Source organism: Grampus griseus (assembly GCF_964374135.1).
Source record: "Grampus griseus genome assembly, chromosome: 5".
NCBI classification, from domain to species: Eukaryota; Metazoa; Chordata; class Mammalia; order Artiodactyla; family Delphinidae; genus Grampus; species Grampus griseus.
In genome coordinates, this window is record NC_138998.1 from 62263896 (window position 1) to 62335984 (window position 72089).

The 72089-nt window shown below is 41.6% G+C and overlaps 2 protein-coding genes across 4 annotated transcripts; both read right to left on the reverse strand.

Annotated features, from left to right (window-relative positions):
• Positions 1–5130: 5130 nt before the first annotated feature.
• On the reverse strand, positions 5131–51244 carry LIPH (lipase H). 3 transcript variants are annotated; one of them, XM_082654681.1, is made up of 10 exons: positions 51096–51244; positions 35644–36011; positions 34321–34429; positions 29602–29703; positions 27433–27522; positions 24424–24591; positions 23100–23195; positions 21246–21357; positions 7804–7923; positions 5131–5963 (listed from the first exon to the last, which is right to left on the reverse strand). In XM_082654681.1, the coding sequence occupies exons 1-10, from the start codon at positions 51142–51144 to the stop codon at positions 5876–5878; spliced, it is 1302 nt and encodes a 433-aa protein (XP_082510807.1). In that variant the 5' UTR covers positions 51145–51244; the 3' UTR covers positions 5131–5875. The 3 variants fall into 3 exon arrangements, with proteins under 3 accessions (XP_082510807.1, XP_082510806.1, XP_082510808.1); XM_082654680.1 differs by having other exon boundaries at positions 7750–7923; XM_082654682.1 differs by lacking the exon at positions 27433–27522 and having other exon boundaries at positions 7750–7923.
• Positions 51245–59951: 8707 nt separating this feature from the next.
• LOC309822947 (DNA-directed RNA polymerases I, II, and III subunit RPABC4-like) lies at positions 59952–60139 on the reverse strand. The gene has a single exon (XM_082655047.1). It carries the CDS (start codon positions 60134–60136, stop codon positions 59960–59962), a length of 177 nt encoding a protein of 58 aa, XP_082511173.1. The 5' UTR covers positions 60137–60139; the 3' UTR covers positions 59952–59959.
• Positions 60140–72089: the final 11950 nt, after the last annotated feature.

Consider the following 72089-nt stretch of genomic DNA (forward strand, 5'->3'; position numbering starts at 1 on the left):
AAGCCCGTGCGCAGCAGTGAAGACCCAACGCAGCCAAAAATAAATAAAATAATTAAAAAAAAAATCAAACAAGTTGCAGTGTTAGACTATACTATGACTCATTTGTAAGAAGAAGAAAAAAGATATCCTTTTCAAAATACTGAAGCATTTATGAATGAAATGACTCAATGTCTGAGATTTGCATTAAAATAATGGGATGGGAGTGTAGTGAGTAGGGATATAAATAAAACAGGATTGGCCATTGAATTGATAATTGCTGAAGCTGGATGATAAGCACATGGAGGTGGATTTTATACCATTTCCCCTATTTCTGTGTATGTGTAAAATTTTCCATTTTACAATGCGGGGAAATGTTCTCAGCCTTCCAGTCTCATTTTCTCCCTTCAAGTCTCCCATTCCAGCTAAACATGCACCGTGTATGCACCGTGTTCGTTTGTGCCTCTAACACTCTTCTCTGGAAAACTTCTCTGCCTGAAAATCCCTACTCTTTCAGCAACACCCGGAGCAGTTGTCACCTCCTCTAAGAAGGCTTCTCCAGCTCCTACAGTCAGAAAGGTTGTGCCTTCTCTGTGCTCGGGGCTGCCTGTGGAGTGTCTGTATTCCAGTGATAGCAAATACTGTGCTCCAGTGTCATCATCCATCTCCTCAGGAGACAGTGAACACTTCTGTAAATGAGACAAGGTCTCACCGTCCTATGTCTATGCAAACCCTTAGCCCTGTGCTTGGCTTATTATTGGCAGTTAATAATAGTTTGTTAAATTAATGGACCGGGGGGCTTCCCTGGTGGCGCAGTGGTTGAGAGTCCCCCTGCCGATGCAGGGGGCAGGGGTTCGTGCCCCGGTCCGGGAAGTTCCCACATGCTGTGGAGTTGCTGGGCCCGTGAGCCATGGCCGCTGAGCCTGCGCGTCCGGAGCCTGTGGTCCGCAACGGGAGAGGCCACAACAGTGAGAGGCCCGCGTACCACAAAAAAAAAAAAAAAAAAAATATTAATGGACCGGGTCTACGGAGGAAATGGTTGGTTGTTTGGTGTGGAACGTGCTGATTTTGAGAAGTCAGAGGAGTACAGGGGAGAGAAAGTGAATGAATAACAATATTGAGCTTGTGCTAGAAGTGTGCAGAGCAGAGAACGAGAAGAAAAGCCCCTGCTCTCAAGGACTTCACTTTGCCTTTGGTTGGGGGAGAGGATGGAGAGAGTTATAATTATAGAGCACGTTGGTGCCGCAGAGGAAACAGACATGGCCAAGCTTCCAGAGGAGCAAGTGTCATCATCCCTCTTATGGATGAGTGGCTGAGCAGGTGTTCAGATGGAGTCACTGTGAGGGCTGATGAAGCCCACAGCTGTGAGTGCTGAGCAGGACTGAGCCCTCATCGGCCCCTCCCGAGCCCATGCTCTTTCTCTGCCCCACACTGCCTCTCAACAAGCAGGTGAAGATCCAGAGCTCGGGTTGAACATTCAGATTTAGAGGTCATCTGTCTAGAGGAGACAGTTGAAATGGGAGGAGGGAAGGGCTCTTAGGGAGACCATGAGAGGGAACGTAACAGCAGCTGACATTCACTGAGTCTAGGCACGCTTACCCCACAGGAAGACTTCTACATGCATGAATGCATTTATTATATAACAACCTTCATGAGGCAGGGGCTCCTAACAGCCCCCACTTTACAGTCCAGAGAATGGAAACTTTGGCAGAGTGAAGTCAGTCGACAGAGGTCACACCCCAGCAAACAGCAGAGCCTAACCACTTATCCTACCTGCCTTTTTCGGAGAGAAGACGGAGATCAGAAGCCTGGTAAGAAAATAGTGGAACTGGTGAAAGAGAACAAGATTTCATTCAGGGATGTTGGGTGAGAGATAGGGTGGTGGGGGAAGAGTGCACTGGGGGCCCAAGAAAGACTGTTAGAAAGGAACCAGTGCACAGTGTCAGAGTCCGTGGGAAAATCCAGGAAGGAGACCTGAGGGGCTATGGGACTCGGCCAACACCAAGTGACAAGGGACCTTTGACAGAGCTCTTCTGGGAGATGCAAACCTGATCGCCTACAGGCTCACTGCCCAAGCCCCTGCTTGCTGCCCCTGACTTACCCACCTTGCCTCCTGTTCTGATTCCTCCTGCTCAACCTGTCTGTTTCGGGGAAGGGGCCCTGCTCCCCACTCTCAGCCCGCCTCTCCCCAACCCTCCTGACCCCCAACCCAGCACCTGCAGAGCCAGCTCTAACCAGCCGGTGTACCGCCTGCAGGCTGTACAGCCTCCCCCGAGGCCACTCACTTGCAGCACATACCAGGCAGCCTGTAAAGGGCAGCGGCAACCCTCACCAGGGACACATGCTGGACTGGGGAACAGGTAGGGGCTAGTGGTGCAGGGGAGTGGGAGGGAAGAAAAGCCAGGAGGCTCTAGTGAGAGCAAATTAGCCAGCCGCTCCCCATGGGCCTTTATCATGGGGCTCGACCACGTTTCCTGGCTTAATTGGATCTACACGGAGCAATTGAAAGGAGTAGCTCTGATCAGACCACATGGCTTTGTTTCCCCATCCCCGCTCCAGCCACAACCAATGGGAACAGCATGGACACCTGCCCCAGGAGGAGGATCTGAGGGCTGGATCCTCTCCCTGAGCTTTGGGATTGGGCCATATAGTAAGCGAGTGGCCAAGGACCCAATGGTCCCAAGGACCCCAATGGTCCACAGCTGCCCTGTGGAGGGAGTGGAGTTGAGTCAGAGAGATACATGGCAGAGCACAAGGGTTAGTAAAGGCCTATGGACTCTCGTTGCTGAAGGTCCAGGGCATCCCCGTCCCTGCCCTTCCTGAGGTCTGATGGCTCAGCTCTCCCTGGGGTTCCACAAGTCTCCTCTCTCTGATAAAGTCCAGGTAAATATGAGTGGATTTCTGTTGCTGGCATCCCAGGTCAGGAATGAGAACATGGGGCAGGGGTCTGAGGGTGGGAGGTTCTACGTTTAGGTTTTGGGAATGAGTGTGTTGATGTCTAAAACAGAATGCAGGTGGCTCCCTCAAGTCCCTAAGGACAAATCCACTCCATTCTGTTCAATAGACATCTGTTGAGCACCTGCTTTGTGCCGGGCATTGTGTTAGGTGCCAGGGCAGCAAAGACAAATAAGCAGCAGCTGCTCTTGTGCTGCTTACAGTTTTGGAGGAGATACAGACGTGGAAACCTATTACAATATGGATTAATACAAGCAGCGATGGTAGCACATACAAAGTGGGTGGTGGAGGGGAGTCGTGGAAGAGCAAGCCCGGCTTGGAGTCACCCAGGGATGCCTGAGGGTCCTGGAGGGTTTTAGCTGAGGTGCAAAAACAGGAGCTGGGGAGAGCAAAATCTCCTAGGCTTCAGGACAGGTGGGCTTGCTAAAGGATGGTATTGGGACCACCTGGAAGTTGCGAAGAGGAGTGAAAGCAAAAGCCAAACTCTCTTTTTCCCAGGGAGCCTGGGAAGTGGGCAGTGGGCCTCCAGAGATAACAGAGACAAGAGTAACAGAGGTGCCTGGGAGAGAGGTCTAAGGCAGCGAAGGGTGGGCACCTCTAGGGAAATGGGCTGTGGCTGGGGGTGGAGGCCTGTTCTTTCCTCACAACCGAACATGGCTCCATAAGGCTCACAAGATAATGGGGAGCGTTCATTTAATCAGTATTTCCTGAGCACAGACTGCATTGTAGGTGCCACACTAGGCACACGGCCTCTGCCTGGCAGAGCAGCCTAGTGGAGAAGACAGACAGACAGTAATCAAATAATCATACACATAAATGTAAATAAACGCAGCTTAAACAGTGAACAGTGCTACGGAAGGACAGGTCCAGTGGGCTCTGTGGGCCAGGAAGACTCCCCTGGACCATGAGGTCCAGGGGAGTCAGGAATGAGGGCCAGGAAGACTCCCCTGGACCATCCAGCTAAGGTCCAAACATGGAGTGGGAGATATTGGTGAAGACAGGAGGGAACAGGGTAGGCTGCAGTTTCATTGCATCTTGGGTTGGGTATTTAGACAAATACACTGACAAAAGGAAGGGAAGAGAGGCAAGGGTAACAAGAGACAGAGAGGAAAGTTCCAGAGGCCTTGGGAGAAAGATTGTGAGAAGAGAGTGGCCACACCTGTAACTGCCTTCATTTCACCTGATCACTGTTACATGAAACACATTGAATTCACCTCCACTCCAGGCAACAAACTTCCTTCCTTTACTCCTTCATTTATCTATCTGTTCACCCACCCACCCACCCACTCCCCAGTGAGCCGGGCACCATGCTAGGAGACGCCAGCAGGAGAAGCTCAGAGACACCCACTGGCCTGAGGAGCTTATACATTGATAGAAATGCTATTCCTGGCATTTTCTTGATGTTGTTTTGATCCCCTGCTTACCAAGGAAGGCAAAGAGCACAAAGAAGTGACTGTGCTAATCAAAATATAGGACCAATAAAACTCTAAAAAAGAAATCAGGACCTATCAGCACCGGGATCTCTGTATCCACCACTGCTGAGGAAACGTGGGAAGGAGGAAGGCTGAAAAGATGTGCAAGTGGGCAGGAGCCTCGCTGAGCCTTACTCCTTTCAGAGTTCAGACATTCACTGCAGGCATCCCTCACTTAAGTGGAATAGACTCTGGATTTGCTATATAGGTATAAATCAAGTGTGCCATGCTGGATTACATTCACAGAGTTCCATCATTTTTGAAACAGAGAGTCTGTTTCTTTAAAATACGGCTCTCCACACAGAAAGCAGTAGGAGAGCAGTCACTTGGACGGGGAGGAGGTTAGTGAACCTATGACTCGGGAATCCCAGGAACCTTCCTGCAGTGGCCACGGCTGGGGGATGGGTGGTGTCCACCCCTCTGGCTCTGTCTCCACCCTGGGCATCTGACCTCAAGTGGTTCTGACCTCTCTGACCTTGGCCCTTGGGAGGGCCTCTTGACTTGGCTGCTGTTGTCATTTCAGATTCATGGATCGCACCTCTTCCTAGGGAAGCCTGAGAATTCCTCAAACTGGGAGCTTCGGGTGCGCCAAGAGCAGACCGGTTAGTGCTTTGAATTCACATGTTGGCAAAACAAGTTATTTAGCATCGCTCCAAAAGGTTAACATTAATTACCTCTAACAGGTGGGATTATGGATAGCATATTTTCAATTTGCATCCGTGCATTTTTGAAATTTCCTTCAACAAGTACAGATTACATTGGTGATAAAGAAAAACAAAACATTTCTTAAGTATTGCTTCAGATGAGGGTTGCATGTAAAGTGATGCTTCTTCACCTTACGTGAAAAACAAGCTCTGCTTTTTCTCTCCTGCCTCTCACTCTATCCCTTGTCCCTGTGAGCAAGGCTGCCCCACTGCTTCATCTGCTCTTCTTCCGTCATCCACTAGTCCCAGCAGCTGCCTTCTTGGTTGTTGGTCTGTCCCCACCTCCTCCTGCACTAGCCCCACTTTAAACAAGGCAGGAAGCCATTCCCCCTCTGTGCAGAGCCCGGAGGGATCTGGCACAGAGAACATGGGGTCGAGTCCAAAGTGATGTCTCTAGCCAGTCCTTCCCTTAAGATGCCTGCCTGGCCACTGTGATTGGCAGAAATGCCCAAGTGACAGGCAGCAGAACCAACAGTTCGGAACAAATGAGGCCCCAGGACACAGCCTAACAAGGCGCTGCGCCGTCAGGAGCCTGGCTATTTCTGACTTGCCCTATTTAGGGGCTCCCTTCCCAGGACTGTTTCATAATCCAGGATCACTTGATATTTTGCAATATGACATCCACAGGACACGATTTTAAAAAAACAAAACAAAAACCCTGGTTATTCCGTACTTTTTATGCCTTGAGGAGAAGGCGAGGTGAAGCTTTAAAAATCCTGTAGTTGTAGCATTCTTGATGTTACTGGTACCCGGGTGTCCTGACAACAGTTACATTTGCAACTCTGGGCAAATAATAGGTTGGAAGACTGTTTCAACATTTTCGATCAGTACAAGATCATAGCGACACAACTGGGGCCTGTGAAAATAAGATGAAATATGCTCGTCAATACAATAATAAAAATACCCCATTCTAGTAGAGTAAATTATATCATCTCTTTCAGATATAAAATTATTTAGCAATTATTTTTAATGTTCTAGGGAAATGCTTGTGCTAAATAAGCAAAGCCACATCAACAACAGCAAAAAACTCAGGGTGTAAAATTTTATTTACCATATAATTTCAACTAGGTTTAAAAGCAAATAGAAAGGGACTTCCCTAGTGGCACAGTGGTTAAGAATCCACCTGCCAGTGCAGGGGACATGGGTTCAAGCCCTGGTCCGGGAAGATCCCACATGCCGCGGAGTAACTAAGCCTGTGCGCCACTACTGAGCCTGCACTCTAGAGCCCGCAAGCCACAACTACTGAGCCCGTGCACCTAGAGCCCATGCTCCACAAGAGAAGCCACCACAATGAGAAGCCTGTGCACCACAACAAAGAGTAGCCTCCGCTCACGGCAACTAGACAAGGCCTGCGTGCAGCAACGAAGACCCAATGCAGCCATAAATAAATAAATGATTAAAAAAAAGTAGAAGATTAGAAAGAAATAACCAAAAATTTTAACAGTGGTTGCCTCTGGATAATGACATTATCCGTGGTATTCTTCTTCTTCCTCCTAACACTTTCTGTACTTTCCAGATTTTATAAAATGAATATGTATTCCTTTGATAATCAGGGAAAGAAGTATTTAAAAGTCCCAGTTTTAAGATGTAATAACTGGGCTTCCCTGGTGGCGCAGTGGTTGAGAGTCCGCCTGCCGATGCAGGAGACGCGGGTTCGTGCCCCAGTCCGGGAGGATCCCACGTGCCACGGAGCGGCTGGGCCCGTGAGCCATGGCCGCTGAGCCTGTGCGTACGGAGGCTGTGCTCCGCAACGGGAGAGGCCACAACAGTGAGAGGCCCTCGTATCATATAACAAAAAAAAAAAAAAAAGACCCAATGCAGCCAAAAATTAATTAATTAATTAATTAAAAAGAAAAAAGATGTAATGACTATCCTCTTAGGAAAAAAAAAAACTTGTATTATTAAATGTTTTGAGGTATCCTAAACCTTCAGGAAAAAGGAATTTATAAACATAAAGTAGTAACTGCTCACATCATTTCCTGTCTCTGTCCACAGATTGAACACTAGGAATATATGTAGGAATGGCATTACTCACAAAACACACATACCATCACAGCTTTGTTCTTTCTCCCTCTCTTTGTCTCTGCCTCTCTCTCTCTTTCTACACACACACATGCAGTTTATTTTTTCTGAACCAACTGAGAATAGGTTGTTTACCCCTTAATACTTCAGTGTGTATTTCCTAAGAACAAGCACAGTCTCAGTGCAGTTATCAAATTTAACATTGATATAGTAGTTGTATCCTGTATCAATGGAATAAAACATTCCAAATTATCTGTACCTTTTTTAATGCTAGGCTGTGTTTTATCAGTTTGCCAAATTATATGAGGGTTTCTTTTCTACAACAAATTATCAGCTTGCAAGCAGCGTGGGTAGAGTGATTAGGGAGGAATCGTGTAACTCTAAGCATATAACAACATTGTTTCTTTGGATTATTGGACTGTTTGTCTTTAAGTGCATACCAGTAAATTTTTCTTGGATTACTGGGCAACTTATTTTTATCAAGTCTAGTTTTGGAAAACCCCTCACTTCTTTCATTGTGATTGATGAAGTCCTGTTAAAACGTTAAGACCAAGCAGATTGGACAGGAACCAATAACATCTTTGGAAAACAGGGGTTTGTCAGACGTTGCCTCAGCTCACCTCTCTGGATGGGCAAGTGACCTTAACTTCATTCGGAGAATCCTGAGCTTGTACCTTGGGCCTGTTACAGATCCTGTAGAGAACACCAAGGAAATGGCTGCCACTTTATCCAGATCTTGATTGAATCTTGCAAGCAGACTCACTTGGTGGTATTTCTGAAATGTTGTGGGTTCACTGGAAGGGAGAAATAATATATTTTTAAGTGGATATGAATTACCAATGAAAGAAAACAGTTTTGAAGCCTACAAAATCACTCATCAGCAAGTAGCCATTTGACCCCATAGCCTGCACTAGCCAACTTTCATGGGCAAAGTCCGTTGGATTCCAAGGGACTGCGTAAGTGAAGCTGCTGACTGATGAGATGCTGTGACATTGGAAAGGTATGCGCTGCCTACTATAGGCCAGACAGCATCCTCATCTCTTGACACATTTCTCCAATCCCCGGAAAAATTCTGCAAGGTATTATTGTCTTCATTTTACAAACAAGGAAACAGATGCTTTCAAAGCTGAAGCTCACCCAGGTCACAGGGCTTCTCTGTAGCAGTGCAGTGATTAAAACCCAGTTCTGGCTGAGTTCAAATTTATGGTCTTTCCATTAAACTGCATTGCTAGATGCACAGGTATATTTTTAAGCCAGACTAGATACTAACTTATTTTTTTTTAATGCAAGCAGCCCTATAAGTTCTTTTTTTATTTATTTTTAAATATTTATTGACTTATTTGGCTGTGCTGGATCTTACTTGCGGCACGCAGGATCTTCATTGCTGCATGCGGGCTCTTAGTTGCGGCATGTGGGATCTAGTTCCCTGACCAGGGTTCGAACCTGGGCCCCCTGCATTGGGAGCGTGGAGTCTTAACCACTGGACCACGAGGGAAGTCCCTAGATACTAATTTAGAAGTTGTGCTTAAGCATATATTTTTTCAGTTCTGCCCTCAAGAGAAACCTTAAAACAGCTACAACCCAGGTTCCAATACTTTTTTTTCCAAGTGTGTGGAGATGTTTCCTACAATTGGAATCCCAAATTAAGCCTAAGGTGTATCCACTAGGGAGATTCACCTGGGTACTGTCCCTCTGGGGAGCTGCAAGAATAGGCTGTGGAGAAATGATTGCTCTAGGAATGAATCCTTAGTTTGGAGGTCGGGATGGGGTGAGGAGGTGCCTGTCACCCCAGCCTCACTGTGCAGAGCAGAAGTGCCACAAGTAAAACTAATCCAAAAGGTTGCCCAGATTTTGGTTTCTAAATACTATCTCCACAAAATGGAACTAGGGCTCCCTGGAGAAATGGTTGATTCCAGGGCTAGGGCAGGGAAAGTACAAAGTGATCCTGGAACAACATGTGTGCCAAAAGTAAGGAAACACTCAAAGAGTGATGGAGATGTTCAAAAGAATATAGAATCACACCCATTAGGGTGGCTACTGTGAAAAAAACAAAAACAGAAAACAAGTGTTGACAAGGATATTGAAAAATTGGGACCCTTGTACACTGTTGGTGGGAATGTACAATGGTACCGCCACTATGGTAAACAGTATGAAGGCTCCTCAAAAAATTTAAAATAGAACCACATGATCCAGCAATTCTACTTCTAGGTATATACTCAAAAGAATTGAAAGCAAGCTCTCCAAAAGATATTTGCACACCCATGTTCATAGCAGCATTATTACAATAGGCAAAAGGTAAAAGCAACCCAAATGTCCATCAATGGATGAACGGATTAAACAAATGTGATTTGTACCTACAATGGAATATTATTCAGCCTTAAAAAGAAAGGAAATCCTATCACATGCTACAACATGGATGAGCCTTGAGGACATTATGCTAAATGAAATAAACCAGTCACAAAAAGATAAATATTGTTTGATTCCACTGATATGACATATCTAAAGTAGTCAAATTCATAGAAATAGAAAGTAGAATGGTGGTTGCCAGGGAGTGGGGGAAGGGAGAAATGTATGTTGTTACTTAATGGGTATAGAGTTTCAGTTTTGCAAGATGAAAAAGTTCTGGAGGGACTTCCCTGGTGGTCCAGTGGTTAAGACTCCACACTCCCAATGCAGGGGGCCTGGGTTCGATCCCTGGTCAGGGAACTAGATCCCACATGCCACAGAGAAGATCCCGTGTGCCACAACTAAGACCTGGCGCAGCCAAATAAATATATAATTTTTTTTTTGAAGTTCTGGAGATCTGTTTCACAATAATGTGAATACACTTAATGCTACTGAATTGTACACTGGAAAATGATTAAAATGGTAAATCTTATGTTTTTATTACCACAATTAAAAATGCATTAAAAAAAGGCACTGGCCAGATTTGGGACAATTTGAATATCAAAATAAATAATGATAGTAACTGATTATAATTCCCCATTGATAAAATATAAAAATCTGGGAGTCTGAAAAAAAAAAATCTGGGAGTCTGTATTGATATATTTGGACATGAAACAAATAAATGAATAAATAAATGAGAAAAAATGCCTTTCCTAAATGTTGAATTAGAAAAATCACCATATGGCAGCCATCAGAGTAATAATTCAACCACAAAACATTAAAACCAGTGGGTAAAAGTTTGAGGAGTAATGGACCATTTACATGGTCTCAAAGTACCTACCCACAAAATACTAATTACAAAGGGAAAAATAGTAACCTTAAAGTGGAGAAACTTGGCAGAAATCACTTTAATTGCTTGATCCACATTAATGAAACAATCAAAATTGTGAGCCTCCTAATAGGATGCACTGAGACAAACATTACGTCACCTTTGTGGTGTCTTTGCCAAAGATGCATGATCTGAACCTAATCGTGAGGAAACATCAGGCAAACCCAAACTGAAGACATGCTAAAAATAATTGACCTGTAATCTTCAAAAGTGTCAAAGTCAAAAGAGTCGAGGAGGGCTTCCCTGGTGGCGCAGTGGTTGAGAGTCCGCCTGCCTATGCAGGGGACACGGGTTCGTGCCCCGGTCCGGGAAGATCCCACATGCCGCGGAGCGGCTGGGCCCGTGAGCCATGGCCGCTGAGCCTGCGCGTCCGGAGCCTGTGCTCCGCAACGGGAGAGGCCACAACAGTGAGAGGCCCGCGTACCGCAAAAAAAAAAAAAAAAAAGAGTCGCGGAAAGGCGGAAGAACTGTTCCAAAGTGAACACTGAAGAAGCAGGAAAACCAAATGCAGCCAGTGATCCTGAATTGAATCCCTTTGCTACAAAGGACATTATCAGGACAATCAGTAAAACTAGAATGGGGTCTCAGGATCAGACGGTAGTAATGTATCAATATTATTTCTCTTATTTTGATGGTCAATTGTAGTTATGTAGGAGAATATCCTTGTTTGTAGAAAATACACATTAAAATACTTAGGGTTGATGAGGCAGCATGTTGGAAATTACTGTAGAATGGTTCAGAAAAAGAAAAGGCTCTTAGTACTACTGCAACTTTTCTGTAAACTTTAATTTTCCACAATAAAGAGGAAAAAAAAAAAGCTAATAGGAAAGGAGTGGTTTAACCAAAGAGGCTTATTAGCAGCACCACTCTGGTCCTCTCTTGATCAGAGTGTAGCAAGAGAACAAGGGATCCCTTCCCACTTCTCCAAGGGCAGCTATGGAATCAGGAAAGGGCAGGGACTCCAGGAGAAGGTGATGCCACCTGCAGATGGCAGAACCCAGTGGGGGTACTAGGAAGGCGGGAGAAGAAAAAGGAGATCGGGAGCTGATCAGGGTTGTCCATGAGTAGAGGTAAGATGCTCTCTTCCTCCTAGAAGGATGTCTGGAAATACATGGGGAGGCACTAACCAAGCGTTGGGTTCATACAAGAGTAAATAGAGTGAGAGACAGTGAACTGTGAGTTCTGGCAGTATGGTGCACTAAATACCCTGAAAGCATTCATAATATGCTTTCATAATTGTGGATACAATTACAAACAACAAAAAACAAAACAAAAAACCTTTTAAATTGCACTGAACTAAGAAGAAAGGAAAGAATACTGAGAAACCCTCAAAATATGTGAAAGCAGAAATCCAAATAGATAGGAATCCTGAAATCACCTTTTGTTGGTCTTTTTTGAAACTTTGTAACCTTGAGCTTCAATTTTCATGGCCTTGCAGTGCAGTAGGACATGAAACAAAGTCTATGGACCCCTCAAGGTCGGGAGTTGAATAGGAGAATTCTGGGGGAAGAGTGAACTAAACATGAATTTGAAGTAAACAACCTTTTACCACCTCAGATGACAGAAAGTCCCCACCTCGAATCTTGGCGCTATGAGGAGCTAGGGGGCTGAGTGCCCTTCACATGGGTCAGCAGCTAAATTCAAACTACTTGTGGTCTGAGAAACCTCAAGTTTAAAAATTAAAGTGGTCTCAGATGGATGGTATCTCCAGGAACTTGACAGGCAAACGCAAAATCTTTCTGGAGAAATCTACTCCTCAGATCCTCAAAGAATTCCCGCACATAGTGAAATAATTATAATAATAATAAAGGCATTTGTAAGGGGGGTGGAGGGAAGCTGCGGGGTGCAGGCTTTATGGCTGCCAGCTGCGGGCGGGAGGACGGATCCTGGCGGGTGGGGCAGTGCAGCTGCCGGCTCCACACAGCGCCTGCGCAGCAGCTGCAGGGAAGGGGCACCTCCTGCCCGGGCTGGGTGCGAATGAGGAGGCCGGCAGGACTGAGTGCTGGGACATGGGACCACCAAAACGACCTTCCCAGCGGAGCCGCGTGCCCGGGGCACCCCTGCTCTGCAGGCGGGGAGCAGGCAGCCGCCTCCCCGCTGCACCAGACCCTGATGGGACCCAGATTGCTAACGGCAAAAAGAACTGGAAAAATGCAAAAGACTGGAACGATTAAAACCTACCAAAGACTCCTCAGAATTCTCAAAGAGCATACAAACGTGTGCTTACATGTAAAAAATGTGATGCGTGGACTACCACACTCAAGCAACCTGGCAAGCACTTGCCGGTGACTGTCACTCTCAGGTTTCACTGTGGAATTTCAAACTGCCTAGGGGTGTGAGAAAAGATTAAGGCACCAACCCCAAAAATAATGGCCCATAAAAGGAAAGAGAACAAAAGGAAGTCCACCACTGAGTACTTCTGTTCTAGGGAAGGGGGACATGTGGCCAGAAGAGCCTGACTTCCCATAATGTCCTCAGGAAGAGCCAGAATATCATCCTGATGCTGCAGCCCAAGAGTGTTTTGCTGTTTCAAATTGAAAATTGTCATGAGGAGGAAAAGTCCATTCTGGTGCTTGAGGGGACCTCTCAAACTGAAGGCTTGTGTTCAGCTGTCTGAATAACAACCAGTAAAAACTACAGGAACAAAATCTCTCAAGAAAGGGATTTTTAAAAGAGACACGACAGAGCTTCCCTGGTAGCGCAGTGGTTGAGAGTCCGCCTGCCAATGCAGGGGACACGGTTCGTGCCCCGGTCCAGGAAGATCCCACATGCCGCGGAGCGGCTGGGCCCGTGAGCCATGGCTGCTGAGCCTGCGCGTCCGGAGCTTGTGCTCCGCAACGGGAGAGGCCACAACAGTGAGAGGCCCGTGTACTGCAAAAAAAAAAAAAAAAAAAAAAAAAAGAGACACGACAGGGACTTCCCTGGTGGAGCAGTGGTTAAGAATCCGCCTGCCAGTTCAGGGGACATGGGTTCGATACCTGGTCCAAGAAGATCCCACATGCCGCAGAGTAACGAAGCCCATGCGCCACAACTACTGAGCCTGCGCTCTAGAGCCCGCAAGCCATAACTACTGAAGCCCACGCGCCTAGAGCCCATCCTCCGCAGCAAGAGAAGCCACCGCAATGAGAAGCCCGTGCACCACAGCAAAGAGTAGCCCCCACTCACCACAACTAGGGAAAGCCCGGGCGCAGCAATGAAGACCCAATGCAGCCAAAAATAAAATAAATAAAATAAATAAATTTTAAAAAGAAGAAATAGAAAAGAAAATCTGAACAGACCTATAATAAAGAGATTGAATTAGCAATTAAAAACAAAAAGCAAACCTACAAAGAAAAGCCCAGGCCAAGATGGCTTCATGGGTGAATTCTACCAAATATATATTTTTTTAATTTTTTATTTATTTATTTATTTATTTTTGGCTGCATTGGGTCTTTGTTGCTGCACGCGGGCTTTCTCTAGTTGCAACAAGCATGGGCTACTCTTCATTGGGGTGCGCGGGCTTCTCACTGTGGTGGCTTCTCTTGTGGCAGAGCATAGGCTCTAGGCACTCGGGCTTCAGTAGTTGTAGCTCGTGAACTCTATAGTGCGGGCTCAGTAGTTGTGGCACGCGGGCTTAGTTGCTCTGCAGCATGTGGGATCTTCCCAGACCAGGGCTCGAACCCGTGTCCCCAGCATTGGCAGGCGAATTGTTAACCACTGTGCCAGCAGGGAAGCCCCTCTACCAAATTTTTTTTTAACACTTTTTAATTAATTTATTTATTTATTTATGGCTGTGTTGGGACTTCCTTGCGGTACGCGGGCTTCTTATTGTCGTGGCTTCTCTTGTTGCGGAGCATGGGCTCTAGGCACGCAGGCTTCAGTAGTTGTGGCCCATGGGCTCAGTACTTGTGGCTCGCGGGCTCTAGAGCTCAGGCTCAGTAGTTGTGGCACAGGGGCTTAGTTGCTCTGCGGCATGTGGGATCTTCTGGGGCCAGGGCTCAAACCCATGTCCCTTGCATTGGCAGGTGGATTCTTAACCACTGCGCCACCAGGGAAGCCCCTCTACCAAATATTTAAAGAAGAATTAACACCAAATTCTTCACAAACTCCTCCAAAAAAAAAAAAAAAAATAGAAGAGGAGGAAACACTTCTCAACTCATTCTGTGACACCAGTATTATCCTGATATCAAAACCAGACATCACACACAAAAAGAAAACTAAAGATCAATATGTCTTATGAATATAAATTCAAAAAAGTCAAATAAAACTAGCAAACCAAATCCAGCAAAATATAAAAATGATTATATACCTTAACCAAGTGGGATTTATCCCAGAATGCAAAGTGGATTTAACATGCAAAAATCAATTATTTTAATACACCATATCAATAGAATTAAGGACAAAAACAAATGGTTATCTCAATACATGCAGAGAAAGCATTCGAGAAAATCCAATATCCCTTCAATATAAAAATACTCAAGAAACTAGGAATTGAAGGAAATTCCCTAACCTGATAAAAGGCATCTACAAAACAAAAAAGTTAATATGTACTTAATATTAAAAGATTGAATGTTTTCTCCCAAAGATGAGGAACAAGACAAGGCTGTCTCTTGCCACTTCTATTCAGCTTAGAAAGAAGTTCTAGCCAGGTCAGTTAGACAAGAAAAGGCGGGGGAAAAAAAGACATTCAGATTGGAAAGAAAGTAGTAAAACTATCTCTATTTGCAGATGACCTGATCTTGTACATAGAACATCTTACTGAGTCCTCTAATGAGTTAGCAAGGTTGCAGGATACAAGATCAGTCAGTTCTAATTCTGTACACCATCAATGAATAATCTAAAATGAAATTATGGAAAGAATTCAATTTACAGTAACATAAAAAAGAGTAAAATACTTGGATTAAATTTAACAAAAGTGCAAGACTTGTACACTGAAAACTATAAAACATCACTGAAAGAAGTTAAGTAAGACCTAAATAAATGAAAGATACCATGTCCATGTTCATGGATTGGAAGACTTACTATTGTTAATACAGCAGTACTCCCCAAATTGATTTGCAGATTCAAGACAACCCCTCTCAAAGTCCCAGCTGCCTCTTTTGTTTTTTCACAGAAATTGACAAACTGATCCTCAAATCTATATGGAAATTCAAGAGACCCAGAATAACAAAACAGTTCTGAAAAATACCAAAGTTGGGAGATTTATACTTCCTGATTTCAAATTTTGTTATAAAGCTACAGTAATGCTACAGTAAGCTATAAGACAATGTGGTACTTGCATAAAGATAAGATATATCAATCACTGGAATAGATTGAGAGTCCAGAAGTAAACTCTTACATTTATGGTGGATGGAATTTTTTTTTTGACCATGCTGTGCGGTTTGTGGGATCTTAGTTCCCGACCAGGGATTGAACCTGGGCCCTCGGCAGTGAGAGCACAGAGTCCTAACCACTGGACCACCTGGGCGTTCCCGGTCAATTGATTTAGACAAGGGTCTCAAGACAATTCATGGAGAAAGAAGAATTTTTTCAATAAATGATGCTGTGACAACTGGATGTTCACAGGCAAAGGAATGAAGTAGAAGCCCCTTACCTCACATCACATGCAAAAATTAACTCCAAATGGATGAAAGGCCTAAATGTGAGACCTAAAACGATAAAGGAGTTGTATCCAGAATATACACAGAACTCTTGCAGCTCAACAATAAAAAGATAATTAGCTTAGTTTAAAAATGGGTAAGGCACACAAAAACCTGCACCCAGATGTCTATAACAGCTTTATTCAAAACTACCAAGACTTGGAAGCAACCAAGATGTCTTTTGTAGGTGAGTGGATAAACTGTGATACATCAGACAATGGAACATTATTTAGTGCCAAAAGGAAATGAGCTGTCAAGCCATTAAAAAAAAAAAGAAAAGAAAAGGAGGAACTCTAAATGCTTATATTACTAAGTGAAAGAAGCCGATCTGAAAAGATTACATACTGTATGATTCCAATTACATGACATTCTGGAAAAGGCAAAACTATGAAAACAGTAAAAAAAAAAATCAGTGGTTGCCAGAGGTTGGCGGGAGGGAGGGATGAATAGATTTGAATAGGGAGGGAGCACAGATTTTTAGGGCAGTGAAACCATTCCGTGATCCTATAATGGTAGACATATGTCATTATACATTTGACAAAACTCAGAAAATGCACAACACCAACAGTGAACCCTAATGTAAACTATGGACTTAGGGTAATAATGACATATCAATGTAGATTCTTCAGTTGTAGCTAATGTACTACTCTGGTACCAGATTTTGGTACTGAGGGAGGCTGTGCCTATGTGGGGCAGGGAGTATGTGGGAAAGTTGTGTACTTTCTGCTCAATTTTGCTGTGAACTTAAAACTGCTCTAAAAAATAAAGTCTGTTTAAAAGGAAAAGAAATGGCTAAGGGATCTGAATAGACATTTCTCCAAAAAGCTCTACAAATGGTCTACAAGCATATGAAAGATACTCAGCATCATTAATCATTAGGAAATTACAAATCAAAACCACAGTGAGATATCATGTAATGCCCACATGAATGGCTGTAACAAAAGACAGACATGTATGAATGGATAATCAAAATGTGATATATACATACAATGGAATATTATTCAATCTTAAAAAGGAAAGAAATCCTGTTACATGCTATAACATGGACAAAACTTGAGGACATTATGCTAGGTGAAATAAGTCAATCACAAAAAGACAAATACTGTATGATTCTACTCATATGATGTATCTAAAGTAGTCAAATTCATAAAAACAGTAGAATAGTCGTTGCTAGGGGATGGGGGTGGGGGAAATGGGAATTGTTATTTAATAGATGTAGAGTTTCAGATTTTGCAAGATGAAAAGGTTCTGGAGAGCTGTTTCACAACAATGTGAATATACTTACGAATGAACTTACACTTAAACATGATTAAGTTGGTACACTTTATGGGGTTTTTTATCGTATGCTTCTTTATCATGATTAAAAAGAAAAAACAACTTTTAAAGACTGACAATAACAGTGTTGGCAAGGATGTGAAGAAACTGGCACTCTCATACATCGCTGGAGGGAATGTAAAATGGTGCAGTCCTTTTGGAAAACAACTTGGCAGGGAGTTCCTTAAAAAGGTTAAACACAAAGTCCTCTATGATCCAGAAATTCCATTCCTAGGTATATACCCAAGAGAAATGAAAGCATATGTCCACACAAAAACGTGTACATATATGTTCATAGTAGCATTATTCATAATAGCCAAAAAGTGGAAAAAACCCAAATATCCATCAACTGGTGAATGGATATTTAAAATGTGGTATGTGTGAGCACAGTGGTGCATCTGGGCCAGAGGTCAGTGGATCAAAATACAATGTAGGGCTTCCCTGGTGGCGCAGTGGTTGAGAGTCCGCCTGCCGACGCAGGGGACACGGGTTTGTGCCCCGGTCTGGGAGGATCCCACATGCCGCGGAGCGGCTGGGCCCGTGAGCCATGGCCGCTGAGCCTGCGTGTCCGGAGCCTGTGCTCTGCAACGGGAGAGGCCACAGCAGTGAGAGGCCCGCGTACAGCAAAAAAAAAAAAAAAAAAATACAATGTAGAATATTCATACGATGGAATATTGTTCAGCCATAAAAAGGAACGAAGTCCTGATGAATGCTACACATGGATGAATCTTGAAAACATGCAAATCCAAAAAAAAAGCCAGACACAAGGGCTTCCCTGGTGGTGCAGTGGTTAAGAATCCACCTGCCAATGCAGGGGACACAGGTTTGATCCCTGGTCCAGGAATATCCCACATGCTGCAGATTAACTAAGCCTGTGTGCCACAACTACTGAGCCTGCGCTCTAGAGCCCGTGAGCCACAACTACTGAGCCCACATGCCACAACTACTGAAGCCCACGTGTCTAGAGCCTGTGCTCCACGACAAGAGAAGCCACGACAATGAGAAGCCCGCGCACCTCAATGAAGAGTAGCCCCCGCTTGCTGCAACCAGAGAAAGACAACGTACAACAACGAAGACCCAACACAGCCAAAAATAAATAAATAAATAAAATTTTTAAAGAAAGTCAGACACAAAAGACCACATATTGTATGATTCCATTTATATGACATGCCCAGAATAGGTACATCCATAGAGACAGCAAATTAGTGGTTGGCAGGGGCTGGACAGGAGGGAGGAATGGGGAATTACTACTAACAAGTATGGGGTTTCTTTTTGAGATGACGAAAATGTTCTGAAATTAGATAGTACTGATGGTTTCACATTTTGTAAATATACTAAAACCCCCTGAATTATAAACTTTAAAAAGGTGAATTTTATGGTATGTGAATTATATCTCAATTTTTTTAAGGTTAAAAAAAAGAAATATATCTAAAACACATATACAGGGAGAGTCAACAGGCAGATAATATCCTTGAATGTGACTTCATTTGTAACCCATAGACTGGTAAGACTGAATAAGCTCAGGGTACATATTCTAATATTATTATTTCCATTTTCTTAAATCATAAAAATACTAAACACTAAAATGTTCAAGTTTACCTGGCAAAAAAGAGAAAAGTGTCCATAATCTTACCATGAAATAGAACAACTATTTCCTTTTCTCCCATATATTCTCTGATCAGTGATGACTTTTTCACAAACATGACTAAAATAGGAATGACTAAACATGACTAAAATAAAGATGTTAAGGTCTCTATCTTAATCAAGAAACAAGCCTCCAACTTTAGGAATTCCTACTTGGGAGAAATTCGCTATATGAAATTCAAATTTCTAAGACATATGCAGAGCAAATATGTAACCAATTATTGGCACGAATACCCAAATTTTGCTGAGTGAGTGCTCCTCATATAACTGCACAGTTTCCCCTGCTGTTGCTTAGACTCTCCAGATGAGGTCTCTGCCCACCTTCCTCATTGATGCTATAAACTACCTGAGGCTGGTTTCTCAAGATGCGGCCCCTTAGTGGTTCCCTCCCTGAAAATGCTGCCCCACTATGGGTTTCGGGACATCGGTGCTGAAGGGAGTGTGATATCGGCCAAACTGCTTGCCCTCTGTGAGCCTCAGTTTCCTCATTTATAAAATAGGGATGATAGGGGCTTCCCTGGTGGCACAGTGGATAAGAATCCGCCTGCCAATGCAGGGGACATGGGTTCGAGCCCTAGTCTAGGAAGATCCCACGTGCCGCGGACCAACTAAGCCCATGCACCACAACTACTGAGCCCGCGCTCTAGTGGCTGAGAGCCACAACTACTGAAGCCTGCGAGCCACAACTACTGAAGCCTGCGAGGCACAACTACTGAGCCCACGCGCCTAGAGCCCGTGCTCCACAACAAGAGAAGCCACCGCAATGAGAAGCCCACGCACCGCAACGAAGACACAACACAGCCACAAATAAAAATAAATAAAATTAATTAATTTAAAAAAATAGGGATAGTAATACTACTTCACAGGGTTTTAGTGAGAATTACATTAACCAATGTCTGTAATGTGCTTGGTTCAGTAAACAAAGGCTGTTATTATTATGATCCAAGGATGCATTTTAAAAAGTCACTTCCAGGGAATTCCCTGGCGGTCCAGTGGTTAGGACTCTGCGCTTTCACTGCTGAGGGCCCAGGTTCAATCCCTGGTCAGTGAACTAAGATCCCACAAGCCATGCGGTGCAGCCAAAAAAAAGTCACTTCCAAACCCCGCACCCACACCTTCCTTATTTATCTACACAGTGAGCCCAGAAGGCGATTGCCAGTTTCAGATGACCATCTACATGGTACTCTATGGATGAGGCCAAGAGACAACCCAAGTGTCTAGTAGATAATAGGACCCAGGAAACATCTCCTAAGTAAATGAATGAAAGGAGCCTCAAATTCCTTTGCTTACACTAAAGGGTTTGGGGGTTTTTTTCCCTTTTTCCTGATTATAAATGTAACATGAAAAAAATTATTCATTATTTTAAAACTATATATATACAACAGCACAGCAAATTGAAAAGTAAAGAGAAACTTTAAAAAGCACTCACATTCCTACCACCCAAGGGGCAATCTAACATGTTTTGTCATGTTTCTTTTTCATTATTTTTACAGTGTTGAGCTAATTTTATACTTTATATAATTTTATATCCTGCATTTTTTCACTTAGTACATTATAAGCATTTCATTTAATGTTTTATAAATAACTTCAGAGTTTGAGTACTATTTTATTATATGGAAACTAACAATTTCCCCATCATTGGATTTTTAGGGTGTTTCCAATTTTCTATTGCAAATTAGATTTTCTGAGTGTCAGAAATATATTTATGTATATATGTATATTATGAGCTCAGAAAAGAATAGAAACGTGTGTATGTGAGTGGGTGCCTTTGGGCATGGGATTGTTGGGATGGGGCAAGGTTTGTGCTTTTATGTTACATAATTCTTTACTGTTTAAATCATTTATAGCTAGCAGGGATGACTTTTGAAATTAAATGTTTATGCAAAGGAAGGAAGGAGGAGAGAAGAAAGGAGGGAGGGGGGAGGGAGAAAGAAGGAAGGAAGGAAAGAAGGAAGGAAGGAAGGAAGGAAAGAAGGAAGGAAGGAAGGAAGGAAAGAAGGAAGGAAGGAAAGGAGGAAAGGAGGAAGGGAGGGAGGGAAGGAAAGAAAGAAGGAAAAAAATTCCTGTACCAATTCCATTTGTAAAGAGCCTGAAAGATCAAGAGCCACAAGAAGTAACTAAGCGAAAAAAAAAAAAAAAAGTAACTTAGCAATATATCCCCAAAGACGCATACAGACCTATAATTAAAAAGTAGATATGTTTGGGATTTAATTTCTCTGAGCAAGAAAGGAAATAGCAAGCTGCAAAGAATCCCAGCCCAACTTACTGATTGATTTTGGATTCTGTGGTATTTCCAGCTTTGTCTCTCAATTTGATTGTAATGGATCCTCTTCTTATGTTCTTGTTCCAAGTTATAATATCCACAAAGTAATGATATACTACAAAACAGGGAGAGAACATGGTAAGAGAAGAATATTACCAACTTCTTTCCTGAAGGTTCAATTCGTAAAAACCCAACCTCCCTAATAACTGAGTCTCCTTTTCTCTTCCTCTAGTTTTTCTGCAAAGATCCAGGGCAGAATTTTCTAATATTTTTTTCTATTCTCTTTGGTAAAGATGACCTGAGTGATGGCAGGACTCAGTGGTATGCAGTTGCCATGTGTAGGCATCACTCTTGGATCAGTGTTTCCACCTTATCGACTGAAATCTCATGGCCTACCGGCAAGTATGATTGGTTCACTTCAATCCCTGCCCATTTTAGAATAAACCAAATAGGGGGCCATGTAGAGACCCTCCACAGCTGTCAAGGTCTTCTTCAATCTGGGCCATGTCCACCAGCCTACCCAGCCTCCCTCATCTCCTCCCCAGTCATGCCACACCACCTGCACTGCCATGCTCTCTCTTGCTTCTGGGCCTTTCCCCACCTTGGACACTCTTACTTTGCCCCCTTTGCCAATTCATCCTTCAGGTTCCAGCTGAATGCACTCCCTCCAGGAGGCCTTGACTGACCCTCAGACTAAGTCAGGTCTCTCTCAGAGCTCTTATCATGCTCTGGTATTCTCTCATCATTAGTTAACACACTCTATTTACAAAATGTAAGAAAAATGATAACCAAAAAGTGGTAAACATATGTGTACATCTGTACAAATATTGCCTGTATAACGTCTTATGGGGTTTTTAAAAAAGCTAAAATATACTACAACGGTAACTAGGAAGGGATGGTTATTCCTCTTTGTAATCCCAGCAGTAATAGCTATGGATATCCATTAATTCCTACTGAATAAACGAGAGCACGTAACGTATCCAGAGAACTATTCTTCCTCCCTACTCTCTGCTCCCGAAGGTCAAGGATGCTCTGGGAAGACGGGGATCCCACCATGATAGTCAGATTTGCTATCTCTTGGTCAGACTTGCAGAGAAGGGGAAAGAGGCTCAGGGAAATGACAGTCCCACTAGGGAATAAGGTCAGCCATGGGGTTGCCATTTCATGGCCCATTATTACTCAGGGGCTTGCCCCATTTGGATTGGGCAGACACCAAACCCTGGGCTGCCACTCATGATTCCAAAGAAGGAGGGAAACCTGGTGATGTGCAACCTCTTTTATAAGGGTTGCTCCCAAGAAAAGTGAAAAGGGGGCATAAGATTGTAAGATGTACATCTGCCCAGGAAAATTCCTACTTGCTTCCCGGGGCATCTGATCATCTCCTGCCCCATTTAGCTCCCATCTTGAATACCCAAACTCTCAATGTCTTTAGAAGGTCATTGTTTTAGTTTTGGAGCTGGAACTGGCCCATAGATGTGGCTGACACCTGATTTTTCCTAACCACAATTTCACGTCTCTTGGGGCTCAAGCAAATTTTCTGGAAGATCTTAGTGATTAGAATGGCCATCCAGTGAAGCTAACAACTATGATTTGTTGAGCTTTTAATCCTTATAACTCAGAAGATAGGCATGATTATCCCCCTTTTACCAAGCAGGACATTGAGACTCAGAGAAGTTAAATGTCTTGGTCACACAGCTATTATGTAGGAGAGTCAGGATTCAACCTAGGTCCTTCCAACTCCAAAGTCCATGCTTCACCATGGCCTTCATTTGCCAAGATGTAGCCAGGAAGCTGAGACTCAGCCATTCCAAAACTAGAAGAGCTGGGCAACAGCAAGCAAGCACATTCACCACTCACTGCAGAAGGGTTTCTCCTCAGCTGTGTCAAAGAACGCTTTAGTCATAGGAGGATCCCGCTCCCTTAAATAGTCTTTCCAATTATCAGCATAGTAGCCTATAAAATAAGTCAGAAAAGTGTAACATTAACATGTATTATATAAATGGAAAAGCAATGGAGGAGATAGTGAGAACAGCGGGTTTGACTGCCACCACCATCGAGACAATCCCCCACGTACCCACTTGCCAAAGGACCCTCCAGTGGCTTTTCCCCCTATCTATTGACATTACATCACCAGCCCTGGTCCTCAGTAGCAGGGGTGGGATTGTGGGGAGTGACACACACTGGGTAGATTAAAAATAGCACTGATATATTCCAGCAATTCATTTTCTAGATTATTTAAAACAGATTCAGGTTTATACCTAGAACAGCATCACTTTTGGAAAGCGATGTGCTTCCTTGAAGAACTGTGATTGGGCCCCTGAAGTGCAGAGAACTTGGAATTGCTGTGTCACTCTGTCAACAGGCAGGGAAATGTCCTCCTTCATCACGTGCCTACAGGAGTGAGGCTGAGGGCCATCCCTGGGGCCTCTCTCTCTCCTCTGTCCCCACTGCTAGGGAGTGGCCTCCACATTCTGACTTAATGATCTGGAGTGGAACCCAGGCATCAGTATTTTTTAAAAGCTCCGTAGATGATTCAAATGCACAGTCAAGTCTGAGAACCCCTTGTCTATAGCATGCCCTGATGTTAACTTGAGTCTTTCCTTTGGGTACAATCAGAGAATTCTCATGACCATCCAGTTGCAAAGTCTCCACCACCCAGAATATTTCCACTAATGCTTAGCAAATATCCAAGCAGTCTCCACGGTGTCTGTTACCCCAGCCCACCCCTGTATGTGTCCATGCACACAGCACCAGAGTGTGGCATGAGGGCATTTACAGACACAGTTTGTTAGAGGGGTCGCTTTGCCAAACCCTCCCCCAGCAGAGAGGTTGTTTGCCTGGAGAGAGTGCTCCTGTCCCCACAGGAGTAGACTACATAAGGTGACTGTGCCTGGGTGAGCTTGGAAAGTCTTCTGGAACCTTCTTTTTCTTGCTAGAATAAAGTATACAGGGAGGTGGCACTACCTTCTGGATGAAATCCTATATAGATTGCCTTTCTAACATTCTTTATTATTAGGAGACCCCAGAGTACTTCACAGAACAAATTGGCTAGAAAAAACTAAGTAAGTTTTTTAAAAACACAGGATTTTCAGGCCCATTTTTAGATGGTAAAATGGTACTAGGATTCTACCAGAAATTAGCTCTTTGTTCATCAGAGTGGGAAACTGCTTACTGGACTTACCCAGAAGTGGGCAGGACTCCGTCTGTGATATGCCACAGTTGACACACTTGCCGTTCCTATAATCCCGGTAGGAGTCACAGGGATACGCGGTGATGGTGCAGTTCTCTCTCAGCGAAGAAAGGTACAGGTACACGGACCTCTGGTGGTCACACTTAAAATACTGCATTCCTGGGTTGTAAAAGGAATGATCAAAGAGTAGAGCAGTTGTAGCATTTAGTAATAAATAGTGCCTCGCATATTGTTTATACACATAATTTATCATGTCCCCTACATCAGGCACTGTGCTAACAGCTTCAATGTACTTGATTCCATTTAATCCTTATAAAACCAATAGATCAGGATTCATGCTGACAAATGGCAGGAGACAAGAAGATAGGCATGATTACCCCCATTTTACCTAGCAGGACATTGAGACTCAGAGAGGTTAAAGGACTTGACCTTGTCCTTCCTTTGTCAGTGAAAGGAAGAGGAAATGTCAGTGGTAGTCAGAGATCCACCAGAGGTTTTCAGCAGAAGGCAAGCACATTTAAACCAGTAAATACATGAGAGAAAGACGGCATTGGGGAGCAGTTTGTAGAGGAAGATCCCCAGTGAGGGCAAGGAGAGGAGATAGTTGTGAAAAAGGATGGGGCGATGCTTCCACCTTGGGTCAGATGGGGAAATGAATGTAAAGACCAACTTTGTGATCTAAGGTTAGGATAGATAAAATGGCTCCTTCGGGTGGGACCTTGATCTAGGTACAAAAGTCAAATCTAGCTCAGCTCTAAGAGGTGAGGGTTTATAGCTGGGGCGGTATTTGGAATAGAAGCATGAGGAGTGACCATAGGGCGTCCGCAAGAGATGCGTATGAGGCTTTTCTGGCATTATTGGGGGCCATGGAGAAGTTAACAAGTTTGCCTGGACCTTGTACTTGATCAACAAGACTCCATGACTTCTCCAGAATGTGCCCAAGTAAAGATGGGGGCTGACATGGCAGAGACCTAAGGGCCTGGGGGTGCACAGGGCATTCATGAGAGCAGACAAGTGGCAGGGGCTCCATTTCTGCTCCAAAGGTGAAGGGTGAAGTGAGAGGAGCTGAACAATAGGAGGTGGCACTGGAAGCTGTAAGTGGGCAAGAAGAGGTGAGACACAAGCCTCAAGTTAATTCTTGGTGGGTGCCATGTGATGTGATGGTGAGAGAGGAAGCGGATGAGGCACAGAGGTGGCCATCAGAAGAGTTGGAGCTGATGAAGGACTTCAGTACAAAACATCAGAGAGGTTCATCAGAAGGTTGATGGGTCAGACGATGAAGTCATTCAGAAACAGGAACTGGGTCCCAAAGATGGGTAATCAAAGGAGGTAAGGATCTCAATAGCAGACAGTGAACCCCATGGAAAGAGGAGTTGTGATTGTGAGCTAGTAGTTTGGAGAGGCACTGGGAGCTGGAGTCAGATCAATGTTTCTTCTTTCTCCGGAGTCCACATATGCCCATAGAAGAGATCAGTGGAGGACATAAAGAAATAAACTGGGTGACAGAGGAGAAGCATGGGGCCAAGCTGGACTGGAGTAAAATCTGACAAGTCGACATTTAATTATTGTTCCTGGAACTTCCACTTGCAGAAACAATGAAGTTAATAATGCTACAGAGGATGTCCTTTGTAAGCAAAGCACATTATCTTTGGCTGCTCATGGATGTAGTTACATTACAGCACACAGGACAGGATTTGAATACACACCATTTATGGTACAATGTGATTGGCCCTACTTATGTCATTTCATCTGGATCATTTTCAAACACTACATCATTCCCATTGAGCCATATACAGCTACCATTTTGGAACAAGATCATCTTTTTCTAGAATTATTTCCATGATTGCTTAATTGTCTCTAACAATGGTGAAATACAGATTCAGAGCACTTGGCGGGGGCGTTGTTTTTTGTTTTATGTTAATTTTTGGCTGCATTGGGTTTTTGTTGCTGTGCACGGGCTTTCTCAAGTTGCGGCGAGCGGGGGCTACTCTTTGTTGTGGTGCGCGGGCTTCTCATTGCAGTGGCTTTTCTTGTTGCAGAGCCCGGGCTCTAGGCGCATGGACTTAAGCAGTTTTGGCACGCGAACTCAGTAGTTATGACACACGGGCTCAGTAGTTGTGGCTCACGGGCTTAGTTGCTCCGCAGCATGTGGGATCTTCCTGGACCAGGGCTCAAACCCGTGTCCCCTGCATTGGCAGGCGGATTCTTAACCACTGTGCCACCAGGGAAGCCCAGGGTGGGTTTTTTTAATTCTGTCCCCCACCACACTTTAATGTTGCCCTCCAACTACCCATTTTTGTTTTGTGAGTTTTTTCTCGTTATAAAACTAATACATGCTCATTTAGAAAATAAAAAATAATAGCAAATTATGATGCAAAAATTACCTAGAAATCCAACATCCAGAGATCACCACTAATAATTATTTGGAGCACTTATGTTTAGTGTTTTTCTCTGCACTTACACATGTACAAATATACATTTAAAAAACAAATTGGGATTATACTGTATAATTTGTGTATTTTTCATTTAACATCATATTGTAAGCATTTTCATTAATCTGACAATATGGTTTTTAAGAATTGCATTCCTTTGTGTAGGATGCACCATACTATTTAATAATTCTCCTATGTTGGACATTTAGATTATTTCTAAAAACTTAACTATTATAAACAATGCCATATTGAATATCTTCACTCTGATTTTTGTCTACATTTTCCATTATTTCTCTAGGAGAGATTTCCAAATGTGTAATTTCTAGGTCAAAGACACACCTTTTCAAGAGAGAGAGAGAATTCAAAATCGCTTTTAATCATATGGTTATTTTTTTTAAGTAGTATATTTGAGTAATAATGTTTAATTTATAATTTATATTTATACCACCTCTATCTTCTCAGGAAATTTGTTTTTGATTAAAAACGATTTCACATAGGATGATATCAGATTTTTAAAATACGCCTTTTTAAACCACTATTTTACAAAATATAAAGTATCTGCACTTACCTCCAAATATTGTTTTGGGGCAACCAGGTTGATCCAATCCTCCGTTTGGGTAGAAGTCTATGTTTCCTAATGGTTCCCTGTAGCCCAGTGCTAAAAGGCAATATACTAGGTTTTTATACTGCTTTGAACTTTTCCCATCTCACAGCTCATTTGCCTGTTTAGGATATAGGCAGAGATTGTCTCATTCTTGTCTTTGCTGCTGTTGTTGTCGTTAAACCTATTTAAATATTTTGTCCAAAGTTAGCCAGATAGTTAGTTAGAAAGCAGTGATTTCCAAGTAGGAGACTATGAAGCTGGTAACAGAATTTACTTCCCATATTTCTGAAACTGTAAGAGAGTTTGGTCACTCATTCACTGCATGGCTGATAAAATGATATGTTTCCTGTTTATATTTGGCTGGAACACTCATTGCTAGGTGCTTCCTGAGCCTCTAATTACATGTGTGTAAGTCTTTAATGAATAAGAAACAGGAAAAAATGAACCTTTACTTAGTAGGAGAAACCTTTAAAATTTGGGGATCTAGGATGGTTAAAAGATTGGAAACTCTTCTAGAAAATGGGGACCTAGAAAATTATAGATTTAATAATTGCTTATTCTCTTTAACCTTGTAACTCCAAAGTAATCAGTAAAATGCTTGATTAAAAGTTTATACAGGGGGGCTTCCCTGGTGGCGCAGTGGTTGAGGGTCCGCCTGCTGATGCAGGGGACGCGGGTTTGAGCCCTGGTCCGGGAAGATCCCCCATGCCACGGAGCGGCTGGGCCCATGAGCCATGGCCGCTGAACCTGCGCTTCCGGAGCCTGTGCTCCGCAATGGGAGAGGCCACAACAGTGAGAGGCCCGCGTACCACAAAAAAAAAAAAAAAAAAGATTATACAGGATCTTCCCTGGTGGTCCAGTGGTTAAGACTCCACGCTTCCACCGCAGGGGGCATTGGTTCAATCCCTGGCCAGGGAACTAAGATCCCACATGCCGTGTAGTGTGGCCAAAAAAAAAAAAAAAAAAAAAAGATTATACATATGTATGTATGTATATATATGTATAAACACATATATAGTATATCATTGCAATAATGATAATAGCTATTATATGTTCAGGAAACTACATGTGTCTGTGGGTGTGACACTAGGGGTTTTACACAGATTTCTTCTAATTTTCACAATGTCTGAAAAGTAGCCATTGGTAAATTCAGATGAAGTAAGTTACACATGAAGATTCTGGGGCTTGGAGGACTTATGGACCAAACATGATACCACCAGAAAGAACCAAACCTGGGATTTGAGTCCACACCTGCCTTGACTGCAAAGATATTTTTCCTTCAAAATTTGCCCTCTCCAAGAACAAAAAATAAATTACTCTGTGCCGTCAAACATTAAAATAACATTGAGGTACTGCACCTAAGTAAGGTAATACTTTGCAAACTGCATAGTAAGAACACAGCTATTTCACAGAGACACTTCTTCTAAGGCAAACAATTGCTGAATACCACACCAGAGTGCCCACAATAGGCAGTCAAGGGTGTTTCAGGTGGTTGTATCACAAAGGAGATGTACTATTAAGTGTCCACTATGGTCTGTCCCCTCAGCCCTCCCCCAAGTTCCTACTCCAGCTCTTCTCCCAAACATCTGGATATAAAGACCCATCTGTAACATCAGCCCAACCCCCAAGCCATGTACCCAATCCCAGAAATGAAATCAACACCATAAAAGATAGAAATAGCCAGGAAGATCCACAGAGAGCTAGAGACCTATAGGTGATTCAGAAATGCTCTGTGTGGAGAGATACAACACTTAAACATATCTTTCAGCTTAAGGAAATAATGACAAAGAACCAACAAAAACAGGGAATCATGCATCCAAACCCAGTTGTACTTATGGAAACATTTGTCCACATGGTATGCAAATCAGCCTGTCGTTGACTGGTCAAGATGATCACTTTAAAAATAACAGGAGACAATGGGAAATGCACCTCTACTCCATCAGGAGATCCTGGGTGCCTGCATTAAAGCAGCTTCCCTTCAGTATTCTTGTGGATTTGGAAACTTGCCCGGTAGGAAAAGAGGGAATCTAGAGGAACCTGATCCACCCCTGCATGACAATCCCCCTAGCGGGAGACTCTTTGGGAGTCTGGGGGTGAGGGTGTGGGTGGTCACTGACCCACAAGGAATGTTACCATCAATGTCAGAATGGATGACGTCAACGAACTGTGCATCACCGGGATCTAATCTGTCCTCTGGAGGTCTCCCATTGAATAAAGGGCCTGCAGGGTCCAGACCTGGAAGGAAAACAGAGTCGGCTTGGCAGCCCCACGCCATGAGTCACCTGCAACCGGGATTTGGCTCCCTCCCCACGAAGATGGCTCACAGGCTTCGGGGAATCCTTGGGTGGGCAAGCACTCACATTCCCCTCCTGCTGTGTCAGGCTCCTTTCCACAGCCCTGTATAGCCTTTTCCCACACTAAAGGTGGTGACCCTCACAGTGCCCCCTGAGAACTCATCCGGACTCCATCTGGAGGTGTACTATACCTTGTGCAGGGCTCCACGGCAGGGAGTGCACAGACATATGGGGACCAGGGACTGGAATAAACTGGTTCCTCAGGAAAAAAGCATCTAAGAGTGCATATGAAAAGCAGACACTGTACTTATCTTTATCTCATTTTAAATAATCCAGAAACTTCACTCAACTTTTCTTTCTTGTTATTAAAAAAGCTCCTTTATTGTTTCCATTTTTATTCCCATTTACCGGCTCACCTGGTCCACATCACAAAGGAGGAAAGGTAGCTATTGTCATTCCCATTTTACAGGTGAATGAACTGAGGTTCAGGGAGGTCAAGTGTCTTAGCCAGGGCCACAGCCTCACAATGCAACCACAGCCTCACAGTGCAACCACCTCTCTCTGTTGAGCTTTTGGTTTCATTGAACTGGGTTTGGCAAACTGAGTGGGAAAGTGTGAGACTCACTGGTCAGGCCAGGTATTAGACTAGGTATGGAAGAGGGAAATTAGGTGGGTGCCAGTTCCTGCAAAATTAACCCACCCCATAAAGGCCTGAACTGATTTCTTGCTCTTGGTCAATGGTAGCTGGACATTCCTCACCATTATTATGAAACATCTGTAAAAACAAGAGAGCAGCTCCTATGATGATGTAACCACAAACAAAAACAAAACACCAGAGGATCCCAAAGACCTTGCTAACTAGAAACTTACCTGGAGTGAAAAAGGTTTCAAGGGATGTCTCCGAGTTTTTAATCTATGAAGGTCACTTTAAATGACATCCCCTATCCCTACCCCCCCACCCCCATGGTATAAAATCCAAGAGATAGCATCTTTGCCTCAGCAGTCCTGGTTCTAGCCCCAATCTCTCCATTTCTCCCTGGCCAACACCCTTGCTTCCTTGAGGCATGTCTTTATCTGCCCCCTTATTTTATCTCCCTCTGTTTCCCCCACTCCCCCACCCCCCAGCTTTTCTTCCCCTTCTGTCTGCTCCCAACTGAAACTGATGTGGGGAGGAGGTGGATCAACACCCAGGTACCCAAGTCCACAGGATATTCTCTGCACAGAATGAGAAACTCATAACCTTGGAAAGACCTTGCTGGGGAAGCCTCCCCCTCCTCACATGAAACAGCACCATTTCCAGTCTGAGAAAATGAACAGTGAGAGCCTCAGTTTATAGCAACCTCCAGATCCACAGCAGATATATTGGCTTACCCTATAAAATCCAAACCAGGGCAATTTTGAAAGTGATAAGGCTGCTATTAATAATTATGCCAGGACAGAAGACACAAATGAGGATGGTCACAGTAAACTTGGACATATGATGTCCTTAGAGATAAGTCATAGCAAATGATCAGCTTACACTGTCAGCCAAAAATCACAAACTGCCCTCAAAAAAGCTGCATATTTTGTGTGAGCAGAGACCATTGGAGTCAGATGGATGTGACGTGGAACCCCAAACCTAGCATTAACCAGCTGTGTGATCTTAAGCAGGTTACTTTACTTCTCTGAACCTCAGTTTCCTTATCTGCAAAATAGAGGTAGAATTAATTGCTACTTCAGAAGACCTACCAAAGCACTCTGGGATCTGAATCCAGAATATTGAAATTATTATAGAATAGAAACAAAAATGACAAAATGGAGCTCTTTCTTGTTGCTCTGTGATCGCCAGAAAAGTGTCTAGCTAGTCCCTGGCTCTGATTACAAGATTAACCAGTTTGAGAATTTGATAAAAGCTGTGGACCTCTCCCCAGGACAGACGTCAAACATTTTGCATGCGTTTTCAGGGGCCTCTTATCCCCAAGGTCACCATGAACTAACTCTCCAAGGCAGTGCTGTCCAATAGAAATATACTGTGAGCCACATATATAATTTAAAATTTTCTAGCAACCACTTTAAAAAGGTAAAAAGAAACAAGGAAAATTGACTTTAATAATACATTTTATTTAACCCAGTATAGCAGAAAATTATTTCAACATGTAGTCAATATAAAAAATTTGAAATTTTTTAATACCCTTCTTTTGTACGTAGTCTTCAAATTCCAGTGTGTGTTTTGCATTTACCGCACGTCTCGATTTGCATTAACAACATTTCAGGTGCTCAGTGGCACCTGTGGCTTGTGGCTCCTATGTTGGACAACACAGCTTTGTGGTCATTTCTTAAAGTATGGTGTTCAGACCACCTGCATCTTCTGGTTAAAAGTACAGGCCACCGGGAATTCCCTGGTGGTCCAGTGGTTAGGACTCCACGCTTCTACTGCAGGGGGCATGGTTTTGATCCCTGGTGGGGGAACTAAGATCCCACATGCCTCACAGCATGGCCAAAAAAAAAATAAAAATAAAGGAAGTACAGACTCCTGGACCCCAAGCCCAGAGATACCAATTCAGCAAGTCGGCATTGTATCCAGCACCCCAAGGTGATTTTTGCAAGAATCAAATTTAGTGCATTATCAAGTGATGTAGGTACTTGAAATGTTTTTAAATCCATTCATTTCTTCCATCTTCTGTTGAAGAAATTAATGAAAAGTAATACCAGGAGATGTGCCTGGAGAGCAAAAGGAGAAGCAAGAGCAGAAGAAAAAAAGGGAAATGGAAGAGATGAAGCAGCCATTCTGGTCTAGATAATTAACAAGCAGAATCACCCAGTTCTTGGGAGTTGGGAGTGAATTATGGCCTTGGGTAACAGGCCAAATTCCCGCCCCTCGATCCAGTGATTCCATTCTGGCAGGGCAGTGGAAGGTGAGTGGAGAAGGGAAATGCTTTTCCCCTGAAATAGCTCTAGTAACAGGTGAGATTGACCTTGGGGGTCAGAGAGGATGAGGAGTTGGGAGAACATGGGTCCCTTAGAGGAGACAGAAAATTGAGCTGCAGACCGTTGACTGAGTCCAGGTCACAGAGCAGGACCACGTGGGCCCAGGGTGGAAGGGAGGTTGGCTCAGGGAATTTCCATGGTCAGAGGCCAGGTTACACTGCATTCCCATCCAAAGCAGTCGTGGGAACAGGTTCACTGGGCGGCTGAGGAGCAAAATTAGGGGGTAGATAGAATAAGGCAGTGGTGGGCCAGAGCCCCCCAGCACCAGCACTGGAGAGCAGTTTGCTTATCTCTTCCCAAACTGTGTGGTCAGTGATGTCAGGTCAGTAGCTTGAAACCAGCCACAGTGGGAGTATTTACATCATGGAAATCAGCAAATGCTATAAATCTTTTTTTTCTTTTTTTTTGAGAGCTGATCAGCTTCTAAACACACCACTGGGAAAAGTCCCAGCTCCCAGAGGAGAAGCTCCCAATAGACAAGGAAAACAAGCACATTTGAGCCATCTGTCCTTTGTACCCATAAAGGAAAATGAATTTTTAAAAAGTAAAGACATACTGCTTTCTAAAACATTATAGTAATAATTTTAAAAAATTGAAAAAGAGCTTTGCTTCCCTAGGAAAGCAAGTAAATAAGATAAGGGCAACCTTGGCCTTTGGGGTGAAAGTGAGAAAAAAAATAGCCAGGAAAAAGAATGTGACCTCAAGTACCAGAGTTAGAAGAGACACCGGCCAATGTGGGTGTGTGTGTGTATGTGAGAGGGACAGAGAGATTTAGGGCAGGGGGTGGTGGTGGGGACATGCCCAGGGCCACATGTCAAATTAAGTAGCACATTCAGACCTGTGGCTCTAAAAGGTTACCTCCCAAATGTCGTTGGTTTGAATCATTTACCTCTCCCCTCCCTCCCTCTGTTCACATCTACCTTCCAGATTTCCTAGATTTGGAATGGCTATCTCAATGTAAGGATCGATTCTGGGAAAGGTATGGAAGGCTTGAGTCTCTGAAAGAGAAAGCCTCCCTCAGACCTTCATCTGTAGCTATGGAAAGTTACAGAACACTAGGCAAATGAACACAGCAAGGGAATCTTTGGAGTTTCACCTGCTGTTGTTTCTGAGGGTTTTTATTCAGCTTTGGCCTGAAAGCCGATATTCACAGAGTAAGCTCCAGACAACATAATTCCCATCTCATTTTCCTATCATGAGGCTCCAGCTATGCCTGGGGATATATTAGGTATATAGTTCAAACTATCTTGGATTAAATGAAAGGAAGAAGGCTATCTGCTCGGGGCAAAATCCCCATGGGATGTAGCTGTTTTTCTAGCCATAGGAGAAATAAAGTCACCACCAATCTTTTCTATGGCATATACAATTTACAAAGTGCTTTGCACCTATTTTATTAAATAATAAATTTAATATTGCTAAGATCAATTACTACTATGGTCTTCCCTTTGCACAAGAAGACATTTGCTCAGAGAGGTTAAGTAATTGGAAGAGCTGGCTTTGAACCCAAGGACTAGGATTGCCTGCATCATGCTCCCCCAGGGAACACCCTGGGCAGTCTGGTTATCCTGTGCCCATTCACAGGAAGCCTTACCTGTAATTCTTCCCAGCTGGCCATTGTACATCTTTCCAACAAACCCAGCTACGTGGGCTCCTAGACTTACTCCAATCATGTAAATGTCATCCAGAGAAGCTCCTTCTGCCTGCAATTTCAAGAGGTCCATCGTTATAAATTGTGAGGGGCCAAGGAGGTGACAACATCTGGAGAAATATCCTAACTCTTGACTTTGGAGAAACATTTCTAGGCACCTTATATCCATTATCTTATTGAAATGTCACAACTCCACGACAAACTAAATGCTATTCCTTTGATTATACAGATGAGGAGACTGAGCCCAGGGTTGAAGTCATCTGCCCAAGGTCAGGCAGGGAGGGCGCAGGGCAGAATTCAAACCCGTCTGTCCAACTCCACACTTATGCCTTCACCTTTATGCCGTGGTGTCTCCATTCATGTTTCTGCTAGAAGCCAAGCTGAGACATCCTTAAAACATTCCCAACTGAGAAGGGCAACCAAACATTTAATGAACTCCTTTCTGTCGATGCTGGCTCAGTTAATGAAGTCACCATGGAGAGGGAAGGAAGGAAAGAAAGGGGCGGGGCACACTGACCATAGTCCTGGGCCAGCCATTCATGAGTCATTTTAATATTCACTTTCCTGAAGTCTGTGGCTTAAGTAGGAAGTTCATGTAAAATTTATGTCACCCCTGGCCACAGTGGCCACCAGGTGTGACTCTCTGAAGTAGTCCTGGTGTCAAGTCACTTCTTTTTTTTCATAAAAAGGACAGTTCATGAGATAGATTAAATTAAATTAAATTTAAGATTTATTTCATCTTTGTAAGTCTTCTGAAAACATAAATCATACACACAAATCGTTCATCAACCATGTGTATCAGTTTTGGTTTTGGATAATCTGGTCACTAAACTTTTGGCATTTCTAAGAAAAGGAAGAGCTATAGAAGTTGAGGAAACTCTAGGCATTGAAGCCAGGAAACCCCTAGACAGAACCTCTCATACCCATTAGACACCTTTATGTGAGTTAGAAAAAGCTGCCCCTTGCTCAGGACACTTTGCTGTCACTCACTAGAAAATTATCATAATAGACATATAAATCTACAATGTCTACAATTACAATGGTGCTGTCTCAGATGGGTGCCCTGTGCAGTGCACAACCTGCACAACCATACGCATGGGCGTTGCCTCGGGCCCTTCCCTTCACCTTCCCTGGGGCTTATTCAGATTTGCAAAACATTGCAAAAATAGTCCTTCTGGTCACTGTAGTTATCTCTTGGCTTTAAATATCCAGATATTGAGCCAGTTTCAACTTGACCCTGAATCATCTAAGAGAATTCTCGCTTACCAGCATTTGGTCAATAAATTCCTTCAAGACTATTGCTACTTTTCTGGTCTTTCCAGAGGCATGGTTGTATATTACAGTTGTAGCTCCTTGATTCCAATCAACAACAACCACGTTCATGTCATCTACAGAGAGCAAACCCTCTACTAATTCCTCCATCCAAACTGGAGGAGAGCCTGTCGGTCTGAATCCATGGACAGTGAAGATGGTTTTCTTGGTCACGTTCAAGTTCCCCAAAACTGTGGAGTTGATGGCTTGTGCACAGGTCGGGTTTCTCCTTGTGTAGAGCATCAACTTCACATTTAGTCCCGTTCCAACCACTGCACTGTGAAAGCTCAGTTTGGTAAATGAAGGACATGTTTCATCTGTGTCTGAAAATAAAAATTATATGGCATTGTGACGGTTCTTTCCTTAGTTGGGCATCAAGCAAAAGTGCTGTCCTACACCCTTTGGAGTCCTTTCTATGTGCCTCACGGCACCTAGCAAGAGACTGGATCTAGTTGAATGAAGTTGCAAAGTCAGACCTGATTCGGCGTACATAAGTAGTAACTTCTTTTTCACTGATAAAACCATTTTTCCAAACCCTACCCTCTTTCAAGGTCTAACCCAAAAGTCACCTCAACGAAGCCTTCTCCGACTCTCCCAGCCATAATTACTGTCTGTCCTTCAACCCAGAACTCCCCAAACCCCTCTATGTGCCACATTGACCGCACAATGAAGACATTTTCAGGGATGTATTATGGGTATTTCTGTACATATGTGTCTATCCCACTAGACCAGTCTCCTTGAAATGGTGTCTTGTAATCTTGTGTATCCCTCACAGTGCCCAGCACGTGGTAGAGGACTCAATAACAGAATCTGTGGAGTCCAAGCATCTCTTTCCTTGTCTATAGCACCCACCTGGGACGGTGGTAGAGAACATGATGTGCCTTGCCCTGCACCTTTCAGAAGCATCTGAAACTGTTAACCATGGTGGCCTTTCTTGGGCTCTCTCTCTCCTTCTTTGCTCAAGCACCACCTTTAAGCATATGTCCTGCTGACCAGGCTCTAAGAATGGAAAGGCTGGGGATGTAATGGGAACAGTTTAAGATGAGCTGAAAGTAAGAGAATGTTTTATGGCAGAAAGTAAGAGAGTGCTTAAAAACATGTTTTAGGGACACAGGAGCCAGCTTGAAGAGGCTTCTGCTGGCCAGATCTGGGATAACTTGAGGACAAAATAATTAAGGAGAGTAATAAATGATAGGCCTTTGAAAACCAGGAATCCATGATTCCATAACAAATAAATACATAAATAAACAAAGAAACAATACCTACATGGAGAAGAGAGGAGGACTCTACCAATATAATGCTGAACGCAAACTGATAAATGTGGAATGCATGCTGGAGTTGAAATTCATCATTTTGCAACCATCATAACAAAGATTGGTTAGGCAAGAATCATCAATGGATGCTAAACTGAGGTTGGGGTGGGGATGTAGATCTTGAGGAGAAGCATGATATTTGTACGGTTTTAAAGTGTCTCCCACAGGGACTTCCCTGGTGGTCCAGTGGGTAAGACTCCGTGCTCCCAATGCAGGGGGCCCAGGTTCAGTCCCTTGTTGGGGAACTAGATCCCATGTGCATACCACAACTAGGAAGTCCACACGCCACAACTAAAGATCCCACATGCTGCAACTAAGACCCAGCAAGACCAAAATAAATAAATATTAAAAAAAAATAAAGTGTCTCCCACAGATTGCTCATTAGAGATTAGGGAAGAAACATTAACTGTAAGATTGAGAAAGTGAACAATACCTTGACAAGGTTATCAAACTTGATATCACCAATGAGGAGCAGATGGATATCATGTGCCTATAGCTGTAATGCACTGGGAAGGACACAGCTTCACCTGTGAAGTGTTCTAGTAGGGAATGCATAGCTGGAATCTAACCATGAGGAAAAATCAAACAAACATAAAATGAGGAATATTCTATTTTTTTAAAAAAGAACCTGTATTCTTAAAAAAAATGTCAATGTCATAAATGACAAAGAAAGACTGGAAACGTTCTACATTAAAGGAGACTAAGGCTTCCTTGGTGGTACAGTGGTTAAGAATCCGCCTGCCACTGCAAGGGACACGGGTTCGAGCCCCGGTCCAGGAAGATCCCACATGCCGCAGAGCAGCTAAGCCCGCGAGCCACAACTACTGAACCTGCGCTCTAGAGCCCGCACGCTGCAACCACGGAAGCCCGCACGCCTAGAGCCCGTGCTCCACAACAAGAGAAGCCACCGCAGTGAGAAGCCCTTGCACCACAACAAAGAATAGCTTCCGCTCACCACAACTAGAGAAAGTCTGCATGCAGCAACGAAGACCCAATGCAGCTAAAAATAAATGAAAAAAAAAAAAAGTAAACCTCTGATCGACATTGGTATCCAGACACAATAATATGATGATCGAGAGGACTATTTTTTAAATTATAATAATAATTATTATTTATTATTATTACTATTATTGTGACCCTAACCATGACCATTCTTCAGGAGAGGGAACAGACTGGGAAGACAGTTGACTTGCAACTGGCCCAAAAAAAGACAAGTGTGCCTTGGGAAACATCTGTTCTGACTTCTTCCAATAAGAATTTAGGAACCATTTGCCCTGGGCCCCTATTCTTAGTGAATCAGCACTTGCACACCCAGGAATTGCTCCTCCCTTATTCTGAGCCTCAGAGTGGCCTTCATCCTGGGGGCTGTACCTTTCCTTCACAACCTGGCTCCATTCATGGATACTTTTACTTGAAACTTCTTGCAAAGGCTCTGGTACTTAGGGGTGAGTGAACTTCCAAAATAGAATGAGCAAAAGAAGCTCAAATAGAAGGTTAGAAATTAAGGAGGCTTTGAAATGCCTCACCCTAGAAAAACTGTGGCTAAAAATTGAGCCCCAAAGTCTTATATTCCTCCTTTTACTCTGTACTATCCAGTAGATTGTGCAGTAAAGTATGCTCACAATGTAAATACTGTCTTTTTTTCCCCAGCTTTATTGAGATATAATTGACAAATAAATTGTGTAAGTTTAAGGGGTACAATGTGATGATTTAATATATATATTAAGAAACGATTACAACAATAAGGTTAGTTAACACATTCACCTCACGTAGTTAACTTGTGTGTGTGCGTGTGTGTGTATGTGTCTATGTGTGTGAGAGGAGAACATTTAAGATCTACTGCCTTAGCAAATTTCAAATATACAATACAGTATTGTTAACTATAGTCACCATGCTGTGCATTAGATGCCCAGGACTTATTCAGCTATGTAAATATTTTCTCCATCTGTTGGCCCCTTTCATTTTTCTCTTCCTGTAGATCACTTGCCCCAGGTGAACACGGACTGAAACTTATCTGGTGCTTGTAGAGCAAGTCGCAGAGTAAATAATTGACTGTTCAATTGGTCATTTTATTGGACAGGAAGAGTCACAGGGTAGGGCTGAGCTTCTAGGTCTTAGCCATCAGTAAAACTGGGTTTTGTTCCTGGTTGTGTGACTGACTCACCAGGTGGCCTGGGGAAATTATGTCATCTTTCACTTGCTACCTACCTGCCCAAGAAAATTATGCGGCGGAGATTAATTGTGAATGAAGTCATACTGGAAAAGATAGAGATCCCTTTCCAAAGAAGGGGACTGCTTAATTACTAGGGTTTGTTCATTTTGAGCCAATTGAGCAATATTATGTCAATGTGTCATAAACCGTGTGTCTGAGTACTTGGAAGCCTCAGAGATGCATCCTGAAGTTTGGGGCCAGAGCTATTTTTCAGCAGAAACTGCCAACTTTAATGACTATGGAATGGTTCAACCAATCTTTTTGGCTTGCTGAGTCCTTACTAGAAGCCTTTAAAACTGACAGTTACAGAAAAGCAAGAAGGGCAGAACAAATGGATTTTAATTTTTCATTTGATAGAACCACTGTGACTTCAAGTATTTTTAAATGTCTTAGTTATTTTTTTTTTTTTTTTTTTTTTTTTTTTGCGGTACGCGGGCCTCTCACTGCTGTGGCCTCACCCGTTGCAGAGCACAGGCTCCAGACGCGCAGGCTCAGCGGCCATGGCTCACGGGCCCAAGCCGCTCTGCGGCATGTGGGATCTTCCCAGACCGGGGCATGAACCCGTGTCCCCTGCATCGGCAGGTGGACTCTCAACCACTGCGCCACCAGGGAAGCCCTTAGTTATTTTTACAACAGCATTGTGCTCTGGAAAAGGCCATTGCTTTTGCTATGCAGATTCCCCTGTCTCTCTTTTCTTTGTTTTATTCCGTTTATATTTTCTTTCTCATACTGGGATGTTTATAGCCCACTTTAATTTTTTCTGGCATTGACCTTTATAACTTTATATGAAACACTTAAATCTCTATTTCATGGGATGTCAAGGTGTAGCCTGTAGGTCAGAAATAGACTACATGCAGAACTGCTCCAGACTTAGCAATATTTATTCAGATTTATTTATCCTCCAACGTGAACTCCTGGCAAGGAGTTTTGGGCACCTGGAAACTGTATTTCAGACTGTTGTAGGGCATATTTTTAACTTCTGCCATGTGTCCTGCTGCTGACCTTTGTCAGAACAGTTATCTTTCCTTATTCTGCTCTAGTCCTTGCTTTAGTAACTCGAGACAGTATCTCATGACCCTCTGTTATAAATGATGAGGGCATTAGCACACTCAATACTTCTCCCCTCTACCTCCTGATTTTTATTAGTTATAAAATTACTTTTAGTTCATCTGGTGATTCCTTTTTTAGTTTAAAAATAAAATTTAAGCCTCTATTTCCTAGTGTATCAATCACAGAGAGCTTATTGTATTTACTGTATCTATTCTAGCTCCTCATTCCCTACCAAGAAAGATAAGAAAGTCACTGCACTTGTATTGCCTCCTGTATTGTATAACCTCCTTGACCTCTTCTCCAGAACACACACGTACACACACACTCACACAAACACTGTCAAAATACAGTCAATCCTCTTTATTCGTGAATTTCATACTTGTGAATTCACCTACTCGTTGAAATTTATTTGTAACACCCCAAAACAAGAATTTGTCACCCCTGCTCGGCATCCCGGTAGTTTGGGTGTGCCTCGTCCAAGGGACATCCACTCTACTCCCCAGGGAGGAGGGCTGCCCCCTCTCTCCTTTTCCCTTAAGTGGTTTCTCTCCCTCCTCTTCCTCTCTGGTGGCAGGTACACCCTGCCACTTGGGGAGAGGTCAGCAGGGGACCTCTGGTTTGCATTAGGAGGAGAAAACGATTTGACCTCCACTTTTCTCAAATCCAGCTATGCCAACAATAAAGCTGATACTTTTAGCCCTGGGTCAAGTTCTCAATTGGTTGAAACCCAGACGGAAGAGGAGTGTGATTGCCACTCAGACCTCAGCAGCAGACTGGGAGCCCTTGAGGGCCAAACCTTTCTTAGTTTTAATAAATAAAAAAATTACATAATATTTAATACATTAAAAGAAGAATGCAGAATATCTGTGATAAAGCACAGCAATAAACACTCTACCTAAGAACTAAAATAAAACCCAAATGTATTTGTAACCCCCAAAATCAATACTTGAGGGGCTTTTCCAGTTATTCACGGCTAGGTGCTGAGTGGCAAAAAATCTGAGTTGCCCCACACACCACTCTCAGCTGAGGTCAAACACGGCGACACTCTGCCTTCTTGTTTCAGCTCTCATAGCAAATGTCCTTTACCTGGCCTCTTACTGCCATGTTTTTTGCTTCTTGTGCCTTTTCTTGGTGATTTCACTGTTTAAAATCCCCCAGACATAGTCCTCAAGTGCTGGCTGGCATTTCTAAACTCATGAAGGCTGTGATGTACCTTACAGAGAAAATGTGAGTGTGAGATAAGCTTTGTTCAGGTATGAGTTATAGTGCTGGCCATGAGTTCAATGTTAGCAAATCAACACTATATATTGGGACTTTCCTGGTAGTCCAGTGGGTAGGATTCCACACTCCCATTGCAGGGGGCCCTGGTTTGATCCCTGGTCAGGGAACGAGATCCCGCATGCATGCCACAACTAAGAGTTCGCATGCCACAACTAAGGGCCCACATTGCTGCAGCGAAGATCCCGTGAGCCGCAACTAAGATGCGGAACAGCCAAAATAAATGAATTAAGTAGATAAATAAATAAATAAATATTTTAAAAACAATATATATTAAATAAGGTGTCTTTCAACAGAAACACACATAAAATAAGATTATGTATTGATCAGTCAACTAAAATGTCATAAGCAGAGGCTCACAGGAACCTAACCCTATATTCCCTCTAAGAGCAGTGGTTCAGTAACTGCTACTTCAGTGCTTGTAGTGCCTTTACAGAACATGAACTACTGTGAATAAAGATGAAGTGTGTATAAAAATTATCTTCTGGGACCATATTTCCCTGGCTATGTAGTTTTAGTTCTATAATATACGAGACTATTGCTCACAGTGAGTCCTTTTCCTAGCCTTCTCCATTCACCCCTGGGTGACTGGCTGTTGCTGTCTTTTCAAGACGGGCTAGTGGATGGTCCTTCACCCATCCCCAACTCTGCTCATGGGATGAGAAACTTGAGTGGGGGACAGAACCAGCCTCAGGAATGAGCTGCTCTTTGCTTAACCCTCAGAGGCTCTGGGGCTGGTAGAAACTCTTGGTTTCTTCAATAGGACAATTTTATCATTTTGCTTTGTTCGATTGTTTGGAGACATTCCTGGATGCAGTTTGGTTAAAGTTGACTCTTTTTTTTCAATTAAAAAAAAAAGTGGCTAGTGGGTAATATAGTTCCTAAGTTTATTCATATCTGTAAATGAATTCCTTGGCCTAAATGATGCCCTGGCTTTAAATAATATGCTTTTCTACTTCCTTCTTGTGTTGAATTCCACTCCAGAGAACTTTTCCCCTTAAATGTTACTTGTCTTTTTCCTACCACAAACTTGAAGCATTCCTTCCTTTTCTGAAATAACTTCCCCTACTAGCACAGAAGCTCCAAGATGACTGATCTGTTTGTCCGTTTATCCATTCTTATGTTCCCAGTGCCAAGAACAGCACCTGGCTTGGAGTTGGCTTCAATAAATGTTTCCTGAATAAATGAATATCAACCTGTTAACACATTATTCAGCCATTCAGAATGAGCCATATAAATGCTATAAGGAGTGTATGATGTAATGTTTATAAAATAAATGAAGTATGAAATGGCACATGTATTATGATTGAAACTATATAAAAATATATCTGCAGGTAACAGGCCTGGAAAATCATATGCAAACAACAATGGGTCATACACTCCACTTCCAATGTTCTTTAAAATTGCCTCAGGTTATTAACGCTTTTCCTCTCAGAATTAATAACATTTTAAAAAGAAAACATTACACATCTTATTTTGGACCATGTTACAAATTAGTTTAAGCTCCTCTGAGGGCAGGCACTGTATTGTTTTTAGTTTAGTATTGCGTCCCCAGCACCAAGCTCAGGAACTTGTCTTGTCTTTGGGCCTGAAATTCTCAGGCAATTTGGAGAACATGCAAGGACTAGATATATGTGAATAGCAAATTTGTTAAATTGATTCACCCTCATAAATATAGTTCTTTACATTTTACTTTATGTTGGTATTACTAAAATGATTAACTACTATGTATGCCTTCAGAAAGCAAACCTCTTGTTGGTTATTTTGCTGTTTTGTTACAAAGTCAAGTTTGCTTAGAGGTAGTATTAACAGCCCAATCAAGAACCGCAGAACGTGTTAAACTGGTTTCTAAACCTTAACCTCTTCTACTAGAGTTTATTTGAAACAGGAGAAACTCTGCCTTTCTTCTTCAGACTACTTTGAAATTCAATCCCTCTGAAATGCTGTTTCCTGTTGACAACTGGAAAATTACAATTGGATGGGTGATGTCTGCCATCCAGTGATGAATTCAGACCCCTATGTAGGGCAGGCCTGATTATCATTTACTGTCTTCCCTCTGTTAAATTAAAAGAAACATATTCAAGTAGGATGTCAGGGAAATCTGGCTATAGCATCTTCAGATATAACGTATTTGAGCCTGAGATATTTTCTTATAATCCAGTGCATGACTGCCCATGGGCCAAATCCAGCCATGCTCATTAGCGTACTGCCTACAGCTGTTTTCCTGCTATAAGGCAAAGACGAGTAGTTTAACAGTGACCACTGGCTCACAAAGCTGAAAATATTTACTATATGGCTCTCTACAGAAGAAGTTTGCCAACCCTGGTCTAATGTCTTAAACAAAAACACAACACAATTTTGGAAAGAGCTTGGGTTTTGGAGACAAACCTAGGTTTGTGGTTCAATTCCATTGCCTACTAGCTATGTGACCTCTGGTAATTAATTACCCAGCCTCTCTAGGTCTCAGTTTTGCATGTATAAAATGATCATAATAGTGCCAATCTGTCAGGCGGTGCTTTGCAGAGCCATATTGAGCCCAAGGCAAAAGAAAAACCACAGCATAAAAATATACATATTTATATAAATATATATTTATCAAAATATCCTCCCATATTTTGAAACAAGTGAAAAATAGACCTTCATTATTTAATCTGTTCATACACCATTGTCAACCCTTATAAACCGCCTAGCAACGAAGTGAGTTGTCATGGACTCAGGAATTCCAGCCAAGTAGAGATGATTTTTTCTGTTGTACAATAACACAGACTTGTAAAACAATCAATATCTTATTAAAATTTTTGACATTTTGTTCATCATATATTTGCAATGATTTTTGCTCTTTTAAAAATATTGCATTAAAATATCATCTATGGGGCTTCCCTGGTGGCGCAGTGGTTGAGAGTCCGCCTGCCAATGCAGGGGACACGGGTTTGTGTCCCGGTCTGGGAAGATCCGACATGCCGCAGAGCGGCTGGGCCCGTGAGCCATGGCCGCTGAGCCTGCGCGTCCGGAGCCTGTGCTCCGCAATGGGAGAGGCCACAACAGTGAGAAGCCCGCGTACCGCAAAAAAAAAAAAAAAAAAAAAAAAAAAAAAAATCATCTATGAAAAAAAATAAATAAAATAAAATATCATCTATGCATTATAATATGCATTATTAATGATATGCAGATTATTGTTTGCATTAAACATTAAATGGTAGTAAAATGTTATTTATATATATATTAAAATATCACTTAAATGTTGCATTAAAATATCACAAAAATAAAATATTTTTATTGCATTAAAAAGTCATAAATATGACTGATCTTGATGACTATTTTGGTGTCCCTTCCACCCTTAAATTTTGCACCTCGTGAGTGCCTCACTCGCCTCACTGTAATCCCAGCCCTGCCATCAGGACTGATGTGAGAATGAGAGAAAATACCTATGAAGTATCTAAAGCATTACATGATACATAATAGATGCCAAAAAACTAGTAATTGATGATGATGTTGATGATAAGTTTGGTTAATAGTAGTGATCTTTTAGGGTTGTTATGAAGACTAAATAAGTAAATCACAGTGTCGGATATGATATAAAATAAGTGCTCAATAAATTCCTTCCTTCCATCATTTTTTTTTTGGCTGTGTTGGGTCTTGGTTGCTGCGCGCGGGCTTTCTCTATTTGCAGAGAGCAGTGGGTTACTCTTTGCTGCGGTGCACGGGCTTCTCATTGTGGTGGCTTCTCTTGTTGCGAAGCATGGGCTCTAGGCGCATGGGCTTCAGTAGTCGTGGCTCATGGGCTCTAGAGCGCAGGCTCAATAGTTGTGGCACACGGGCTTAATTGCTCTGCGGCATGTGGGATCTTCCCGGACCAGGGCCCGAACCCATGTTCCCTGCATTGGCAGGCGGATTCTTAACCGCTGTGCCACCAGGGAAGTCCCCCTTCCATCATTTTAGTTTCCTTAATCCAACCAAGGATTTGGAAAAGGGAAGCTTTATTAACCAGTATACAGGTGACAGTGCTTCTCCCTGGCCAAAGGACTGTGTTTGTTTCTGGCTGTGTCATTAACAAGGTAAACAAACAACCTATTTGGGTCATCAGTTTTCTCATATTAAAATGAGGTGTTGATTCCTCATTCCTTAGCCATTTAGCTAACTCTAGCATTCCTTTTAGAAATGAAATTCTAAGATCTGCAAACTAACTTATTTGAAAGGATGCCTCTTGCATCTACTTAAGAAAACAAATTTCCAGGACTTTCTTATGAACAAAAGATAACCCTAATCTAAAAAAAATTAATATATCAAGAAATTTCCTTTTTCTTAAATTTTAATTAAAAGACCTGAAAATAACCATACTTTACTCTTGTAATTAGAATGTTGGTTAGATAGGTGTTTTCTCACCTTTATATCAAGCAGGGTGTTTTTGCTATTAAATACCTGTTAGTTAACAAACATAGTCCCACATGCTACAATAAGGATGAGTCTTGAAAACAATACAATAAATGAGAGATGCCAGTCACAAAAGACCACATATTATATGACTCTATTCATATGAAATGTCCAGAATAGGGAAATCTATAGAGACAGAAAGTAGATTAGTGGTTGCTTAGGGCTGGGGGATGGGAGGAGATGGAGAGATGGGGTGCAATAGTTAAAGGGTACTGGGTTCCTTTTTGGAGTCATGAAAGTGTTCTAAAATTGACTGGTGACAGTTGCACATATATGTGAGTATATAAAAAAACACTTTAAGTGGGTGAATTGTATGGTATGTGTTTTATATCTCAATAAAACTGTTTCTTAAAAATGGCTCCTGTAATTTCATGGAAAGAGTGAAAAAAAAAAAGACGAAAAGTCTTTTGGAAGTGACTGGGCAGAAGTTTCCCTTTTTCTGTCGCAATCAAATCAGGCTCCCAGTTTTCCAATTTGTTTTCTTTCCCCTTGGAAACTGAGGTTGATAGACCTTCATTTTCTACCACTGCAGGCTAAATAAGTCACCCCTGCCCCTCCGCCACCCACTCTGGTCAGTCCGTTGGCTGTGAGGGAGGGATTGTAGCTGTTCCTGTGCAAAACAAATCACTCTTATTCTCAGACTTAGGGATTAATACAGCTGTTATTCTGTTTTACCTTTACCACATAAAATTGGGTTGGTTAGACAAAATGCCCTCTTGGTTGGAAAGATTATTCCTAGCTTTTATCCACCAGCTATGTTTCTTTAGGCTACAGCCAAGAAAACAGGGAGACATTCGTTTCCCTAGATTGACTTATTTTATATGAGTCCCAGTTGGATAGAAAAGTGTGATGCCCTCAGACTGATCACTGACAACCTCGCTTCCTTTCTGATGAAACTTCCAAGGGATCCTTTGACTCTGTATTCACAAGACACACTGCCCTGCAGCTAAATGAAGCTGCCCATGCTATCTCAGAGTCATGCTCAGTTCTGGCTTTTTAGCTTCTACCTGCCTTTGGAGGAACTGATTTCAGCTCCCACAACTCTGATTGGGGGAAAACTCCTGCAGAAAGAGGAAACTCCTCATTCATATCCAAAGAGGTGTCTGTGAAGAGAGAAGATGGAATTGTAGATAGAAATAAGCCACCAATGAAGCAATTGTGAGTGGGCGAAAAGAGAGATGGTTTTGAGATTCTATGAGAGTCAATGAGCAAAACCTCTCAATATGACCCATGGTTGGTGAAGTTTAGTCTACTAATCTCCAACCCCCAGTGACAGCGGTGAAATTCCACCTAATTTCACCTTGCTGCCTCGTATCCAGTCAGGAAGTACAACAGGCAGGGCCCTGACTCACACTTCTTTCATGTCAAGTTTTGGGCTGTGAGGTGGGCTCAAGCTCTCATTCTCCCCACCTCCAAACATGACGCAAATGTGTATGAATAACTTCTTTAGAGCAGAGGTCCACAGACAGGTATATTGACTCCATGCAGCCTGAAAATATTTACTGAGATTCAGACCTAGATTAAGGGATACACTGTTGAGTATTTTGCCTGCCGGTGGTGGATGCCGGTCAGTGCCCAGGACACACAGCTCACCACACGTTAACTGATGGAGTTAGGAGCTTTCCAGAAACCCACGTCTGAGCACACTCTTAGGCTTGCCTGAAAACACTGTTCTGCAGGAACTTCCCAAAGTCTCAGAAATAAACACCTCTTTAGCCCAGAAACTTTGAGTTGGAGAGATTAGAAAATGAGCTGGACTCCTACTTTGAAGAGAGAAGGAGAAGGGGGAGGTGACATGTCCCTACAATGAAATTCTATTGATTTTTTTTTCATCTGAAAAGTTTATTTTTTTTTATGCAGAGAACCACACTGATTTTGGCACTAAAAATCCATCCTGAGCCAGATTGTGACGGGTTCACAGTTGGCCAGAGCCAAAACTGCTGGAATATCTTTGTTTCTCTTTTACCCAAGGCAGAGACAGGCAAGAAGCGTACAGGCCAAATACCCTCTTGGTCGGAAGGACATCTCTGCTTTTAACCACCAGCTTGGATTTCTTTAGGATATACCCCAGAAAACAAATGAGATGCCTGATTTCCTCACTCTCATCTCTTAATCACGTGCATAAATACGCACATTCACACTCCACCCCCTCACTCACCTTTGTCTCCTCTGTGTTGGAGAAGGATGAGTCACACACACACACAGAGTTATAAATCAATCTGAAGAGAGCTTCCAATATCCGAGGAAACAATTCTCTCTCTAATTTTGGCACTGAGCTATTTTCTCTAGGAAAATATCTACCTAGTTTTACACAAGTTGCCACAGGACAAAATATCGATGGCAGAGTAACTTTTAAAAATTCTTATGACAGGGACTACTCTGGTGACGCAGTGGTTAAGAATTCGCCTGCCAATGCAGGGGACACCGGTTCAAGCCTCAGAGCAACTAAGCCCGTGCACCACAACTATTGAGCCTGCGCTCTAGAGCCCACAAGCCACAGCTACTGAGCCCGCGCACGCCTAGAGCCCGTGCTCCTCAACAAGAGAAGCCACCGCAATGAGAAGCCCACACACTGCAACAAAGAATAGCCCCCGCTTGCTGCAACTAGAGAAAGCCCGCACGCAACAAGGAAGACCCAACGCAGCCCTAAATAAATAAATTTTAAATAAATAAGTAAAATACTTATGACAAGCAGCCTTAATTTAGAAGAATACTTATCAGCCTGTGTTCCTTGAACCACCTACAAACTGAAAAACCTTGTGAGTTTGTTTGAAATGCAGATTCCAGGACCTCACCCCAGACCCAGAGTTTGGATCTCTGGAGATAGAGTCTCTGCATTTTTTACCAAATTCCCCAAATGATTCCAGTGCACACTAGAGTTTGCTAGCCATTGCTTTGTACGCTAGTAAGAGTACGGCAAACATTCCTATCATGATTTCACAAAGGTTAGAACAACAAAATAAAAATCTCTGAAAGTAAGTGACCTATATTCTTGGGATTTCAGAGTCACATCTTAATCACTTGCTAATTTTTGGACTGCAAGCCAAGGAAGGGAAAAACAAAAAGTCAATGTATTTGTGATCAATACTTTCTGTATATTATTCAACACCCTCCCCCAAGAAAGTTCTCAGTTCACGGTTTTGCAGATACTGAGAAGTACGGATTTAGCTTACAGCTATAATTATGTTTTTTATATTTTTTCTTTCTAGCTATGGAAGTTTATTGTGATGTATATCTATCTGCTTAGATTCTATCATGCAGCAGTGGGTCTTATGGAATGACTTAAAACAAGACTTTACTGATGAGATAACATTAAGTAAAAAGGCAGGTCAATGGTTACCAGAGGAAAGGTTGGGGAGGGATAAATTGGGAATTTGAGATTAACTGATACACACTACTATATATAAAATAGATAAACAAAGACCTATTGTATAGCACAGGGAACTATATTCAGTATCTTGTAATAACCTACAATAGAAAAGAATCTGAAAAAGAATATATATATATACATATATATATGTATATATATATATATGAACTGAATCACTTTGCTGTACACCTGAATCATTGTAAATCAACTATACTTCAAATTTTAAAATTAATTTAAAAATACATTTTTTTAAAAAGGTGGGTCACAAAAAATTAATTTCCAGCTTTTTAAACTGAGATATGTAATGAGAGACTGGAAGAAAGTACTCACAAATTACCATCAGGTTTTAGTGTTAAGGTTAGTTCCCACTCCCCTTAAGCTATCTCTAAATTTATTTTATTTTTTAAAATTTTAGGGACTTCCCTGGCAGTCCAGTAGTTAAGACTCCGTGCTTCCACTGCAGGGGACAAGGGTTCTATCCCTGGTCCCCTCAGGGGCCGGGGATCCCCCATGCCTCGTGAACAAAAAAAAATTTTTTTTTAAGTGATAATACACACAAACTTTAAAACGTTGAATTCTCAATTTAAAATATCATCACTAGTTTAATTTTAACTTACTATTAAATCAACTTCAAAAGCACAAATTAAGAAAAAGTTATTTATAAGCCTGAAATCCTAATACAACTATATTAATTTTCCATTTCCCTTCTAAACTTTATTTACAGGCATACACACACGATTTTTGCATAGTTGTAATCTTAGTTTATCTACAAAATTGAGTTCTGCTTTTTTGACTTTGCATTATGTTATAAACATGTTTGCACATTTCTGCACAGCTTCAGTATTATTTTAATGGCTACATATTTTTAAAAGTTGTTACACTGTACTTTATCCATTCCTGTATGTAGGAACATTTCTGCTGTATCTAGTTTTAACTTATTATAAATAACAGAGTTAGTATCATTCTTTGTATATAGGTTCTTTGTTTTTCTTTTACAAGATATTTCTTTAGAACAAATTCCCAGCAATGGTTTTACTAGTTTCAAAGGGCATGAACATTTTTATGGGTCCTAATATATAACACACTTCCCTTCAGAAAAATTGTACCAGTCTTCATTACAATAAACTATGTGAAAAAGTACTGGATTCCTAAAAAGCTGAGAAGTGTTGAGCTTTTCTTTAAAAAAAAAAAAAAAAAGCATTTCACTTTATTTTTATTACCTTGCTGTGTACATTACTGTTTTAATTTTTATTTCTCCATTATGATTAACAATTTTAAGTAATCAATATGCCAGGCACCATTCCAAGAGGTTTACACATATAAAATCATGTTTTTTTAAATAAAAATAATTTAAGTAAACACGATGCATGAAAGCTGTAAAAACCTGTCCTCTCTGTATTAGATATTATAGTAAAATAAAATTTAAAATTCTCAGAAAATAAATGATCTTATTTCATAGAAGTGGAAAGGCACAGAAAAATGAACTATGAAAGAAAAAATACTAGATTTTTCGGCATATTTAAGTTTTGTACATCAGAAGAACAAGCTAATTCAAAGGAATAATCGTTTCTTTTACTACTGAGGAAAAATAAAGTTTTTTCAGAATTCAAAACTTCACTTAATCCATATCTTCTTTCCTGAAAAATCACTGTGTGAAACTTAAAAAGTCCAGTGAAGGAACTGGGATGATAAAATGACAGTTATACTAAATATTTTTTAAATAATTAAGAAAACCATTCAATATATGACCAACCTGATCTCACCAAGCACATCAAACTGATGAGGAAGTATAATCTCAGCATATGGAAATTGGAGACAGTGTGTGTCGCATTCACAAGAAGAATGATTTCCTTCCCAGTCTTAGACTTTCCCCTCAGAGAGAGCTCAGATAACTAACCCAGAGGTGTGGTGACAACAGGAAGCTCCCAAGAGACTGCAGGCAGGTCCCAACCCTTTCAGGATATGTGACTCCTCCCCTTTTCAATAAAAGGTCAGGTACATTTCTGCTTACACAATTTTATGCACATCTTGATATTATGTATGTGCAGAATGATGAGTTCAAAATAGTTTCATTCTTTGTGGGCGTTTGGCTTGGTGTGTTGAAATCAAGTGTGATTTGAGACATTTTCCCCTCTTGTTTTTGTGAATGAAACAAATCCAGTTAGTCTTCTGTTGACCTGTGTATACAAAACTACTTTTTGTGTTTATTTACACACTTATTTCTCAGAGGGCAGTCTTCAGATTTTATTAAGAACATTTTAAGTCTAATCAAGTACCTATATTTGTAAAAATATGCTTTAGATTAAAGGCAACTTTTTTTTTTTTTTTTTTTTTTGCGGTACGCGGGCCTCTCACTGCTGTGGCCTCTCGCGCTGCGGAGCACAGGCTCCGGACGTGCAGACCCAGCGGCCATGGCTCACGGGCCCAGCCGCTCCACGGCATGTGGGATTCTCCTGGACCGGGGCAGGAACCCGCATTCCCTGCATCGGCAGGCAGACTCTTAACCACTGTGCCACCAGGGAAGCCCTAAAGGCAACTTTTTTTTTTTTTTTTTAAAAGGCAACTTTTAAAATGGTATTATATATCTTTATTTTTATTTTTTCCCATCTCTCTCTTAGTTCTTCTTCCTCCTCCTCCCCCCTTTCTCCCTCTCCCCTTTCTCCCCTCCCCACCCCTCCCCTCCCCTCTCCCTCCCCTCCCCTCCTCCTCCCCTCCCCTCCCCTGCCCCTCCCCCTCCCCTCCCTTCTTCCTCCTCCCCTTCTTCTTCTCCTTCTTCTTCTTCTTCAAGGAAAAATAGATGAAAAAGCTTTAAATAGAGAACTAGGCCTGAATCCATCCACCTCAAATTTGGAAGTAACTGAATTTGTGCTCCATAGCTACAAGGTAATTTAATTCTCTCTCTGATAGAAGTACTTGCAACACTTACTCAGGCTTGTGATGGTGGTCCGAAGAACTGAAAAATAGATGAATAAACACAGAAACAACTTAAGAATACATTTTCATAGGCAAAACATAGGCAAAAAGCATAGGCAAAGCATAGGCAAAATTCACTAGTCATTTAGCATTGTTTATGAAGTGACAGCATCTCTCATATAAGTTTATCAGTTTTCTCATATAAGTTTGAGAAATTATATGAGAAATTATACTCATATAATTCTCTGCGCCTGCACCCCATTCCTTGTAGGAAGTGGATTCTAGCAATGCTCTCCAAGTAATCAGTACATCAGTATCACTGGGGGAACTTTTAAAAGTATCGTATATGGATTTCTGTGTCACACCTCAGACCTAATGAATGCCAAGACTCCCTACCAGTGGTCCACTGACCTGTGTTCAAATCCCATGTCTTCTACTCACTAGTTGAGTGGCCTTAACCAAAACATTTAAGTTCTCTAACTCTTCGTTTTCTCCACTGTAGAATGAAGATGATAAAACTACACATCTCACCAGGTTGTTATATGGATTAAATGAGATATTGTAAGTCAAGTTCTTGGCACTGTGCCTACTACCAAGGGTAAGTGCACTCACCACTTGGTAACTATTGTTATTACCTAACTGGTCACACAGTCACCTTTCCCTCCCCTCAGAAGGCCACACAGTTCTAAGAAGGATTAGGTGGACAAGCTTTGTGGGAATGTAGGAATGAAGAGGACCTTTTAGCAGTGATGTTTCAGGTGAATAATTTTAGCCACCGCTTGTCTGTTTTGGTATTTTGTCTCCTGCTTGGAGAAATAAATTAAGGATACATAAATAAGAAAACCAAATAGGTGGCCTGTTAGTTTTTCTTTTTCTCAATTTGCAGTAAGCTTTACTAATTTGAAAACAGCTGCCCTCTGGAACAAATGGAGAATTGTTTCACATTCTGTTAGGAACGTGTTATGGAATGCATTGCCCCTGTTGGCTCAGTGTACTTGCCTGATAAAATTTGTTGAATTCCTATCAGTTTTAGTACCATGCCAAATGTTTATCTAGACAGAGTCAATGTACATTTTTCTGGAAACTAGCCAATTATAGGAATAAGAATCATTTCCGTTGGGAGGCCTCTTTGTGTTACTATTAATGATTGTCCTGCTGGGGGCACAGAAAGTCCCCTAACTTCCTAGCTGTGTGCTCTCTTCTACTTCCAGCATTCAGGACAGCACAAGAATCAGTGGGAGAACTCATCCCCTCTTTTTTGGGTAGTGAAAAATATCAAATATAAAAAAACATAAAACATTCTAAAGGATTGGGGGAGGAGTGAGGAAGGGCTGAACAGAAAATGGGTGATAAAGGGTTAGCACAAGGAGTCTTTGAGAGGTGGATTACTTCCTTCCCTTGATTGTAGTGGTGATTACAGGAATCTACACATGTGATAAGGTTGCTTAGAACCCCTCCCCCCCAATACACACACACAAATGAGTGCATATAAAAGCGGTAAAATCTAAGTAAGGTCTATGAATTGTATCAAAGTCGATTTTCTGGCTTTGATAGTGCAATTTCTGATAGTTTTTTGATAGTTTGATTTTCTGGTTTTGTAACTTCTTATATAAGATGTTACAATTGTGGGAAACTGGGTGAGTGTACAAGGGACATGCCTGTACTATTTTTCAACTTCCTATGAACCGATAATTATTTCCAAATAAAAGGTTTTAAAAATTCCAAATGATCTGCCAACTCCTAACCATTTGAATGATAACATTTATTCAAAGGTATTCTAAGGAAAACCATTTCTTCATTTCTCATCAGCTAGATAAGAATGAATAATGGTCAGTTTTCTCAGTACTATGACCCTGATAAATGACAACTCAGGAACATTAGAATTTTCCTCATTTCCAGTTTAGTATTATGTACTGGCTTTTTTTTTTTAACCTAGAAATCACTTGCTACAGAGAGCACTGTAGAAAGAGGCAGGTAAGCTTCCAAACAGAGGGACAGGAAAAACAGGTATGGAAGTGTAATGGAACAGAGGGGAGGTGGTTTTATAACTCTCCTTGACTTCAACAGTCAGAAAAGTTGAACTAGGTCCCCTCCCGCCCTGGTCTAGGGCTCCAAGCTGGTATATGACTCACTATAATGTCCTTTTGTCTTTTCATCTGCATCAGTGGCCCTGCAGTTTCTCACTTGAGGTCCAGGTTTGGAAAGATAAGTCTGTTTCCTTGAGTCATATTCTATAAGGAGATCAGGGTAACTTTCTCCAAATCTATGTATTTGTTTAATTTCATTAAAAAATATACTTATTTGCTTATTTCTTTGGCTGCACTGAGTCTTAGTTACAGCATGCAGGATTTTCGTTGTGGATGTGGGATCTAGTTCCCTGACCAGGGATCAAACCTGGGCCCCCTGCATTGAGAGCATGGAGTCTTAAACGCTGGAACACCAGGGAAGTCCCTGTTTCATTTCTTCATTCCTTCATTTATTGAACATTTCTTGAGCTTCCATTAAAAATATAATAAGGAAAAAGTAGGAGATGGCTCCTTCCCTCAAGGAGACAGACACAGCACTACCACTACTACTACTTCTACTGCTATTACTACTACTGCTGCTGCTGCTGCTACCACTACTACAATGCAATATAATATAGAGATTTGGGTACACATTCCATAGGGGAACTGAGGAGAAAGCAGTGAGGTGCTAGGAATCCCAGGGAGGAGCCACTGGAAAAGTTTCACACAGGAAGAGTCTTTTTTTTTTTTTTTTAACATCTTTATTGGGGTATAATTGCTTTACAATGGTGTGTTAGTTTCTGCTTTATAACAAAGTGAATCAGTTATACATATACATATGTTCCCATATCTCTTCCCTCTTGCATCTCCCTCCCTCCCACCCTCCCTATCCCACCCCTCCAGGCGGTCACAAAGCACCAAGCTGATCTCCCTGTGCTATGCGGCTGCTTCCCGCTAGCTATCCACCTTACGCTTGGTAGTGTATATATTGAGCTGGGTTTCAAAGACTAGGCAGCAGTTTACGAGGTGAAGAAGGAGGAAGCAAGGCATTCCAGGCAGAGGGAATGAACTTGGAGGCATAAAAGAAGTGTGGATTGAGAGTTCGGTGTGTATGAATAAGAAATGATAAAGTAATTTGAAGACAGGTTGTGAAGAACTTTATGTCATGCTTAGGATATTGGCTTTTTATCTTCAAGACAATGGGAACTAGATTTTTTTCTTGTTCACCTATTTGTATGTTAATGTATTACTATTACTTAATAATACAAACAAATATAAATATTATATGATCATATATAATAAATGTAATAAATAATATAAATATAAAATAATATATTTATGCTAACTTACTAACATTATTATGTGAATAATTTTTTTGGTAGTTCATTACAAAAAAAGAAAGAAAATGTCTACATACTACTTTTCTGGCCTAAGAAGTATTTTTCATTGAATAGAGCTACTTTGTTTTAGAAAGCATGACTTCCTTACAAACAATGTATTGAACAAAATCAGTGCAAGTCCACTGCTCTCAGTAACCGCTTGTTTTTGGAGTGCTGCTCAGAACATTTCAAAGAGAGACTGCTCTAGCAAGGCCTTGCACAATGGCAAGACAGAGGCAAAATGCTTTTTACTTACTAAAATTTCATTAAGAAAAAAAGATCAACAAAAATTTCAGGGGAATGTTCAATACTTAAAGTCCATTGGTACCATGTTTTTTAGATTTACTTGGACCTTAAACTGTTGTTTTAAAATACTGATATTAGAGTCTGGTTTTTACTTTTTTTTTTTTTTTGGTTTTTACTTTTATTTAGCTGGCTTCCCAAGCATTTGTCTTGAGAATTCTGCACCTTCATTGGACAGTTATTCCCTGGAGCATGCACACAAAGTTCTCTGTGCAAGACTCTATGGAAAAGTCTACTCCTGGCATTTGGAAGGTCTATCCTTGTGACTTATGGCTTGGGCATCCATTTGGAACCATTGTGAACAATTTGAGGGGCTCACGCTGTCTAAATTAAGAGAGTATTTCTTACCAGGTGGCTTCCTCCTCTTCTGCCTGCACCTCACTTTCAGCTGCTCCCAGAGATACCTGTCTCTCTTTTTGAGGTTCTCCCTAGGGCCATCCAAAGTAAATTTTAGCGTTGCCACATATTTTAAGTCAGACTTACTCCAAACAAACCTCCCAAATTTGGTGAAAGTCAACCAAACCATTTTTAGTGATTCAGTAACAGAAAACTAGAAATGTAACTTATAAATTACTTTCCTTAATAAATACGAACAACAGGGCTTCCCTGGTGGCACAGTAGTTAGGAATCCACCTGTCAATGCAGGGGACATAGGTTCGAGCCCTGGTCCGGGAAGATCCCACATGCCGCGGAGCAGCTAAGCCTGTGAGCCACAACTACTGAGCCTGCGTGCCACAACTACTGAAGCCCGCACGCCTAGAACCCATGCTCCACAACAAGAGAAGCCACTGCAGTGAGAAGCCCGCGCACCGCCAGCGAAGAGTAGCCCCTGCTCGCCAAAACTAGAGAAAGCCCGCGGGCAGCAACGAAGACCCAACGCAGCCAAAAATAAATAAATAAATAGACAAAAAAATTTAAAAACAATAATATAAATTTACCTTCCTTAACAACAAAAACAAAAAGCAACAAAAGAACAACAATGACAACAAAAGACAGAAAAAGAGAGATCCTGAAAATACATAGAAGGACAGGGTAGGGCTTCCCTGGTGGCGCAGTGGTTGAGAGTCCGCCTGCCGATGCAGGGGACACGGGTTCGTGCCCCGGTCCGGTAAGATCCCACATGCTGCGGAGCGCCTGGGCCCGTGAGCCGTAGCCGCTGAGCCTGCGCGTCCGGAGCCTGTGCTCCGCAACGGGAGAGGCCACAGCAGTGAGAGGCCTGTGTACCGCAAAAACAAAAAAAAAAGGACAGGGTAGAAGAAGAGGCAGCTATTGCAATGATGTGAGAAATGATCAGGCCCTGAAAGACAGTGATTTTGATGGGTTTGTGTTACTGAGTTGGTCTAATTGATCTCGGAGAGACAGCAGTGAGCAGTCCTGAAGAGAGATCTTAGTTCCCTGCCCAGGAATTGGACCTGGGTAGCCTGGATGAAAATCAGGAATCCTAGCCGCTAGACCACCAGGGACTAGAGGCTAGAAAGAAAGTGGCCCTGGCCCTTTCCCCCAGTTGAAAGCAAGAATGTTTCAAGGAGGCAAAAACTGTAAAAATAGGTACGAAGTTTATTATTAGAGACACAGTACAAGGTATGGGAGAGCACACAGAGCATAAAGTTTGTTTATTTAAGACAGAAACTAGGCAGAAATACATACCCAGAGAGAAAGTAACGAGGTGATTTAAATTAATATTTAAATAGGACAGTCCTTCCAGGTCTTTGTTTACCTTTGGCTAATTATCTTGTTTCTTTTTTCACACCTGACTGGTCCTAGGACCCTCCCCAACATGTGTGCGCAACTTTAAAAAAATTTTATTTATTTATTTTTTTGTATAGAAATGTTTTATTTTTTGAATTTTATTTTATTTTTATTTTTTTATACAGCAGGTTCTTATTAGTCATCCATTTTATACATATTAGTGTATACATGTCAATCCCAATCTCCCAATTCATCCCACCACCACCCCCCTGCCGTTTTCCCCCCTTGGTGTCCATACATTTGTTCTCTACATCTGTGTCTCAATTTTTGCCCTGCAAACCGGTTCATCTGTACCATTTTCTAGGTTCCACATATATGCATTAATATACGATATTTGTTTTTCTCTTTCTGACTTACTTCACTCTGTAGGACAGTCTCTAGATGCATCCATGTCTCTACAAATGACCCAATTTCATTCCTTTTTATGGCTGAGTAATATTCTATTGTATATATGTACCACTTCTTCTTTATCCATTTGTCTGTCGATGGGCATTTGGGTTGCTTCCATGACCTGGCTATTGTAAATAGTGCTGCAATGAACATTGGGATGCATGTGTCTCTCTGAATGGTGGTTTTCTCTGGGTATATGCCCAGTAGTGGGATTGCTGGGTCATATGGTAATTCTATTTTTATTTTTTAGGGAACCTCCACACTGTTCTCCATAGTGGCTGTATCAATTTACATTCCCACCAACAGGGCAAGAGGGTTCCCTTTTCTCCACACCCTCTCCAGCATTTCTTGTTTATAGATTTTCTGATGATGCCCATTCTAACCAGTGTGAGGTGATACCTCATTGTAGTTTTGATTTGCATTTCTCTAATAATTAGTGATGTTGAGCAGCTTTTCATGTGCTTCTTGGGCATCTGTATGTCTTCTTTGGAGAAATGTCTATTTAGGTCTTCTGCCCATTTTTTGATTGGGTTGTTTGGTTTTTTTCATATTGAGCTGCATGAGCTGTTAGTATATTTTGGAGATTAATCCTTTGTCAGTTGCTTCGTTTGTAAATATTTTCTCCCCTTCTGAGGGTTGTCTTTTCGTCTTGTTTACTGTTTCCTTTGCTGTGCAAAAGCTTTTAAGTTTCATTAGGTCCCATTGGTTTATTTTTGTTTTTTATTTCCATTACTCTAGAAGATGGGTCAAAAAAGATCTTGCTGTGATTTATGTCAAAGAGTGTTCTTCCTATGTTTTCCTCTAAGAGTTTTGTTGTTGTTATGGTTGTAAAGAGATATTTACTGGGACTCTTGTATAGAAAGGACAAGCTCAAGAAGGAACATGGCAGAATTACAAGATTATGAAAGCCACGGTCCAGGAAAACCTGGACCAAGGAAGCACTCTTTAAAAATCTTGAGTATGGTAGTACTTTGTATAGCACATAATAAATTTATAGAACTTACTATTTGAGGATGGTAGTAGAAATACCTCTTTTTTTTTTAAATGGTACAGTTAATACTTTGAATGTGAGAGACACACAAAGCTATTAACAAAGTTGAAATATATCTAATCGAATCCTGGAACAGATGGAGTATCTGAGCATCCATATCCCTAAGATCAAGGCAAAAGCTTTAAACAGTCATCCAACAATTCAGTGTAAACCAACACATTTTTTTAATATCCTGAAAGCAGAGTTTTTTACCTTAATGGCTGATTACACCTGGGAAATTGTACCTGCCTTAATAGTCTGCTTCACCCACTTTACTTCGGGTTGACTTTGCCTTACAGAAAGCAACCATTAAAGTTTATTTTCCCTTGCCAAAGATTTTAAAAGTAGTCAAGCATTATATACAAATACAGAAAGGCCTATGCCAAGTTAACAAATGAAAATTTTAACTCAAAATGAGCTATGCACACTGACAGTAAGTGCATTGGTATACTCTATACAAAATGATGCTGGAGAGTTTACAAACAATTGGTGATGTAAAACAGTGGTTTCCTAGGAACTTACTTAATCAGACCTTTAGAGGGCCCTAGCAAACTTCATTTTTAACAAGGGTGCCAGATGATTCTAGAATTTGATTAAAGTGTAGTTTGGGGAAGCACTTTAACCTTCATTGTGTGTCAGATTACATATAAAATTAAATTACAAACCATGTAACAGAACAAAAAATAATATCCTTATATAAACTATTAGTAGATACCTAAATACAATATGGCTTTTAAAATGAAAACATGTGTGTATAGTTGTATTCATAAAGTACACTAATCAAAAGCTATACAATATTAACAGCAAATCCAAATGCAAATGAAGATATTCCTCTGAATTTCGTGTTTCATTGAGCATCAAAAAACACCAATCTTTTAGTCCTTTTCTTGTGCATTATTCCGTATCCACATTCTGTGCATCGGATTGGATCCCTTGATTTTATTTCATTTTCTGTGTGACATTCTCCACAGATATATATCATTGGCTGTTGATTTGGGAGTTGAACGTACTTCTGGGTGTCCATTGTTGTACCCACATAACTTGGAGAAACTTCTCTGTGCTTGCAAACAGATTCTGACTCACCGCTGTGTCCCCTCTAAGAGTTTTATAGTGTCCAGTCTTACATTTAGGTCCTTCATCCATTTGGAGTTTATTTTTGTGTATGGTGTTAGGGAGTGTTCTAATTTCATTCTTTTACATGTAGCTGTCCAGTTTTCCCAGCACCACTTACTGAAGACTGTCTTTTCTCCATTGTATATCCTTGCCTCCTTTGTCATAGATTAGTTGATCATAGGTGTGTGGCTTTATCTCTGGGCTTTCTATCCTATTCCATTGATCTATATTTCAGTTTTTGTGCCAGTACCACATTGTCTTGATTACTGTAGCATTGTAGTATAGTCTGAAGTCAGGGAGTCTGATTCCTCCAGCTCCGTTTTTTTCCATCAAGATTGCTTTAGTGGGGCTTCCCTGGTGGCGCAGTGGTTAAGAATCTGCTTGCCTATGCAGGGGACATGGGTTCGCACCCTGGCCCAGGAAGATCACACATGCTGCGGAGCAACTAAGCCCGTGCAACACAGCTACTAAGCCTGTGCTCTAGAGCTCACGTGACACAACTAGTGAGCCTAGATGCCACAACTACTGAGGCCCGTGTGCCTAGAGCCTCTGCTGTGCAACAAGAGAAGCCACTACAATGAGAAGCCCGCACACTGCAACAAAGAGTAGCCCCCACTCGCCACAACCAGAGAAAGCCCGCGCACAGCAACGAAGATCCAATGCAGCCAAAAATTTAAAAAAATAAAAAATATATTGCTTTGGCTATTCAGGGTCTTTTGTGTCTCCATACAAATTTTAAGACATTTTGTACTAGTTCTGCAGAAAATGCCATTGGTAATTTGATAAGGATTGCATTGAATCTGTAGATTGCTTTGGGTAGTGTATTCATTTTCACAATACTGATTCTTCCAATCCAAGAAAATCCTATATCTCTCCATCTGTGTCGTCTTGGATTTCTTTCATCAGTGTCTTCTACTTTTCTGAGTACAGTTCTTTTACCTCCTTAGGAAGGTTTATTCCTAGGTATTTTATTCTTTTTGTTGCAATGGTAAATGGAATTGTTTCCTTAATTTCTCTTTCAGATTTTTCATCATTAGTGTATAGGAATGCAAGAGATTTCTGTGCATTAATTTTGTATCCTTCAACTTTACCAAATTCATTGATTAGCTCTAGTAGTTTTCTGGTGGCACCTTTAGGATTATCTATGTAGAGTACCATGTCATCTGCAAACAGTGACAGTTTCACTTCTTCTTTCCAATTTGTATTCCTTTTATTTCTTTTTCTTCTCTGATTGCCATGGGGAGGAATTCCAAAACTATGTTGAATAATAGTGGTGAGAGTGAACATCATTATCTTGTTCCTGACCTTAGAGGAAATGTTTTCAGTTTTTCACCATTGAGAATGATGGTTGCTGTGGGTTTGTTGTATATGGCCTTTATTATGTTAAGGTAGGTTCTGTCTGTGCCCACTTTCTGGAAAGTTTTTTATCATATATGGGTGTTGAATTTTCTCAAAGCTTTTTCTGCATCTATTGAGATGATCATATATGGTTTTTATTCTTCAATTTGTTAATATGGTGTATCACATTGATTGATTTGCGTATATTGAAGAATCCTTGCATCCCTGGGATAAATCCCAATTGATCATGGTGTATGATCCCTTTTTATGTGTTGTTGGATTCTGTTTTCTAGTATTTTGTTGAGGATTTTTGCATTTGTATTCATCAGTGATATTGGTCTGTAATTTTCTTTTCTTGTGGTATCTTTGTCTGGTTTCGGTATCAGGGTGATGGTGGCCTCATAGAATGAGTTTGGGAGTGTTCCTTCCTCTGCAATTTTTTGGAAGAGTTTGAGAAGGATGGCTGTTAGCTCTTCTCTAAATGTCTAATAGAATTCACCTGTGAAGCCATCTGGTCCTGGACTTTTGTTTGTTGGAAGAATTTTAATCACAGTTTCAATTTCATTACTTGTGATTCATCTGTTCATATTTTCCATTTCTTCCTGGTTCAGTATTGGAAATTTATACCTTTCTAAGAATTTGTCCATTTCTTCCAGGTAGTCCATTTCATTGGCATAGAGTTGCTTGTAGTAGCCTCTTAGGATGCTTTGTATTTCTGCGGTGTCCACTGTAACTTGTCCTTTTTCATTTCTAATTTTATTGATTTGAGTCCTCTCCCTCTTTTTCTTGATGAGTCTGGCTAAAGGTTTATCAATTTTGTTTATCTTCTCAAAGAACCAGCTTTCAGATTTATTGATCTTTGCTATTGTTTTGGTTGTTTCTATTTCATTTATTTCTGCTCTGATCTTTATGATTTCCTTCCTTCTACTAATTTTGGTTTTTGTTTGTTCTCCTTTCTCTAGTTCCTTTAGGTGTAAGGTTAGATTGTTTATTTGAGATTTTTCTTGTTTCTTGAGGTAAGATTATACTGCTATAAACTTCCCTCTTAGAACTGCTTTTGCTACATCCCATAGGTTTTGGATCATCATATTTTAGTTGTCATTTGTCTTTAGGTGTTTTTTGATTTCCTCTTTGATTTTTTCACTGATCTCTTGGTTATTTAGTAACATATTGTTCAGCCTCCAGGTGTTTGTGTTTTTTATGTTTTTTTCCCTGTAATTTACTTCTAATCTCACAGAGTTGTGGTCGGAAAAGATGCCTGATATGATTTCAATTTTCTTAAATTTACCGAGGCTTTATTTGTGACCCAAGATGTAATCTATCCTGGACAATGGTCCGTGTGCACTTGAGAAGAAAGTGTAATCTGTTGTTTTGCGATGTAATGTCCTATAAATATCAATTAAGTCTATCTGCTCTATTGTGTCATTTAAAGCTTGTGTTTCCTTATTAATTTTCTGACTGGATGATCTGTCCATTGGTGTAAGTGAGGTGTTAAGGTCCCCCACTATTATTGTGTTACTGTTGATTTCCTCTTTTATAGCTGTTAGCAGTTGCCTTATGTTTTGAGGTGCTCCTATGTTGGGTGCATATATATTTATAATTGTTATATCTTCTTCTTGGATTGATCCCTTGATCATTATGTAGTGTCCCTCCTTGTTTCTTGTAACATTCTTTATGTTAAAGTCTATTTTATCTGATATGAGCATTGCTACTCCAGCTTTCATTTGATTTCCATTTGCATGTAATATCTTTTGCCATCCCCTCACTTTCAGTCTGTATGTGTCCCTAAGTCTGAAGTGTGTCTCTTGTACACAGCATATATATGGTCTTGTTTTTGTATCCATTTAGCAAGCCTGTATCTTTTGGATGGAGCATTTAATCCATTCACATTAAAGGTAATTATTGATATGTATGTTCCTATTACCATTTTCTTAATTGTTTTGGGTTTGTTTTTGTAGGTCCTTTTCTTCTTTCGTGTTTCCCACTTAGAGAAGTTCCTTTAGCATTTGCTGTAGAGCTGAATTTTCTTAGCTTTTTCTTGATTTCTCCGTCGAATCTGAATGAGATCCTTGCTGGGTCGGGTAATCTTTGTTGCAGGTTCTTCACTTTCATCACTTTAAATATATCGTGCCACTCCCTTCTGGCTGGTAGAGTTTCTGCTGAGAAATCAGCTGTTAACCTTATGGGAGTTCTGTTGTATGTTATTTGTCGTTTTTCCCTTGTTGCTTTTAATAATTTTTCTTTGTCTTTAATTTTTGTCAATTTGATTACTATGTGTCTCAGTGTGTCTCTCCTTGGGTTTATCCTGCCTGGGACTGTCTGCACTTCCTGGACTTGGGTGACTATTTCCTTTCCCATGTTAGGGAAGTTTTCGACTATAATCTCTTCAAATATTTTCTTGGGTCCTTTCTCTCTCTCTTCTTCTGGGACCCCTATAATGCGAATGTTGCTGCGTTTAATGTTGTCCCAGAGGGCTCTTAGGCTCTCTTCATTTCTTTCTTTCTTTCTTTTATTTTTTTATAATTCTGTATTTTAATTTATTTTTTATTAATTTATTTTTGGCTACATTGGGTCTTCATTGCTGCATGCAAGCTTTCTCTAGTTGCGGCGAGCAGGGGCTACTCTTTGTTGCGGTGCGTGGGCTTCTCATTGCGGTGGCTTCTCTTTTTGCAGAGCACGGGCTCTAGGCACGTGGGCTTCAGTAGTTGTCACACGCGGGCTCAGTAGTTGTGGCTCACAGGCTCTAGAGCGCAGGCTAAGTAGTTGTGGTACATGGGCTTAGTTGCTCCGAGGCATGTGGGATCTTCCCAGACCAGAGCTCAAACCCATGTCCCCTGCATTGGCAGGCGGATTCTTAACCACTGAGCCACCAGGGAAGCCCTGTCTTCATTTCTTTTCATTCTTTTTTCTTTATTCTGTTCCGTGGCAGTGAATTCCACCATTCTGTCTTCCAGGTCACTTATCTGTTCTACTGCCTCAGTTATTCTGCTATTGATTCCTTGTAGTGTATTTTTCATTTCAGTTACTGTACTGTTCATCTCTGTGTGTTTGTTCTTTAATTCTTCTAGGTGTTTTTTATTTAATTCTTCCAGGACTTTGTTAAATATCTCTTGCATCTTCTTGATCTTTGCCTCCATTCTTTTTCCAAGGTCCTGTATCACCTTCGCTATCACTATTCTTAATTCTTTTTCTGGAAGGTTACCTATCTTCACTTCATTTAATTGTTTTTCTGAGGTTTTATCTGTTCCTTCATCTGGTACATAGCCCTCTGCCTTTTCATTTTGTCTCTCTTTCTGTGAATGTGGTTTTCCTTCCACAGGCTGCAGGATTGTCATTCTTCCTGCTTCTGCTGACTGGCCTCTGGTGGATGGGGCTATCTAAGAGGCTTGTGCAAGCTTCCTGATGGGAGGGACTGGTGGTGGGTAGAGCTGGGTATTGTTCTGGTGGGCAGAGCTCAGTAAAACTTTAATCCGTTTGTCTGCTGATGGGTGGGGCTGAGTTTCCTCCCTTTGGTTGTATGGGCTGAGGCAACTCAGCACTGGAGGCTACAGGCTCTTTGGTGGGGCTATATGGCGGACTCCAGCAGGGCTCACGCCAATGAGTACTTCCCAGAATTTCTGCTGCCAGTATCCTTGTCCTCATGGTGAGAAACAGCTACCCCCCGCCTCTGCAGGAGACCCTCTAACACTAGCAGGTACATCTAGTTCAGTCTCCTGTGGGGTCATTGCTCCTTCCTCTGGGTCCTGATGTGCACATTACTTTGTGTATGCCCTCCAAGAGTGGAGACACCAGTTTCTCCCAGTCCTGTCAGTCATGCAATCAAATCCTGCTAGCCTTCAAAGTCTGATTCACTGGGAATTCCTCCTCCCATTGCCAGATCCCCAGGTTTGGAAGCCTAACGTGGGGCTCACAACCTTCACTCCAGTGGGTGGACTTCTGTGGTATAATCGTTATCCAGTTTGTGAGTCACCACCCAGTGGTTATGGGATTTGATTTTATTGTGATTGCACCCCTCCTCCCATCTCATTGTGGTTTCTCTTTTGTATTTGGATGTGGGGTATCTTTTTTGGTGAGTTCCAGAGTCTTCCTGCTGATGATTGTTCAGCAGTTAGTTATGATTCTGGTGCTCTCATAAGAGGGAGTGAGTGCAAGTCCTTCTACTCTGCCATCTTGAACCAATTTACACGTGTGCAATTTTTTGCTAAGATGGATCCCACTGCAGAGGTCTGTGGGTGCATGTCCACACTTATTATGGGGTGGCACCTCCTTCCTTTTTGACCCCCAAGTAGCCTTCCTGCACATGTGCAGACAGGGAAATTTTCTTTGACCTCAGCAGTGGTCATCTTATCTCTTTACTTCAGCAGAGCTCAGCTTCTGCCATTACCTTTGTCCTTGGAGTGTCTGGGTGAGAACAAAGCTTTAATTTTACTCCACTTGACAAACACAGCTGTTTGTCCCAGGGGCCCATCTATCTTCTACCTCACCCCCACTTGGGCCCTAGCCCAGACAAAGCCCCCTGCCTTAGCAGGGAGGGTTCTTTTTCCATTCAGATTTACACAGCCAATAACAAAATGGATGCTAAGACTGAAATAGCACAGGCTTTAATCAATGGCCAGAGAATGGAGAAGTAGGAACTTAGTTTGAAAATCAACTTCTCCTTGCAAGACCACCAGAATCACAACTAACTGCTGAACAACCATTGACAGGAAGACACCGGAACTAACCAAAAAAGATACCCCACATCCAAAGACAAAGGAGAGGCCAGAATGAGACGGTAGGAGTGGCACAATTACAATAAAATCAAATGCCATAACTCCTGGGTGGGTGACTCACAAACTGGAGAACATATACCACAGAAGACCACCCACTGGATTGAAGGTTCTGAGCCCACATCAGGCTTCTGAACTTGGGGGTCTGGCAATGGGAGGAGGAATTCCTAGAGAATCAGACTTTGAAGGCTAGTGGGATTTGATTGCAGGACAACGACAGGACTGGGGGAAACAGAGACTCCACTCTTGGAGGGCACACACAAAGTAATGTGTGCATTGGGACCCAGGGGAAGGAGCAGTGACCCCATAGAGACTGAACCAGACCTACCTCCTAGTGTTGGAGGGTCTCCTGAAGAGGTGGGGTGTGGCTGTGTCTCACAGAGAGGACAGGGACACTGGCAGCAGAAGTTATAGGAAGTACTCCTTGGTGTGAGCCCTCCCAGAGTCCTCAATTAGCCCCACCAAAGAGCCCGGGTAGGCTCCAGTGTTGGGTCACCTCAGGCCAAACAACCAACAGGGAGGGGACCCACCCAGCCCCACCCATCAGCAGACAAGCAGATTAAAGTTTTACTGAGCTCTGCCCACCAGAGCAACAGCCAGCTCTACCCACCACTGTTCCTCCCATCAGGACACTTTCATAAGTCTCTTAGATAGCCTCATCCACCAGAGGGCAGACAGCAGAAGCAAGAAGAACTACAATCCTGCAGCCTGTGGAACAAAAACCACATTCACAAAGAGATAGACAAGATGAAAAGGCAGAGGGCTATGTACCAGATGAAGGAACAAGATAAAACCCCAGAAAAACAACTAAATGAAGTGGAGATAGGCAAACTTCCAGAACAAGAATTCAGAATAGTGATAGTGAAGATGATCCAGGACCTCGGAAAAAGCATGGAGGCAAAGATCGAGAAGATGCAAGAAATGTTTAACAAAGATCTAGAAGAATTAAAGAACAACAAAACAGAGATGAACAATACAATAACAAATGAAAAATACACTAGAAGGAATCAATTGCAGAATAATTGTGGCAGAAGGACGGATAAGTGACCTGGAAGACAGAATGGTGGAATTCACTGCTGTGGAACAGAATAAAGAAAAAAGAATGAAAAGAACTGAAGACAGCCTAAGAGACCTCTGGGACAACATTAAATGCAACAACATTCACATAATAGGGGTCCCAGATGGAGAAGAGAGAGAGAAAGGACCTGAGAAATAATTGAAGAGATTATAGTTGAAAATTTCCCTAACATGGGAAAGGAAATAGCCACCCAATTCCAGGAAGCATAGAGAGTCCCATACAGGATAAACCCAAGAAGAAACACACCAAGACACATAGTAATCAAATTGATAAAAATTAAAGAGAAAGAAAAACTATTGAAAGCAGCAAGAGAAAAATGACAAATAACATAGAAGGGAACTCCCTTAAGGGTATCAGCTGATTTCTCAGCAGAAACTCTACAACCCAGAAGGGAGTGGCATGATATACTTAAAGTGATGAAAGTGACGACCCTACAACCAAGATTACCCTACCCAGCAAGGATCTCATTCAGATTCGATGGAGAAAGCAAAAGCTTTACAGACAAGCAAAAGCTAAGAGAATTCAGCACCACCAAACAAGCTCTATGACAATGCTAAAGGAAATTCTCTAAGTGGGAAACACAAAAGAAGAAAAGGACCTACAAAAACAAACCCAAAACAATTAAGAAAATGGTAATAGGAACATATATATCGATAATTACCTTAAACGTGAATGGATTAAATGCTCCAACCAAAAGACACAGGCTCGCTGAATGGATACAAAAACAAGACCCATATATATGCTGTCTACAAGAGACCCACCTCAGACCTACGGACACATACAGACTGAAAGTGAGAGGATGGAAGAAGGTATTCCACACAAATGGAAATCAAAAGAAAACTGGAATAGCAGTACTCATATCCGATAAAATAGACTTTAAAATAGAGAATGTTACAAGAGACAAGGAAGGACACTACATAATGATCAAGGGATCAATCCAAGAAGAAGATATAACAATTATAAATATATATACACCCAACATAGGAGCACCTCAATACATAAGGCAACTGCTAACAACTCTAAAAGAGGAAATCGACAGTAACACAATAATAATGGGGGACATTGACACCTCACTTACACCAATGGACAGTTCATCCAAACAGAAAATTAATAAGGAAACACAAGCTTTAAATGACACAATAGAGCAGATAGACTTAATTGATATTTATAGGACATTCCATCCCAAAACAGCAGATTACACTTTCTTATCAACTACACATGGACCATTCTCCAGGATAGATCACATCTTGGGTCACAAATCTAGCCTCAGTAAATTTACGAAAATTGAAATCATATCCAGCATCTTTTCTGACCACAATGCTATGAAATTAGAAATCAATTACAGGGGAGAAAACGTAAAAAGCACAAACACATGGTGGCTAAACAATACGTTACTAAATAACCAAGAGATCAGTAAAAAAATCAAAGAGGGAATCAAAAAATACCTAGAGACAAATGACAATGAAAACATGATGATCAAAAACCTATGGGATGTAGCAAAAGCAGTTCTAAGAGGGAAGGTTATCGCTATACAAGCCTACCTCAAGAAACAAGAAAAATCTCAAATAAACAATCTAACCTTACACCTAAAGGAACTAGAGAAAGGAGAACAAACAAAAACCAAAATTAGTAGAAGGAAGGAAATCATAAAGATCAGAGCAGAAATAAATGAAATAGAAACAACCAAAACAATAGCAAAGATCAATAAATCTGAAATCTGGTTCTTTGAGAAGATAAACAAAATTGATAAACCTTTAGCCAGACTCATCAAGAAAAAGAGGGAGAGGACTCAAATCAATAAAATTAGAAATGAAAAAGGACAAGTTACAATGGACACCGCAGAAATACAAAGCATCCTAAGAGGCTACTACAAGCAACTCTATGCCAATGAAATGGACAACCTGGAAGAAATGGACAAATTCTTAGAAAGGTGTAAATTTCCAAGACTGAACCAGGAAGAAATGGAAAATATGAACAGATGAATCACAAGTAATGAAATTGAAACTGTGATTAAAATTCTTCCAACAGGGGCTTCCCTGGTGGTGCAGTGGTTGAGAGTCCACCTGCCAATGCGGGGGACGCGGGTTCATGCCCTAGTCCAGGAAGATCCCACAGGCCGCGGAGTGGCAAGGCCCATGAGCCGTGGCCACGGGGCCTGCGCGTCCGGAGCCTGTGCTCCGCAGTGGGATAGGCCACAACAGTGAGAGACCCACGTACCGCAAAAAAAAGAAAATTCTTCCAACAAACAAAAGTCCAGGACCAGAAGGCTTCACAGGTGAATTCTATCAGACATTTAGAGATGAGCTAACACCATCCTTCTCAAACTCTTCCAAAAATTTGCAAAGAAGCAACATTCCCAATCTCATTCTATGAGGCCACCATCACCCTGATACCAAAACCAGACAAAGATACTACAAAAAAAGAAAATTACAGACCAATATCACTGATGAATATAGATTCAAAAATCCTCGACAAAATACTAGCAAACAGAATCCAACAACACATTAAAAGAGATCATACACCATCATCAAGTAGGATTTATCCCAGGGATGCAAGGATTCTTCAATATACGCAAATCAATCAATGTGATACAACATATTAACAAATTGAAGAATAAAAACCATATATGATCATCTCAGTAGATGCAGAAAAAGCTTTTGGCAAAATTCAACACCCATATATGATAAAAACTCTCCAGAAAGTGGGCATAGAGAGAACCCACCTCCACATAATAAAGGCCATATACAACAAACCCACAGCAACCATCATTCTCAATGGTGAATAACTGAAAACATTTCCTCTAAGGTCAGGAACAAGACAAGGATGTTCACTCTCGCCACTATTATTCAACATAATTTTGGAATTCCTCCCCATGGCAATCAGGGAAGAAAAAGTAATAAAAGGAATACAAATTGGAAAAGAAGAAATGAAACTGTCACTGTTTGCACATGACATGATACTATACGTAGATAATCCTAAAGATGCCACCAGAAAACTAGTAGAGCTAATCAATGAATTTGGTAAAGTTGCAGGATACAAAATTAATGCACAGAAATCTCTTGCATTCCTATACACTAATGATGAAAAATCTGAAAGAGAATTTAAGGAAACACTCCCATTTACCATTGCAACAAAATGAATAAAATACCTAGGAATAAACCTACCTAGGGAGACAAAAGACCTGTATGCAGAAAACTATAAGACACTGATGAAAGAAATTAAAGATGATACCAACAAATCAAAAGATATACCATGTTTTTGGATTGGAAGAATCAATATTATGAAAATGACTATACTATCCAAAGCAATCTACAGATTCAATGCAATCCCTATCAAATTACCAATGGCATTCTCTATGGAACTAGAACCAAAAATCTTAAAATTAGTGTGGAGACACAAAAGACCCCGAATAGCCAAAACAGTCTTGAGGAAAAAATACGGAGCTGGAGGAATCAGACTCCCTGACTTCAGACTATACTACAAAGCTACAGTAAGCAAGACAATATGGTACTGGCACAAAAACAGAAATATATATCAATGGAACAGGGTAGAAAGCCCAGAGATAAGCCCACGCACCTATGGTCAACTAATCTATGACAAAGGAGGCAAAGATATACAATGGAGAAAAGGCAGTCTCTTCAATAAGTGGTGCTGGGAAAACTGGACAGCTACATGGAAAAGAATGAAATTAGAACACTCCCTAACACCATACACAAAAATAAACTCAAAATGGATTAGACACCTAAATGTAAGACCGGACACTAAAACTCTCAGAGGAAAACATAGGAAGTACACCCTTTGACATAAATCACAGCAAGATCTTTTTTGATCTGCCTGCTAGAGTACTGGAAATAAAAACCAAAATAAACAAATAGGACCTAATGAAACTTAAAAGCTTTTGCACAGCAAAGGAAACCATAAACAAGATGAAAAGCCAACCCTCTGAATGGGAGAAAATATTTGCAAACAAATCAACAGACAAAGGATTAATCTCCAAAATATATAAACAGCTCATGCAGCTCAATATTAAAAAAACAAACAACCTAATCCAAAAATGGGCAGAAGACCTAAATAGACATTTCTCCAAAGAAGACATACAGATGCCCAAGAAGCACATGAAAAGCTGCTCACCATCATTAATTATTAGAGAAATGCAAATCAAAACTACAATGAGGTATCACCTCACACTGGTTAGAATGGGCATCATCAGAAAATCTACAAACAACAATGCTGGAGATGGTGTGGAGAAAAAGGAACCCTCTTGCACTGTTGGTGGGTATGTAAACTGATACAGCCACTATGGAGAACAGTATGGAGGTTCCTTAAAAAACTAAAAATAGAATTACCATATGACCCAGCAATCCCACTACTGGGCATATACCCAGAGAAAACCATAATTCAGAGAGACACATGCACCTCAGTGTTCATTGCAGCACTATTTACAATAGCCAGGTCATGGAAGCAACCCAAATGCCCATCGACAGACAAATGGATAAAGAAGAAGTGGTACATATATACAATAGAGTATTACTCAGCCATAAAAAGGAATGAAACTGGGTCATTTGTAGAGACGTGGATGCATCTAGAGACTGTCATACAGAGTGAAGTATGTCAGAAAGAGAAAAACAAATATCATATATTAACACATATATGTGGAACCTAGAAAAATGGTACAGATG

Coding starts and splice junctions, on each gene's coding strand:
- LIPH (XM_082654680.1), bottom strand. CDS start 51,144: ATGCTGAGATTATACTTCCTCATCAGTTTGATGTGCTTGGTGAGATCA. Junction 34,430..35,643: donor AATTTATTGACCAAATGCTG/GTAAGCGAGAAT, acceptor TTGAAATTGCAG/GCAGAAGGAGCTTCTCTGGA. Junction 27,523..29,601: donor CATCCATTCTGACATTGATG/GTAACATTCCTT, acceptor ATTGCCTTTTAG/CACTGGGCTACAGGGAACCA.
- LOC309822947 (XM_082655047.1), bottom strand. CDS start 60,136: ATGGACACCCAGAAGTACGTTCAACTCCCAAATCAACAGCCAATGATA.